The sequence below is a fragment of the Thermobia domestica genome, chromosome 7 (genome assembly GCF_964235325.1).
Source record: "Thermobia domestica chromosome 7, izTheDome1.hap1.1, whole genome shotgun sequence".
Lineage (NCBI taxonomy): Eukaryota > Metazoa > Arthropoda > Insecta > Zygentoma > Lepismatidae > Thermobia > Thermobia domestica.
Genome location: NC_137460.1, coordinates 246,912,329 through 246,984,417, shown reverse-complemented (window position 1 = coordinate 246,984,417; position 72,089 = coordinate 246,912,329). Strand labels below are relative to the sequence as shown.

At 37.1% G+C, this 72,089-nt stretch overlaps 1 protein-coding gene across 2 annotated transcripts; it reads right to left on the bottom strand.

Moving 5' to 3' along the window:
* Positions 1-17,774: 17,774 nt before the first annotated feature.
* LOC145690797 (uncharacterized) lies at positions 17,775-45,448 on the bottom strand. 2 transcript variants are annotated; one of them, XM_081766085.1, is made up of 11 exons: positions 45,379-45,448; positions 38,454-38,650; positions 36,309-36,432; positions 31,123-31,214; positions 30,002-30,138; positions 27,047-27,113; positions 25,802-25,967; positions 24,445-24,635; positions 23,832-23,997; positions 20,745-20,884; positions 17,775-18,119 (listed from the first exon to the last, which is right to left on the bottom strand). In XM_081766085.1, exons 1-11 carry the CDS (start codon positions 45,431-45,433, stop codon positions 17,775-17,777), a joined length of 1,680 nt encoding a protein of 559 aa, XP_081622211.1. In that variant the 5' UTR covers positions 45,434-45,448. The 2 variants fall into 2 exon arrangements, with proteins under 2 accessions (XP_081622211.1, XP_081622212.1); XM_081766086.1 differs by having other exon boundaries at positions 36,309-36,426.
* Between the last annotated feature and the right edge of the window lie 26,641 nt (positions 45,449-72,089).

Genomic DNA, 72,089 nt, shown 5'->3' with positions numbered 1-72,089 from the left:
TTTGTGTAGCTGAAAGGCTGACGCCATGTGTTTCCGGGCCGCATATTCATTGTTCAATATTTGGTAGGGGCACAGTTTTTTTCGAATGTTCATCCAACAATGTAGACACTTGGCAAGTTACTTGATTAAGGAATGCTGGCTTTTAGTAATAATAGTTAATATTATATAAAAGTTAATAATAGCGATGAAATTGTCAACGTGTTGACCATAAATGCCATAACCTAAAATAGCTGGTTGGCTGGATTAAGACCACTGGGCAATAATGGGAAGCTCATTATATCATTATTAATTTTTGTAAAATTCCTAGCCTCTCATATCAAGAACTGTTACTTGACTACTGACGAAATGCCAATTTTACAAAATTTTCTTTTCAAACGAAATTTAACTTTCACACATGTAGGTAGTAAACTAGAAAGAAAAGTGGTGAGAAAGTACAATTTTTAACTTGGAACTTAAAAATTAAAGCAGTGAGTGGAAAAAAGAACAGCCCATAATGGACCAGAATATCTTCCTTTTGGAAAACAAAAAAAACAGACCCGCATCCCGAAATACGGTTGCTTGCACAAAAATATATATATTGGATATTTGTAACTTAGGTTAAGAAAGACTTTTCATTTGCTAAAATCTCGAAAACGTAATGATATTGGATATTTACTTATACATAAATTGCTACCGTGGAATATTCTTCATTTATGGAATATTCTCCTTTTCCACTTATCGCTTTACAATAAGTAATTAAACATCATCCGGAGTAGTAGCCGAAATTTCAGATGCAAATGTCTAGGAACAAAGAGAATTATATGTTCAATTTGAGCAGATATAAAGGTCTAACAACCAACAGCCTCCCCTGCCCATGAAGCAATTGAATTGTGTTAAGCCTCGAGCATATTTCGATTACCAGGTTAAAAGTTACTTTTGTAGGGTAATAGGATGGCCGCTTTTGATGTTCATGTACAATCTCGTTTTTTAAAAAATAGTAATGCCACGTGTACATCACATGAAGGAATTTGGTTTGTATAATGCGATATTTTCTCAATATTAAAGTCGGGAATGGAAGAGTCCTCCTACAACATCCGGATTTAGTTGAGATAGAATAGAAAAGGAAAGCATTCTTGTGACGCTCAAATGATTGCAGGAAACGGATTCTTGTTATCTATTATCGTTTCTACTGTATAGCCATCTACGTTAAAAACGGAAGTGGTTGGATTTTAACACTGTCGGATTGAATGGAGGTTTAAGACAGAACATAAGATCTGTTCTTAGAACGCTAAATTCAACGCGAACAACCACTTCTCTCTTTTTTTCTGTGCCTATTATTATTGAAATCAGAAGTAGTACTAAATGCTTATCAATTCCTTTGTTTAGTAGAGGGATACAGGTACGGATGGTACATTTTCTTGTTACATGGAATCGATTAGAGAAATTGCTTATCTGATCCCATTCCCGTTCTATGGATATGAATACTGAGACCGGAAATGGTTAATTTCTACCACTTCCATTTTAAATGGAGGACTTGCAGGATATATGAAATTCTATTCTTAAAATGCTGAATAGATTAGAACCGTTTCTCTTATCATTCCTGTTCTATGGAGGTGAATATTGGAAGTACTTAATTTACTGAAAAAAATGAAATGAAATTTTTGAGTTCTACGTCCCATGGTATGCCGGCTAGGCTAAAGGAGACGGTGATGATGAGAAATGAATGAAATGGTGGAATAAAGAAAGTGGGAGTAAACGGGAGAACCCCGAGAAAACTCACGCATATAGTGTTCGTCCATCACAAAGTTCACATGGCGAGAACCGGGGTTGAACCCGGGACCTCGTGCACCAGAGGTGTTAATTTACTGGATGGATAACTTACCAATCAAAATTTTAAGTACTCTAGTTAATTTCTGCAAGTTTGAGCCAAGTATTGAAACACTATATTGATTCTTTTAAAAAACGCTTATTGCTATATGTTACAATTTCTGTCCTATTGAGATAAGTATTGAAACCGGAAGTGGTTAATTTTTGCCCCTTCCGGTTTGGTTGGAGATTATCGAATGAGTTCAAAGCTATTTTGGGGACACTTAGTAGATTTTAACAAAATGCTTCTTTCTATCTTTTACCGTTTCTGCTCTATGTAGATCCATTTTATTAAAACCGGAAGTTACGTGGTGTCAGTTTGTAACGTGTGACGTCAAGAAAATAACCCCTCAACATCCACAAATGATATTTAGCAATATTTATAAAGAGTTTAGTATCTATGTTTCCTGGCAAGTTGAAGTCTAACCCTTGAAGGTATCTTGCCATGGTTTTAATCATTTATTTATTTATTTATTTATTTATGTGGAGTTTCCGGCAAAAACATCCGCCAATTTCTTTTTCACGTAGCGCCCGATATTACCGAAAGCTTACTGGAGTTCTGCTGAACTTTAACAACAAGAGACGCGCGAAATGGTGCCCAATGAATGCTTAGCTCTAGTTCATGAATTGATGTCGACATGATAGTTCAATGATTCTTTGTCATTATCAGTTTTCCCTTAACATTTTGAAATTAAAAACGTGTTTCTTCTGCAGATTAGGTGCTAACATTATTGGTACTTCGTAAAATACACGTTCCTCCATCCTGGGGGGCGCGGTGGCTCAATGGTAGAGCGTTCACCTCTGGTGCTTGGGGTCCCGGGTTCGATCCCAGCCTCCGCCAAGTGAACTTTGTGGTGGACAAACACCGTGTGCGTGGGTTTTCTCGGGATTCTCCCGTTTCCTCCCACTTTCCTTCCTTCTTTCTGGGTACACTATGTACAGATTTGATAAGCCAGATGCTGCCCACGCTGCTGGCGGCGTGGCAGTCTGTGCCACCGATTCTGTTCATTCTCAGCAAATTCACATTGTATCCCGACTGCAAGCCGTTGCGGTGCGAGTACACTTTTCCCGCCCGCTTACAGTTTTTTCCTTGTATGTTCCTCACTCAGAAGCCTTTACCTCACTCAGAAGCCATTCAAGTTCCACTGAAGAAGCGCCATACTGGAAGGTGTCAACGTTTAAGGCGAACCTTACCACGAGTACCAATAACAGCCCACTCGGAATCCATCAGTTCGTCCTCCACCATGTCAGATTTCAGAGAAACTGCAGGTGGCATACGAACTGGCGTAGATTTTGCTCTCTTGGGAGTGAGAACAGTCTCGTTCAGCCGGCGAATATGTTGACTCAATTTCAGGCCAGCGATATATAGTGATCAGCGATGGACTGGAGTACGCCGAAGACCACCACAAACGGAAACCCGTGGAGTTCGGGGAAGTTCGCTTGTTGTTGCAACTGGGGTCTTGGGGTCATTACTAGGCTCTGGGATAAAGTCGGTTTGGGTGGAAACGTCGGACGTCTGGGTTGCTACAGATTTCTTACAACTTGCTGCAACAGTAGCGAATGGAACAGAAAGCGAGGAAGGAATGCTTTCTTTCAAACGACGCTTAGCATCAGCAGCAGAAATTTTTTCAACAACCATGAGCTCCCTTATACGCTTCTCGCGCTGGAAGGCTGGACAATCCCGAGACCAAGCAGAATGCTCACCCTTGCAGTTGACACAAAAGGGCTTGGTTGCTTTACAGGGATCCGCACCATGACTAGCCTGGCCACAATTGGCACAAAGAGCAGCACTCGCATTGCACGAGGTGCTGGTGTGCCCAAAATGTTGACATTTATAGCAGCGCAAAGGACTAGGTATATAGGGCCGAACTTTCAAACGATAGTAACCAGCCTTTACATATTCTGGAAGCATTGGCAAACTAAAAGTAAGAATCAGTGACTGGGTAGTGACGAGTTCACCTGACTTCTTACTTTTTATGCGAACTACATCGATAACATGTTGGTCTGCTAACTCCGACTTAATCTCCTCCTCACTGGCATTCAGGAGATCCCAACACGATATCACCCCTCGAGAGACGTTCAGGAGACGATGAGCTTCTACTAACACGTTCACAGGTCCAATCGAAGTTAATTTCAGGAGCTTCGCTGTTTGCTTTTCATCGACCGTTTCCACCAATAGAGTGCCGTTACGCAATTTTTTGATGTCTTTAACCTGTCCGGCTTGGTAACTAATAACTTTATTAATAAGAAAAGGTGATAAGCCCTTAATAGCACTCGGACGGTTTGCATCAGATGTGGCACTATCAGCATCTTTATCTTTAATTACAAGATATCGGACAACAGGGGTCGCGATACTTGTCTTTTCCACACTTTCGCTTTCACTCTGTTTGGGCTTCTTCCGTGAGGGAGAGCCCGGATCAGATTTTAAAGTTTTTGTATTCATAAAAATATGATTTTGAATAAACATCTGTAAAGAAAAAAGGGGGGTGAGGTCACACCAGGGCGTTAACAGGGGAACTAACGCTACCCCCTGGCAATCCCTTCAGCACGCCCGACACCTTAGGATCAGCGTGGGGCCGACGCGGTCAAGGGGAATGGGAGTGCAACAAAACCATTCCCGTCGACAAAAACACGTGGCCCCGGAAAGGGAAGAAGTAGAACAAAACAAAAGAGACCTGTCCAACAAAAAGATAGACCCCCACCAGCCCAGGAAGAACAAAACAAAACAACAAGGTGCGGATTTTTTTGTATTTTTAATTTTTTGTTGTTTTTTTTTAAAGTATTTTATATTTTGCGCTTTTTTTGGTTTTTTTGTATAGGTTCAAAGACTCAACACTCCAGACAACACAAACACTGGACGGACACAACATTAGGCCGGGTGGGTGCACGTCCCCCCCAAGGGGAGGAAGACGTCGACTAGACCTGCCTCTTCCCGACTCCCACCAACCACCCGCGAGTCCGGTAGCGGTATTAGCGGCTGAGAGGGCGTGCAATAATATGAAGATGAGGGGTGATAGATGAATGAATGAATGATGAAGCCGCCCTCTCAGCTCCACCCCCTCCCCGACGATGACGGTCCGCTACATGGAGGGTTTTTTTCAAAAACAATTGCGTTGGTGGTGATACATGATGCACGCAATCAATTCAAAATATTTTCACGAAAGTAATGGAACAATTTTCGCCTTTTTTTCATACAGATGTATGTGGGTAATGTGATATTAGTTTTTGTTTTAAATTTTATTAAAGGATGTGAAACATATGTAACTAATAAAATATGTGCTATTCGTAATATAATAGAATTTATTGAGAAAAACAAAGAATTATCTATTCAAAATAACTTTTAACCACACAAGTTGATTCCATCGCCAGCTCGCGATCCCGTAGTTTGTACTTAAATCTCTACATTGCCTCCCACAGTTAACTTCAATTTTAAAGGTGTACATAATCACGTCAGTAAAAAATGATAGCAGACAATATAAAGCTTAAAGGGAGATGGACGTTGCGGTGTAACGTTCATCTATGTCAAAACCATTGGAACAATAAATATGCGTTGAACACCAGTTGTTTATTATGTTCAGGCGCAAATATTAACTGTAATAATAGTGAATAAAAACTTAACAAATGTAATAATAGAGACGATATTATTTTTTTAAAAAATATTGAAGTAATCCATGTGATCATGGGGTGCTCACATGTCCTTGATATTGCAACTCCAGGTTTTACATGTCATGAACCGTTACTGACATACTAAAATCCACATATACACATAGGACACATTATACTTGCATACCATGATTATTATTTACAATAAATACTATTATCTATCAGTATCATTCACTATGTATGCACTATAATTTTAAGTGATGTATACGCATTAAATACAATTTGTCATAGAACCATAAATAATTGATTGCATTAAATCAAAGTGTCAGCAAAAGTCATATCAGAATATTAAGCAAAGTTTGACAGTGTTCAAACAGATAATTTTTAATTAAGATATTTGCAAAACAGATAAAAGAAAACTAGTCTTACCATGCTGAATTCTCATATTCACAGGAACGTCTGGATGAACAGCTCCCAGTAATTCTTCTTCTTCTACTGCGTCCTCTTCTGTATATTTTTCCATACGGATCATTTTGTCATTAATGTGTGTAACATGTCACTCTGTTAGTTACCAAAAAAAAAAAAGTTGTAAGATTATATATAAATTCATTCTATTTCGAGTCTTCGATAAACCAGTTTCTTTTGTTAAATTTTGAATATAGCGCCTCTAGTGGCGATTTTTGTAACTTCACCCAGCACTTGAGTTATCCTCATCAGATGTGTGCTGGAAATGTACTCGGTAAAACCTTGAAATAGTAAGCTCTATTTATCGAAAATTAGTAAATTATTCTATTAGAGTTGTGTGTATATTACAAGTGAATTCAATTTGACATTCTAAGGTATGGATTGTTATTTACTTAATATTCTGGTGAGTTGTATAATAATTTTCTTAAATTTAAAACAAATTCATATATGTTCTAATGGAAACTTAACTGTTTGATTAAATGAGATATAGACGGTTGTGTGTTAACCATACTTGTAACTTCCTGTATTCGATATATGTATATATATTTGAAAACTCGGTAGAATTATCCAAATCTTTTTGGTTGTCGAAGAACACGATTAAGTTGAGATTTATTGGGACTCATATTAATTTCACTGGAATTTGATTTAATGTGTCCAATCAGTATCAGCGAGTTTAATGACTTGTTAAGAAATTTGTAATTTTCGATTGATTTTGTTATAAAGAAGAGCTTCCTAAATCATTGACTTATTACTTAACGAAACTAATATTAAAATCCTTGACCTATTTATGGTTGCGATTGGCCTAATTTTTAGGAAGGTTATATGGTAATTATATTTAAGCTGAACATGTGGAGGTGCTTAAGATTATGTAGTAATTATTCTTAATTTGAAAATATATATATATTCTTTCTCAAATGTGGCGGGACTTCACCGGTGGGAGACCCGTACCGAGTAACGAGCCCCTATCTAAATAGGAACGTTACACAATTTTCCAGCACACATCTTACTCCGTTGTTTAGATTAGGAGAAAAACAAAAAAAAAAGATACCGTTTCAAATTTCAGACTTAGTGACGATACGTTATATAGGTGGCAGTAAAATAAATTATTTTGGTCGTACTGTATATTGGACTGTTCTTTAATGACAGGTTGTGAGGTGTTAATAGTTACGTATTTTGTAATATTCAGTTATTTAAATTGTGAGTTAATTTTTGGGTCTAATAGCAAAATGCAGCGTGTGGGAGATAGCCCAATTAGGCCTCAGTTAGTTTTGAATTCGTTTCCAAATGGAGATACCGGAATCATAAAACATCCTGTGGATTATTCTATGCTGGATTTATCATTTTTTGAGAGTAGCCCCGTTCATGACGTAAATGTTGATTCCAGAATGTTTAACACAAACGATCGGGTTGTGGACACTACTGCATATCGTGATATAGCAAATTCACGATCTTTATCTACGAAGGTCGCAGGAGCAGGTGGCAGAGAAGGCGATAAAGAAACGCATGTCAAATCAACTTGTTCTGTATTTGTACAAACTAGTACACCTGACGAGGTCATTGCTTTCGAAGAAAAAGAAAAAAGAGTGGGGGAACACTTCAGCCAGCGGACAGCTGATTTTCGTAAGCCATTCTTTTGCGATCTGAGCAAAATAACTATGAATGCGGCTAATGTTGGTTTTAATGAAGCTTTGAAACGAATACCATTTGGCGATGAAAATGATCATTTAAGTTTGTTTAAATTTTTGTGTGCGGTGTTTGATATCATAGATCAGGATGTGTACCCGATCCATGCTGTAATCGTTGGGGTTTTGGGTAAGTCTTCCACTCGATTGCATGCTAAAATATTGGAATTGTACGAGTTAAGTTCAGACTAGGTATTCATTAGTAATAATATTATAGAAGAATTGATGTCAGATTTAGGAAAAATGGATATTGAGAACAGGTTTATTAATAGATTACAACAGCCACATGAAAATACTTGGCAATACATACATAGTGTAAGGAAAGCATATTTATTGTTGTTTGGAAGGTTTGATTATGAAAGGAAGGTGCTGCGGGTTGTGCTTCGAGGGATGAGGCCTCAGGTTCGTTACGAACTTTTTCGTGGGAACTTACCTAATGATTTAGATGAGTTGTTGTCTGTTGTGGAACGATATGAAGTACATTGCCGGGATTTATTAGTGTACGCTGGACTTACGTCAGTAAAAGTTGTAGAAAAGAAACCCAAACAGTGTTATGGTTGTTTTAGAAATCATCTTTATAAACAGTGTCCCTTAAAATATGAAGTAAAAGGAGCTTCGACAGCAAATGAACCTATTCTAAGCCGAGCTTGGAATAAACCTAATTTCGGGATTCGACGCTCTCAGCCAGTAGTGCAGTCGACGCGACCAGTGATATCGTCGGAGATTAATGTAAATAAACAGACTGATAGTGAGTTACCTGATACTGCCTTGAGCGATAAAAATGTTGTTGCTGTTTTTGTGTGCGGATTTATTATGGGAAAAAGGCAATTTGGAGCTGTAGATTCTTGTGCCTCTATTTCAATGTTACATAAACAGCGTTTTGTTCAGTGGAATGAAACTCTACCGCGTCCATTGCAGATTAGGAAGGAACATTTCAGTGGTATTGGTGTTGATAATAAAACCATCGAGTTTAGGGAGACTGTAATAGTTCCAATTAAATTTCGTTTTAAGGTTTACCATTTAAAGTTCTTTTTGGTCGAAAACTTAAAACCAGTGTTTATAATAGGAATACGTGAGCTTCGTCAGATGAAAGCCAATTTGGATCTAGTTGCTCATAAATTATTTTTGACTTTAGAAGGAAGACAATTTGTCCTACTAACTTATACTCCTCCCCCTCAAAATGAAGAAAGTGATCCTGCTTCCAGTTTTGTTTCTCATAGTGGTCGAAAGAAGGGAAATGAGGAGGAAGAGCGGAGTAGCGTTCTTCAACGTACCAGTCTGCAACGTAAACATACCCGGCAACGACAACACAAGGGCGGCTCTGAGGCACGTCAGCCAGCACAAAAATCAACTGACGGGAGTTTGGAGAGTACAGGGAAGGAGGCGAATACTTTTGTTAACCCGCTTATGGTGGATCCCAAGTTTTTGGAGCAAGATGCTTCCTTACAAAGGTATGTAGACAATTTAGTGGCTGGGTATTCCGATGTATTTACAAATAAAATAGGTTGTATTAAAAATGTAATGTATGATATACAGTTAAGGGATGAAACGCCGATTAAGCAAAAAGCATATCCTCTCTCTAGGAGTGATCAAATTAAAATGGATGCTATTTTAGATGATTGGCTTGAGAAGGGTATTATACGTCCTAGTACGTCCGCTTGGGCATCACCCTGTTTTTTGGTGAACAATAAATCGGGAGATAAGCGTTTAGTTATTAATTTCCAAAAAATAAATGAAAGATTACATGTTAACCCACAGTATACTCCTCGGATAGAAGAAGTATTATCTGAATTGTCTTATGGTGCTATTAGATCGTCCTTAGATATCAGGAAAGCTTATTTACAAGTAAAATTGACTGAGAGGTCATCTAAATTCACTGCCTTCCTTACTCACCGTGGATTGTTTGAGTTTTCGGTTTTACCGTTTGGTTTAGCTAGTGGTAGTCATGTATTATCTAAGGTAATGACTGATATTTTGTATCCGTTAAAATCAGAAGGGGTACAATATTTTTTTGATGATGTCGCCTTGTCTACGCCGACAATTGAACAGCATAAAATTCTTTTAGAAAAGGTGTTGAGTAAATTTCGAGATGCTGGTATAACCTTATCTATTAGTAAATCTACATTATTCCAAACTAAATTATCTTACCTGGGCTATACCATTGAAGGGAATGATATGTATATGGATCCTAGTCGTTTGGAAATAATCCGTCGGTTACCTCCACCGAAGTCTAGAAAGGGGGTGTTATCTCTGTTATCATTTTTGAATTATTATTCTCGATTTATTCCAAATTTTCAAGAAGTTATTGAGCCTATTAGTAGATTAAGGTCTTCTAAGGTAAATTTTGAATGGAATTTAGAACAAGAGGTGGCTCTTAAGAAAATTAAAGAAATATTCGAGACTCATATAGTTCTTCGTTTGCCAGACTTAAATAAAAAGTTCATTGTGTCATCTGATGCTTGTACTCGAAGTTTAGGAGGGACGTTAGAACAATATGATGATTCAGGGGTTCTCAGACCTATTATGTATTTTTCGAGAAAGCTTAGAAATCATGATTTTAATAAACCAATATATGTTCTCGAACTTCAGGCGGCTGTGGAATCAATGGAGAGATTTAAGCCATTCTTGCATTCTAAATTTGAGTTACGAGTTGATAATCAAGGTCTCGCTTATGCGATTAGAAATATTAAAAAGATAAATAAATATGGTAGCTTATTATATCGATTATTTGGATTTAATTTCGAGATAAAACATGTACCTGGAATTTTAAATCTTCCTTCAGATTTTATTTCTAGAATTTATGATACGGAAAATTTTGAACCAGTAGAATTGGAACAACCTTGGTCAGAGCAGGTAACAAATTATTGTAAGGTTAATTTATGCACGCAAAAAACAAGTATAGTTAGAAAAACCAGAAAATGGGTGACAGTTACAATACTGCATGGTTAAAAAAGTGACGACCATGCTTCTAGGCTACTGATACCATAAAATATTGTTGAAATGATATAGCTAGATTTACAATAAAATTGGGGTAAAGGAACTATATTATTGTTCAATGAACAACGGTTTTAGCTGGTATTTCCAACTATATAGACAAGATGTAGCTGGAAGTACAATACAGTATAGTTGCAAAAACCACATCTCAAAAGTAGCCAATACACGTAACAATACTATATAGTTGAAAATGCAATGCTGTATTGCTGTGAGGACGATAAAATATTGTAAGACGAACAGTACTGCATTGCTAGAGATACGATATTATTGGAGCGACGATTGTAGCTTCCACCATACTGTATTGTTGCTATTACAATATATTGTTGTTGTCGTGACCATAGAGTGTGGTACACCTGACAATATCTTCACTGTTTATATTGTGTCTGCAACCATACAGCATGGCAACTGTAACAATACTACATTGTTGGCAATACAATATCCGTGGTGTCCATATTGTATCGTGCACTATACTATATTGCTGCTGGAACGATGTTGGATTGTACTGCCAACTATGTTTGATGGTTGTTCGTACGATCTGTTGAGAGTCCATATTGTACCAGATACTATAATATATAGTTGGTCGAACCATGTCGTGAAAGCCAATATTGTACCCCCTACTAGACTGTATAGTTGTTCGTAAAATCTTTGTAGAGTCTATATTGTACAGTAAGGGACACCTCTGGATGGTACACTTTTGACGTAAATTTCCATATGGGTGTACCATCCTGAAGTGTCCCTTACTGTACCCGTGTCTTATTGTACCTATTACCATGCTATGTGGCTGTTCGTACGATGGCTTGAAAGTCTACATAGCATTGATAGTGCATACGACACGCTTTCGATAGCGCTTTTTCTAGCTTCCATAACGCAGTTTGGTCCTGAGAAACGGAGGCGTGTCTTACAAGATTACGTTACGTATTACCTTGCCCCTGTATAAGAACTATTTTGCTCTATTGTATCCTACCCTTGAATAGCAACTTTTTTCAATTTGTACCACACAAATTTTCAATTTCTTTCATGTATTTTGTTTTCACAATGATACACTGCTATTTGTATCTACAAGGGCAAAAGTATAAGTTTTAGCTAAAAATAAAAAAAAAAATAAAAACTGCACTACGGATGCTTGAATTAGCGCCGTAATTATTACCAATATAATATAAACCTTTATTACATCGTACGAAAACATAGTATAGTAACAGGTACAATATAGCCTCTGAAAAAAAAAAAAACTCTGGAAACTTGAAAAATGCGTTGCTTATACCAGCAATGCAATATACACTTTCATTATATCGTATGAAGACACTATAGTAACAAATACAATACAGACTCAGGACATGCATTCCATTCAAAATAAATTTCAGGTGGGAAAGCAGTGAATGTTCTCCAATTCTATGCATGTAATACCTCGCACTAATTTCCTCTCTTGTATGTGTTCAACAGCGATCTCGGTCCCTAGACGGTATATTTCTTGATCACTTCTTTATTACAGAATCGAATAAGTGAAGTGTAAATGAATGGTTTACGACAAACGATAGGACCATGGTAAAAAAAATGTACAGGGCGTCTCATAAACAATATTAAAAACTCAGACCAGAGATTCCTCGCATGAAACCAAAGCCTATTTAAGAAAGAACTTCAGAAGTGGGAAGCGGCATAGCTATACACCTCCGAAAGTGTGGGGAAAAATGAATTTCACATCTGCCTACCAGATGACGACAGAAGCTACCATAAACTTGAACAAAGCGTTTTTAAAGCAAAAGACCATAATTAAACTTTATTTACAAACTTATTTTCCACACAGGAAAAGTTTTATTATCGAGTGACGGATCAACCGGGAATTCTACTTGATTGCCTTTACAAACTCTGTCCTCCGTAAACCTTGATTTACAATAATGAGGGAAGACTGTAGAGCAGTAAAGAAGATTATGAGGTGGAACCCCCACGTACCCCGAATAAGCAAGGTTAGACGTAATAGAAAGACTCATTTGAGTAACATGTTTTTATGAAAAAATATATACAGAATTTGTTTAGAACTTCCTTCAAAAGAAAAGTGACAATTACGTAACTTTACAAAGACATATTTTACTTTCACTTTACTACCGAAACGTTATAAATGAAACTTATTCTCACAATTAAGTGAATTAACTGAAATATTTATTAAACCCTACTAAATACTACACTTTTGTGTTTTCGTATCAAATACTATACTATTAGCACACAACATCGAAATCAAAAGAAGAGTATTTTTTCTAGATGCTAAATATAAAAACTAAATTTACATTTACCATATAAGTATTTAAAAGGAATGTTTCTCATTGAATATTTACTATACAAACATGAACATTAGCAATCAAACTTTCTGATTACACTCTACTAGAGACTGTTTTACACACTGTACTTTTACCAGACATTTATAGACTTTACTTAGTCAAGAACACATTGTACAGAAACAAAAGCAGAGCATTTTTCCAGATGCTCACAACGAATAATACATTTACCATATAAACATTTGCATTAAAAAAATAAATTTTTACTTAGTATTTAACATACAAACATGGACGTGTTAATTACATAATGTTTATTACAACCTACTGGGGACTTCCAGTTATTAAAGAATATAACAGATCTCATACACAATTTGATAGACTTTATTAAGAACACATCTGTTGTGTAAAATGTTTCACCAGCTAGTATTATGCAACAGTACAAAAGAATTTGACAATATCTTTAATGTGCTTAAATCACTACCGTCATGGTCGTCCACTAAATTGCACACCACTTGATAATAAACTACAGGATGGCCCAAAAGTAGGTATATAGACCAATATCGATCAACTTTGACATTTTAACTTATTAAGATAATACATTTATTTCCTTCGGTCTGTTCCGAGCTTTAGGTATAAGTGAAAAGAAATTAAGAACAAATAACGAAGAAACTAAGTTAAACATGTATGGATAATAATAAGTAAATGATATAAAATGTCATGAGCCGATCAGTACGGGACTGTATACTTATTTTTGGGCCACTCTGTATACGTAATAAAACTTTCAAATACAAACTAAACATTTATTTGAGACTAGTCAATTTTATATGTAACTGTACCAGTATTATGTAGCTTTTAACTAGATTTCAAATAAGAAACAACAGACAAGGAAAAGGTTTAACATCGCAGCGGCATGCTTATAAAAGTATTTGCAGGCAATATCCTGAGCTACAGAAACTTCAATAGAAGCCCACCTTCTCCCCATGGTTTACTAATTACATCGCTCTGAGACAGCTTTTGTTGGCATTTTACTTACAAGAATGATCGTATACACTTTGACGCTACAAAAAAATCTTCCATAAGCCACCCAAATCTAACTCACAGCCCCAAAATTACTTGTGAGGGATGGACAGAAGATGTCTGGGCGAAACGTGCAGTGTAACACTAGTAGAAATTACTTAACTGTTTCCACAAGAATTTTATGATAGACGAGACCGTACTAGAAACTTGAATGGTATGACAGTAACGTTAAATCTTTAATTTATTACCAACTGTTCATTAAATTACTATATTGTAACTTGTATGCAATCAACCATTGTATATAAAATCGTAATTGTAAGACATTACAATCTATCTACATACGTTGCAAAATAACACTTTGCAGAACATCATTGTGCTTTAATGAGTATTAGTTAGTGTTTAAACAGCAACATGGGAACGCGTATATAGGTAGGAAGGTTGAATAAAGAACTGAGAAAGTATAGAATGCAGAAAGCCTTCATTAGTGATTACAGTAGATAATGGAAAAACACAAGGATAAATTGTTACATTCTGAGAATTGTTAGCAGGGTTCTAATTTTTTCACGATGGAGAATTCTCTGACTTTTCCAGGTTCACAATTACAAATTCCAAGATTTATATATAATGTAAAAGAAACAATACCAACCAACTAGAGTTTCTTAATCTACACATGTAGACACGGCTCCAAAATAGCACCTCCAATCACATACGGACAATTTTAGTTTCTTTTTTATTAATAGGGATACCCATTTAATAATATTTATAAAAAGAGAACTAAAATCGTCCACGTCTAGTTTGTTGTCTAAGTTTGAAGAATGTGCCGAATAAAGGTGGTATTCTCTTTCCAAGCTGTGTGTACATGTGTATATTTTTTGTGTGATTGAAGATACGAAAGATTTGCAAACCAAATTACTTTCTTTTGTAATATATCACCTACCAAATAGCCAGGTGAGGCACAAATAAACGCAGCAGACCTGTAAAATCCTCATATATATAAAGCCTCATATTTCCAGTTTTTGTAGTTTCAAGAATTCCCTGACTTTCTAAGGATTTCCAAGTCAGTGGAAACCATAGTGTGGCTGAAAACGAACACGTTAGTGTAACCATGTTTACATCTTTGCGCCCCCTTTACTGTAATATTAACTTGTGCCTTTCTGTATTTCATACTTCACTTCTTTATGCTTCATAAGCCCTACCTAATTTATCCGTGCCAATGTTGTTTTCTAAATAATAACTAATACCCTTTAAGGCCTAATATCAGTTAGTATTGTCACAGTATTAGTTGTCAAAATCTTTCATGTTGCTGAATAACAAAATACATTACAAACAAACAGAAACGTATAAGGCTCCATTACTCATCTCTTTAAAATAAGTAGGGGGTCCTGAAAGAAAATTATTAATGTCGATACAGTTCCACTGGTCGGTGAAACTTATTTCATAAGCACAATAATGTTCACTGTATCCCACTGTTTTTAAGCATTTACACAGAAGGAAAATGTTGGAATATTCATCCGACAAAATTTGATGTATACAGTAAAAAACTGGACCGTCTTCTTCAATTTCGAAGACAACCATCTGTACGTGAAACACATACCCTTTATATCTACACCAACTTACACTAAGGCATTCTTTATGCAAAGAAGGAGGCAGAGACGTTGAATAGTCGAGAAACTGATTACTTCTCATTAGAAACACCCTTGATCCACGTCCTAATTCGTGATCTGAATGTAATCCGTGGTTTTGACGAAATCGATAACAGAGATGTAACTGATGTTTTAGGCTCAGTGTTTTCAGAATATTTTTTCGGGAGCAGGAAACTCGGGCTACCATTTTAGATTGATGATGTTTCGATTCATAGCGCATACTCCAGGTGTTAACAAGTGGACCTATTTCACGAATTATACGTGCATAATGTATCATGTGATGATGTTTGGGCTTTAGTGTCTCTCCAAATAGCGATACGTAAAGTTCATGGTGCTCCTGAATTTGAACAGCAAGCAATTCTGAACAATTTACGTTAAGGACTCTTGCAGTAGCAATGATTACGATTTCTCTTAGCAATATGTATAAATGCCAAACAGAATTATCTGAAGGAACCAAATCTCCCATCATCAAACCAAAATATCGTACAAGATATAACATTTCTGAAGCAGATGCATGCAATTTTTTATTTTGAAGGTGGTCTGAAGATATAGGTGGCGGCTTGTTAACATTACTTGGTGTACTTCGGAAGGTTCCGATTCTGCTGTTCAACATTTCTAAGGTGAAAATTCGTACTTCGTTTACAAAATAGTTTAAGATAAGGCTCATATCGTAATTACATACGCCTTCTAACAGATCGTGCATGATATCTACGCTATAGTTTTCTGTAACGTGAAAATTTGATAATACATGCCACACACACTCTTCTTTTATACCAGTTTGGGAACAGTCTCCAATAACAAGTTGTTCTTTATAATTTTCCTTTGTTCGTAAAGCATCACAGTCTTCTTTTACCTGCCTGTGAATGTCAGTTTTCGTACTTAAGCAGAATCTACATGGAAAATTGGCTGAAAAGGATTCCGTGAAACCCAAAACCGAATGAAGCCCCAAATTGTCTCCCAGTATGGCACATACCTTAAATTTAATATTTATCTCATTTTCACCATAATGTATGAAGATACCTATACGCTCCAGAAAGAGTAATTCTTCAATGAGAACAGAAAATGTTTGTTTGTTGCCGTAAGTTTTTCGGTCTTTCGTGTAGAAAAGTTGAGCTAAAAATATGTTTTCCAGTTTCCCCATGAATTCTGGAGGCAAACACGCAACAGTGTAATATACAGCACCAACTTTCTTTAAACCAGCATGGCTTCCCAAAGCATTGTTTGTATCATAATCATCGTAATAAACAAACAAAGGAAAAGTTAATTGAGCGGAAAATGTCAAAATATTTCTCCAATGCCGTCCTTGAACGCATGAGAAAAGCACACTACTCTCTTCGAGAGCTGTTTCTGATAAATGAATCAATGTTGACAAGACGTTAGGCATTTCCAGAAACCGCTTTAGTACATGTCTCATTGGAACAAATTTGCCGAACACAGGTATATTTTCTAAAACTATTTTTTCCTTTTTTCTTTTGTAACACTGCCTTTGTCCTATGATGTAATTTTGAGGCATTATAAGGTCACCAGTTTTTTCCAGGCTTTTTAATCGCTTATATTCGCTATTGAAGTTATGAAATGAAGATCCCACAATGGTGAACATGTTTTCTACTTGTTTGACGATTCTTTCGTCAGTCTGAAATGTGTATAACTTGCTGAAAATGTTATCCCTGAGAAGTTGTACGATACTGCCGTTCAAGAGCTCCTCTACACATTGTAAAATATACTGGATGTGCTTTCTGGTGAGATGCGGTTCACTGTATAGTTTGGCTATAAAATAAAATACTTCTTCCTCCATAGCCTCCTGATAGATTTCAGGTAAGCTGCTTTCTGAAAGTCTCTCATTTGTTTTTTCATCTATGTTTTCATTTGCTACTATAGCAGCATCAGTATCAACACCACAAGTTGTTTTATGTTTAGACACATGTATTTTATTTCGAACAACATGAGACATAGACAGAACATCTGGGAAGCCGTGCTGCTTATGTAAATGCTTACGAAAAGAATTAAGAATATCAAATTCACGCCCACACAAATGTTCTCCGCAGCGATACACACTATTTATGTGCAAATTGTGGATACATTTGAAATGTTGCAACAACAGTTTAACTGACCTGACATTACATCTACATATATAACACTTCGGCATTTTACTTTATGTCAATATTTCACAACAAACAAAATACGCACTATTGATTTCTACAGCAGTTCCTCTAACATAAATTCATTTACAGCTGTATATTTGTCCAACTGCAAAAACATTATTCAAGGCTGCTGCAGTTTATTTGCGTTATTAAACTACTTACAGCTGTGAACTTCTTGTCCCACTGGGTAAAAATTTCGTAGATATGTTGTTGGATGAATATCCAAGCTTGTTCACTTTCCTTCGGGTACTGCAAGTGTAATACATGGAAACACTTGAAGCAGATATCCATGGCCTTCAAAATTGTTTCCATCCTGTATAACTGAGTTTCGATGCACACGAAATATGCTTCTGGATTTTTTATATCCTTCGCTATAACTACAGGCAAAGGTTGAACACCACAGCCGAATCTTTTCATCTTCTCATGATGTGCTTCTAAATTTGCCTGGAGGTCAGATGCTTCCTGCAAAACACAAATATTTGATAAGATTATGTTCAAAAGCTGGAATAAATATCATGCATTTGAAATAAAACCTACTGTAGGGACAATCTTAATGTATGTATTTATGCGGACCCTCTGCTCAATGAATGAGGAAATACTGCAGACAATGGATGTATGAGCATTAGCCCAATGAAAGTGAGTCTTCGCCTTGGAAGTTTCGTTTAGCGAGAAGTATTGGTTCGAGGTGCTAGCTAAGTGATGGTGATTTATTGGCTTTCCATTCTTCATTATAGAAGTCCTGGGGGCATTTCTTATGTTTGCATGTGAGGTTACCGCTATTTTTATGCGCATCAATATGATTCGTGATTCTTGAGTTTTGGACGTTCCAACCAATAATAAAAGAATGTACAAATTACCATGTGGACATGATAATGAAACCTTTCCAATGGGTTCGATTTCGGAATTACATTTATGTAATTATTCACTACTGCGGAGGAAAAAGTTAACTAGCTACTAGGAGTATTTGATCCTTTCGGTCTTTCTTTAGGTCTCATCTAAAATTCGCTTCCTACTACACCAAGAAAAGTCTGACAATTTGTCGCGTGAAAAAATCTTCCTCATATGCTCATATAGTTGAATTTATGTCTGGAAAAGGTAAATTGAAGTTCAACGTATCAAAATGAACTCTTATTTTTTCTTCACTTTTGGTATTGTACCGCAACACGGGAGTGCGTTTAAGGTGATATAGCACTTGACGCAGTTGTTTACTTTCTGAGACAATATAAACACGGTATTAAGATGAAAACTGTGCCTTCCTTTATCTAGGACGAACCAGGGGCGGATCCAAGGGGGGGGGGGCAATTGCCCCCCCCAGAAGAGGAAACTTTCTTATTTTATATATATAAATAAAACCCATCCCAAAGTTTGGAGCCCTTAAAGTAACAGTATGGCAACCCACCGTCCCCGCCAGAAGTCGGTCCTGCATTCGCCCCTGGGATGAACTTAAAGGGAAATTGGAAAGAGTAAGAAAAAAAACGATGGTCCTTAAATTCATGCATTTTCTGTAAATTTTCAAAGCCATGAAAGATAATAAGGGTACATTTTACCTAGTAAAATTACAGTCCTTAAACATTACTTGTAATTCGAAAATAAAAAGGCATATTGCGTGATTTAGTTGCATTATAGACGGGTTTTAGATTGAGTACAAATATCACAATTCAGTAAAGTAAATGGGTAAATAGTACCAATACAATGATTTTCGTTTAGAACCACATATTCGCTATAAGCAGCATTCAATGGAACTGTGCCACTAAACAAAAAGATAAAATCGCAATTCTAATTTAAGAATTAGAAAAAAAAAACTGTTCGTTGATAAAAATTACACACACACAAAACACGATTTTCTTCCCCTGCTTTTGGGGCTTTATGTGTAAATTCATATAAAATTATGTTGCGCAATGAGTGATAAGAATACGGTACGAAGTGGGGCGCCAAGCTGTATAAAACTTATGGTGGCGGAGGACGTGACCAACTGATTCAGTGTAGGGGAGTTTCATTTTTCGCAGCCCCTTATCAAGGGCGAAATTTGGAGGTTGCAAGTGATGTAATGTAACAAACGCACAAGAGCCACCTAGTATCAATGCATGTGAAGTGTATTTGTAGCCGACTTGGAAGTGAGTACGGAACGCGTTCAATTTGGCCACAACGACACATTTTATACCAAATTGATATTTGGTAGCTATAATGCGTTTGGACATAAGTAACATCATTTTCTACCTGAAGGTCTCACTATGACTAAGAGATTGCGAAAAATTAGACTCCGTACACTGAACCAGTTTGAGACGCGTTATCCAGCTGTATAAGTTTTATACAAGAAAGCACCGTCCAACTTTATATCGAACTTGTGAGTTTTGACATTACACTGATTTTTCTGCTACGTTCGCTTTAGCTGCAATATGGAAATGATCTTAAAACTTGAGAATCAATTTTCCCCTTTCTGCAGCGTCGATAACGAAACTCACGTTCGGCTGTGCAAAAGTACATGTGAATAATTAAATAGTGCCAACAAATGTAATGTGTCCCCTCAAACTTTCGATGAAACGTAACCATAAAAATTAATTTCACATACATTTAAATTTTGCTGGTTGCTGCTAGGTTACATTGTAAACTATCTGAAACAAGAAATGCGAAGAGTTGAAAAAGAAAGTGACGTCAGACTCAATACTAAAGTGTCATATATATATTTCCTCTGTTCTGACAGAGAGAATGAGTGTTAGTAATTTCTTTCTCTCTAAACCTTCGCATTTCTTCTTTCAGAAAATTTGAAATATAACTTACAGCAATATATATATATATATATATATATATATATATATATATATATATATATATAATTCGAATATATATAACTGAATATTTATGGGATTTCGAAAATTTATTATGAAACTTGAAGAAACAGTTACTCGATTTAGACCACCTTTTTGAATCATTTAACAATGTATCTCGGATAAACAATCTTTCGATTGATCTGACGCAAACATCCACTCTTCCTTTGCACTTTTTCATGTTATTTCTTCCTCAGGTTTTATTTGATCCATATACTTCTCTATTTCTACTATACGGTATTTAACTTAAAAAGCAACATACCTTAACATGAAAAAGGAATCCCTGCTGCGCTTCTAACTTTGTTGGCTTCCAGTATCCTCCGCTATCTTTCCTCTTTACCGACGAAGTAACAGGAGGAAAATGTCTACCTAAAAGTAGCAGCAGAATTACATTTCTGGCTCCTGTAAGTATAAAAAATGTAAATGTAATTAGTACAATTGCTTTAAACTGTAACGTCTTAAAAGAATATGCCTATATAACATGAATAATATCACATTACGAAACCTAATGGATACAATGTATTGAATACCAAATACCATATCCTAATTGCATTGGTTTCTAACTACGCATACGTTGGATTAGTTTTGATACAGATCCAATGAGTAGTTTCCATTTTTACTACGATTTTACACTATACGAATGTGACTAAAAAGTGAGGTTGACATTCGGTGTACTTTCAGTTTCTATAGGGTGAAAAGAGAAGTAGACTGACATTTAAATCCATTCAAGTACGATGTACAATTCAAGTACGATCATATTAATTGTTTAATTCACAGAAAATAGCCACAATTTAATCATTAATTTTTACAAAATTTATTGCTGGTATTAAAATGTGGTCGCGTCGAAATTTATAACATATTTGCTGTCATGAGGAAACTATAGACACACGAGTTTAGATATAAATAAAATGTTTACTCCTAGAAGTACATAAAGCTAAGCTAAGCTAAGCTAAAAAAAAAATCTGGGTTAAATTAAGTAAAGAACAAGTTTTAAGGTTTCGTTAAATGTCTACCGTATGTTAAAACAAAGTGCTGGTTTTCGACAAGTTGGAACGGAGGGCTGACTTCAACAATTCATAACTTGAATTACTCTCATTTGTTCGAAACCAAACTATGATAGCTTTTAAAGAAGTTTATTGTTAATACGTATATCAAGTTTTAAATTGATCTGTTGTTGTTCAGAAGAGTTCTTGTATATTTTGTAAGATAACGTTTCTTCAGAACTGAGAAAGCGTATCAATAGAGAGATTTAGCTCGTTTTGAAGTTCAGTGAAATGTCAAGCTAAACCTAAAACTGTTTAGTGTAGATTATGATTTTCATATAAATGTACATTTAATCATGTACATATGTTCGGCGAGCGTATTAAAGCAGGCGTGTGATATTGCCAAGTTGACTGACGAACGATCCCAGGATGGCACATATCATTTAAAAAAAAAAAAAAAATTCGCAACACTTGCTCGCTTCACATAAAGTACTGGAAAACCATTCCTGTATTACCAAATGAAACTTATTTGCACTACTCACACACTCAAATACTTAATTATATTTAACATACTACGTGAGTCTTACAATTAGTGTTGTAAAAAAACGTTTTTTTTACTGTGAAGTTTTTTTTTTAATAAAAAGCCGTTCTTTTTCATTTTTTTTTCAAATGTGTTTTTTTTCTGAGAACTATTATTTATTGATTTATGTTGCAGATACGTGAAATAATCAGCAGAACTTGAGTCGAAGCCCTCGTAACTTACATATCGTTCATTTCTTTGTACCTATACGAAAAAAATTGTCTGATTATCCCTTTCGGACCCAGGTCATTTTTGGCGTTTCCCTACATTTTCAGTTAGTGAGTTATTGCTCAAAAACCATTAATCCGATTGATTTGGTTAAGGCCTAGTTTGTTAGAAAAGGGATGTTGCTATTTTTCATGTAGGTTACGTTGCACTGTTGCCAATGGGAGGGAAATATTGAGGGAAATGTAGGGTGAAAATTTACAAAAACTTCCCTAACCGATTTTCAAGATTCTTTGTATTCAGCACCACTGTTGCTACATCGGTCCAAATCACCTAAAAATATTTTTGGTCTGTTGATAAGGTACAGTGAAAACCTGAAGTCGCTGGCTTAGATGCAAGGAGAGAAAGAAAAAAAATCTGTCATCATACACATGAAATTTCGACAGTTTTTACGCCTCAGGAGCAAAAATCAAGATATATCGGAGCTACAGCTTCCCTAATAAATTATCTTATTGAAACTTTTATGGTGCATCCTCTTGGTCAAAGAAGAGGCTTTCAGATAGTGGTACGTTTCTTCCAATGTAGCCAGCAAGAGGGAAATAATAAAGACAAAAGGGAGATTTTCCAAAATTTTCCTTAAAATCGGAAAATAAAATTTTCTGTTAGCTGGCACCACTGCTACCAGACACACAAAAACTATCTTAAAATAAACTTTGGCATCCCTCTAATATATCCTACAAGTATCGTGACGGTATCTAATAAAGTAAGCATGCCATTTAAAAATATCTCATTCTACCTATAAAAGTATGAGTTATCTTCCCACTTAGAGAACAAGGTCTACTGTAAACCTCAACTATACTTCCCCCAATTATTCTATTGAAACTTCCTATACTGTTGTTGTATAGAGCAAAAACGATTCTTTGATACGCTGGTACGTTCGTCCCGATGTAGCCAACAGGAAGGAAACAATGGAGACAAAACGGATTTTGTTTTCAAAATTTTCCTCTAAAATCGGGAATTAAATTTTTCTATAGCTGGCAACACTGCTACCAGACAGACGCAAACTATCTTAAAATGAACATTGGTACACCACTAATATGGCCTACAAGTATCATGGCGATATTTAAGAAACAAAGCTTCTAATTACAAAAAAATAGATTACGGTCAACAGAAAAGTAGAGAAAATCTAAAAAAAAAAAAAAAAATCAAGGGTTAGAACCTAATACGAATTGTTAGTGCGCCCCCTAATTACTCCACTGGAACGGTCTGTACCCGCTTTTGTTCAGTAAGGACCAATGTTCGACTGCCGTAAGTTGACTTGCGCTCGGACATATAAGTACGGATTTATAAACAAAATTCTCGAAGTTTTTTCCAAATTTAGGGAAACTTTAATATCCATAGTTGGTAACGCTGCGCGTAGGCTATTTGAAAAAAAAAACGAAATTCAGAAAAAAACGAGAGGCAATGTTTTGTTTTGTAAAAAAAAATGTTCATTTCTGAAAAAATACGAACGTTTTTTTTTTTTTCTGTTAACAACACTCCCTACAATACTGATAATAATTGAGCTTTCCTGTTACAGTTCACAACAGTTAAACATGCGCTGAGTGAATGTGCTACTTACCTACATCTAACTCATTCTGTTCAAGAAGTCTTGCATAGATCGCTGCGTCTGGTGCACTTTGCTTGGTTTTCAAGAAAATGTGTTTCAACTTTTCACTCTCTGTGTTCCATTTTGCATATAAAGACACTTCCTTATCAGGAAACCTTTTGGTAAAATCACTTTCGATCTAAAACAAGAACAATAAGTAACATAAGATCACTTTTATTCGAAAATTGTAAGAAGTTATTTAGCTTTCAAAACCTATTTTGACCATATTTTAAACTTATGACTTAAACTTAAACGTATGATATATTTTGACCATCCGTGTTCTAAGACTTGTGGGAAACATCAGTGAAAGACAGAAAACCAGATATGTTTTAAATGGGAGTATTAAGCTTGATGTAATCGTAAAAGCGGTTTCTTCCGGTGCTGGCTGTTTAACCAGCTGTGAATAATCTTCATACAGATGTATCTAAGTAGTTTTATTTTGCAATTAAAAGTGGATGCATCCGGAGAGAAGTTTCTTGAGGGCTGACCCCACTTCAGCACACTCGGTATACATGATTTTGAAATACAAAAAATATGCAACTTTATACAGTTTAATCATAGATTTAATTACATATCTATCACTTACCAATGTATATCCCAACGGTTGTTTTAAAACTGGAAATTCCGAAAAATACTCTGCAACTGGTTTACTGCTGTTACGCAGATCAGCTACTCGTTTGGATGAAGTTTTCTTCCAATATTCACAGACCTTCTCCCAAGGTTCCATGGAATTTTTTAACCAAAGAATGCATTCCTCAAGGTCTTCCTCGTCATTCTCTAAAATTATCAGGATTTCGAATATTAGTAGTGTGAATTATGTACATGGATCAATAATATCCATTATACATACTATCTGCTCAGTGAAGAAAATAATATAAAATGTCATCACCAATTGGAGACCAAATTCCAACGGACAGCAGATTGCTCAACGTGTAAGTTAGAAATCAGGGGTTTTCGATTGAACAACACTGTCTTCTTCGGTCGTAACAATAAAAGGAGACTAAAAGGTAAAAACGGTAAAAGACGACTGATAGTTCAAAATCTAAATATCACATTAAGTAAAACTAAAGCACTGACGCACTGCTTGATTTACTAACGTGATTTTTTAGGATTTGAACGTCGGTCTTCGTTTACCATCTATACTTTTTAAGTTTCCTTTTAACTTTAAACCGAAGAAGATTGTGTTGTACAATCGAAAGCTCTTGATTTGTAGTTTAAGCTTCGAGGAATCTGCTGTCCATTGGAATTCAACACTCAATATAGTCTAAAGACTTAATAATAATGAATAACCATATCAAGCAACTAATTGTACGTTTAAAGATTCTCTAATATTTATCGATCACTTCATACATTGCAAAAACTTGGAAAATAGAAGACTGGTTTTCGATCTACATAAGTGAATGCGCTCTTGTGAATGTTTTTTCGTTACGCAGACACCAACGAAGTCAGGTCCATAAAACACCGGTACTCTGTAATGCCCTACGTGCTTCTAACTATTCAGATATCTTGTTTCTACCACTTGCCATTGAACACGTAACTGTGCTTTAATATTGATCGAACTGAAGTGATACTCTAAATAAAGAACTTATTTAAACTAACACTTAAATTTTGATTTTCTTAGGTATCCACTTAAATGTAAATATTATAATTCGAAAATTTATCATAATACCCCGATAACTCACGAAAATGAGAACTGGCTCCTGAAACCCTATAACTGTAGATATACTAACACAGTTCAAATCTACGGATGGATGCAACCGTGACCTCGCGAGGCGATTTTCTCTTGATTCACAAGGCTCTAAAAATGACAGACGACACGATGGGAGAAATGTATAAAAGGTTGATTACTCGGTTTGTAAGCACCTGGAACGTTCTATCGCACGTTCTACAATATTTGTGGGATTCATAATTTAACATATCTACATTTATATCAAACTCTTTACCTTCGGGAGTAATTGGACTGCTTGGAGTAGTATCTTTTTTTCCTTTAATCGGAAGAACTCCACTGTGTCTAAGATGTCGCTTTCGATTATTGTATTTATCCCATAATTTTCCTCTTGCTAACACCTTCTTTCCTTGAAATGCACTATATGGTACATAGTAGGTATGCTATTTGAGAGAAAATTAAAATTAGGTGTGACTCACAAAACAAAACAAAAGATAAATAAACAAAACAAATTAATTTAACTTAAAGTTCACATAGTATATTTAACTGTGTTCACTATATCTGCGCAGTAAGCAAAAGATTGTAAAATGTATTCACCAAGGGATACCAAATTCCAAATTTCTCGAAGCTAAAAACACTAGATGAGAGCTTTCGACTCTGCAAGACAATCTGCACATCACGCATAAACGTAAAAGGAAAAGGTAAATATGATTAGAGAAACGTGAGTATTAAAAATTAAGGGGACTCCTATGGTTCGTCTATGGTGTTCGACCAGTGTCCTCGTGGTCCTGCGTTCAATTTCCGGCTGGAGAATACCACTTTTAGGGCCCATCCAGCGTCAGGCGGCGAACTGGGGAGGCACCTAGATACAGACTTGATAACAACTTAGTCTAGAAAGTTCCTGATACGCCTGTTGGCGGGCAGTGACGCAAGCGGGTGACCCCCACCTAGTTACTCAGGCGGATGTAGTTTCACCAATCGTTAACAGATGTCGTTGGGACGGTCCCAACGCCATAAGGCCTCACACATGAATTTTTATTATTTGTTTTATTACAAATCTAAAGATCACATAAATTAACGTGAATCACTAACGTAAAAGAACGTGAATGATTCAGCTTTACGTATTAGATTTTTAAGTTTCTAGTACTCGGATGTCATCCTTGTGAGTACATTTTACTATGTTTACTTTTAATTTTGTCTTGAAAATGAGAATAGAAGTTAAAAAAACCAGCAGAGTCATCTTTTACAATAATAAATTACCAACAAACTGCTTTTGGTTACATTGTCCTAGGACAATATGTTTTGTTTTAGCAATTAATGTTTTTGACAATTCTTTCAACAGTGAAAATAGGCGAGTGCAATAATATGGCTGCCAAAGACAAATCGCTTAATAAAAAAACATGACCAAAGTTCGTAATTTATGAGGCGAAGAGTAGAGTAAGCTTGAGATATTTTACGAATCAACAAGCAACCAGTTCTTGGATTACTTGAAAGAAACTGACCCATATGTGAACGTACTAACCTTGTTTTCTGTAGGGAAGACTTGAACAATGGAGTCAGTAATTGTTGAAAACGTTTGACTAGTGATTCTGGAATGAAAAATACAAACACATCATAACTGTACGATATATGCCATGTGGATATTACTGTTACGAGTGTTTTCAGCAAACCAGAAGACACTGATTCATGCATGAACATCATAAATAAATAAATAAATAAATAATGCTCTCTCTCTCTCACACACACACACACACACACACACACACATATATATATATATATATATATATATATATAATTGAAAATCATTATGTTTGTGACTCTAAAACTCCTGAACCGCCCGACCGATGCCGATCAAATTTATAACATGGATGAGGTTCGAGGCTGGGCTAGTTTTAGACTATTCACTTTGATGGTAGAAAGGTGGTGTAAAAATAAATAACATTTAATAACTCCTGAACCACTCGACCGATCTTGAACAAATTTTCAACATAGATGAGGTTCAGGTCTGGGGTCGTTTTTATGATTTTAATTTGATGGAGAAACGTAGGGGTGGAGAAGGAGGGGGAGATATATAAAAATCAATTTATATAAGACTGAAAGTGACTATTTTTGTAACTTAATAACTCTTGAACTATCCGACCGATCTCAATCAAATTTTCAAGATACATGAGGTTCGGATCTGAAAACATATTTGCAATTTCACTTTAATGGTAGATCCTAGCGGAGGGGGAGGGACGTATAAATAAAAACTAATAAAACCTAATAACTTTTGAACCACATAACCAATCTCGATCAAATTTTCAACATATACGAGGGTCGGGCCTTGGGTGTTTTCTATCGTTTCACTTTGACAAGCCAACTTAGCGGAGGGGAGGGGGGAGATATACGAAACACAATCGAAATAAAAATAACTGCCTCTGTGACTTCATTACTCTTGAACCACCCGACCGATCTCAATCAAAGTTTCAACATACATGAGTTTAGGGGCAGGGATTACTTTAGGCTATTCAGTTTGACGATGCAGCGTAGGGGAGGGGGAGAGACATTTCAAAATGATCAAAAATGACCGGTATTAGTGTTGAATCCATAGTTTTCAGGGTCGATGAGAGAAACAGTGACACTTCTGATGCTGTTTCAATCCAAGTTCAGCCCAGATAGTTGGGTTAAAAATGATCGAAAATGACTAATATTAGTGTCGAATCCATAGTTTTAGGAGTAGCTGAGATTAACAGTGACAATTCTGATGCCCCTGTGCCGCAGCAAGGAGGGGGAGCTATATATAATAATGATCGAAAATGACCTATATTAGTGTCTAATCCATAGTTTTCGGGATCACTCAGATGAACAGTGACATTTCCGATATATATAAATGATCGAGGTGTATTTTACAGTGTAGTATGTTTCAGCTTATATTAATTCAGCATCTTGCACCTCGCAAGATTTGGATCTATATCACGCAAACTGGCTGTGAGTGAGAATGATAGACAGGAGTTACGGAACCACTTTATTTTCTTTTAATGAGAGCGCCGAATAATGTTAATATAGGGTATCACAACAAAGCCCACAGTGCTCTATCGGTAAGACTGAATCAAGGAAAATTCCTTTTAGTGCCAGGAATTGACGGTCATGAGAAAGTCTTTGGGAATTACCATTTAAAAACAAGATGGTGCAAAAGCAATGAAGCAAAAGCCTCTTGTGAAGAAGTTTGGAAAACACACGCAAAAGATATTAAGCCAAAGAGACAAAGTACATTCTTAACTATCTTCAAATTTACCGGCCATTCTTCATCCAAAAAAACAGGAAGAGAACATTTTTTGTGGTGGTTGTGGAGTTTTTTTTTATTTTCGTTGGCTTTAACGTGGGATGTGTAAAGAGTGATGGCACGAGGAGTCTTCGAATTACAACACACATGGACCATATGTATGATACTTTTTAACACTCTCAGCCCCAACCCTGTTTGAGTAAATTTCATCCCGGGACCAGACTACAGTTTGCTATGAACACCGTCAGCCCATGTGTATCTATTTGATACACGTGGTCCATCAGTAAACCCTCACTGTGTATCAAAAAGATACACATGGGGCTGAAAGTGTTAATGCGTACCCTTGCTCGTTATTACTCTATATAAAATAGAAACAGCTGCAAAGATTTCATATTTACCCAAACAACAGTCGTACAGAATATCTATTATATATATATATATATATATAAATGAGTATCACTTTCTTCTACTGAAATTTAAGTCGAAACTACTATTCCTCCACGGTAAATCAACTATTTTGAAAGTCAATTCTCAGCGATCACTTTGACAGTTTCTAAAATTTTTTTTCTATCTGAATTACGTTCATTGTTTGCTGAATCGAATGGACTTTTAATCATTTTGATATCTCCAAAAATAATAGTTATGAAGTTTTCCGTCGAACATAAATTTCTCCAAAAACAGCTCGTGTCATCACTTAAAAATAGTAAAAAAAAAAAAAAAAAAAAAACACGAAAGAAATAAAACAAGAGTTCAGAATGTTTAAAACCCTCGTCTTGAATTTTCAATATACTGCCACATTAACTGTAAAAAATTCAAGCAAATCTAAACTTTGAGCAACACGGACTGGATGATTTCACATGAACTGATCCTACTTCGAATACTTGACTCACTCACTGTACGCAAGATTTAAGATTCTTCAAGGTTAGTCATTACGTTATTACTAATTTGCCACACAGATATATTACATGTTAGCCCTTTCAGGTTTTTCTTAAAAAACAAAAAACTTTAATTACCACTTAACCTCTTTCACGTCACTACACGCTCTATATCATGATTACACTTCAATCACACTTTGAAACAAATCAAAATATAAAACAAATTTAGAGCTACAATAAGAATGCAATTAAAAATACTTTAATAAATAAATCTTACGTATAACAAAACAAAAACAGAAAATACTGCTCTTTTATTCAAGTATTTTACTGAACAAACCTTTTGTCGGCGCCAATGTGACGTATGATTACTTCAGTTAGTAAATTTCTCGTCCTGGAGCTCAAACAATTATGTATCTTGTACTCACTTAAAACTTCTCTTCCATCTAAAGAATTTTCCAAAATGGTTAACAGATCCTACAAGAAAACATTACATTATTGTTTACAGTAACTCAAGGATACAATATTGAGCACAGTAGTATAAGGGAAATTTGTAAGTAAAATACAACTTCTATGACGAAAATCAATATCTGCATTATATTGAGAAATCCTAGTGATATGCAGCAATTGATTTTATCACAATCAGTTCCACAAATATTGGTGATGGCAAACGAAAATTGACCAAAATATATTACTATTATTTGAAGATTATTTGAAGCGGTTCCCTCTGTCAATACTTAGCTTCAGAATCACCCGATTATGTTTCTGCCAGTAAGTTTCAAAACACCTTGCTCTTACAAATGGCAACCTAAAGAGTCGAAAGTTTCAGAGAAGGAAGTCTAACCCTTTAACGTCTTATAACTGTGCCTAATTCTGATTCTTTATTTCTGCTTTTTGAAATACTTTCATTTCTAAAGATCATTCTACCTTCTGATAAAATCAAATGATTATATCCAAATAAAATGTGGTTCATTCTTAAGAGCAAGAGTTGACTGCAATATCATTTGGGAGAAACATAAATAACTGTTTCTAAAATAAATCGCCTCTGCTATGCAATAAGAACTATCAGGGAAAAAACAAATCTACCAACAGAATAAACCATATATTACGATACCTTTCATGCAGTATTAAAATACATTATCATATTTTGCGGTAATAGTAGTAAGAGTGACATTACTTTTAAATTGAAAGGAAAGTGGTTAGAATTTTATGCCTAAAATGTAGACTTTCCGTCGACAGCTGTTTAAAAGATTTAAGTATTTTACCACTATAAAGTTTACATATGTATCAGGTAATAGTATATACAAATGTCTGAACTTCAATACAATTTACATGCTTATAATACGCGTTGAAGAAATTTATTTTCACGTCCTATCTAAATTTGAACATAGACCAACCTACGAGGATTTAACTATAGTAACACCGCAAAATGATGCAGTGGGTCACAGTCTGAATACTTACAAAGTTCTGTAGTACACATTGTGCCTGGAAACTGGTTTCTCCTATTACATTGACCGGTACTACAGCTTGAGCCGTCTTAATTCCTCCTCTTGCTAGAAGCATATTGCAAAGAAAATGGTTATTTTATCCATGTATCTACATATATATGTGTACAGGAACGTATACTATCTTCACTCATAATTGCAATGTGAGGTACAGTATGTCAGTATGGGGTCAAGTAAAACAGTACATGGCACAGAACATTTTATTACAGAGGTAAAAAAAAAACATCATTAAAAAACATCTAATTTTACACAAACGTACACTTACGTATTTTACATACACATACTACATGCAAGATTGATAAAGGAATCTTTTGATACAAAATGGCGGGTCTTGCCTAATGACAGTAAGAAGACAGGTGTTAACATGATGATAGCTGCTTGTTGATCAAGCTTTATATTACAGGAACATGTAATTGTTAAAAGTGGATCCTGTATATTGGTGAGTAGTATATGTTATCTAACCAGCGTGTGCAATATCTTCATACAAAGCAGGAATTGAATTGATGTTGATATTTGAAGACATACGTTAAGCACAGACGATCTCTAACTTCAGTAACGATTTTTTTTCTTTCCTTTGGATGCACGTTTTTGGGAGCTACGTTGGACGATGAACGCCATCTTAATTCTTCATGCATACCATTACAAAGAAAAAGTGGAGAAAACTGAAGGAGATTCTCCCGTATACTCTTATCTAACAGTATTGCCAAGATGGAGGGAACACGAAGAATATCATTCGTAACCCAAGAAAATGTAATATCTCAGAATCTGGACGTTAAGAACGCAAAGATATGAAAAAATAGGCGTCTGAACATTCAATTAAGAAGGGACAGCGACGAAGAAAAGTACATAGAAGGGTCCTAACTAAACTGCAAGAACAATGTGAATTTCAATATCCATAAGTAACGCCTAACAATCATTTACAGATACCAACAATGATACATTAAGTCAGGGTAACCACTCTTTCGTGATTTCAAAATTCCGTGACATTTTCCCGGTTTCGAGAAAATCTTTTTCCTTAAGTGATCTGCAAAACGTACTTCCTAGTTCACCTCAGATCTGATCCTTCTTAATATTGGAAGTTGTGGGAAGCACTTTATCAATTGTGCTTTCTAAGCTCCCATGCAATAAATGGGCTGGAAAGTAGATGATTATTTGTAAACCACTTATAACTTATTTAACAATTTTCCAGCTCGTCGAACAAACTACAAAAGATTCGCAGAATTTCTGTTTCCGAAACAAATTTCCAGCTTAGCATGAACATAAACATTTAGATGTTACTTCTCGGGCCATGGAAATAATGCTGAACAAAGAACAAGTGCTGCTGGCAAGAAGAAAGTACCACAATGTGGAAGTTTTGATACTGTACGACATTTCACAAATGACAAGCTTCTTGTTGCAAAGCTACGTTCTTTAACATTACCAAAGACTGATGAACCTTTTCTTCGCGAGTTTCAGGGAAAGCTGGCTTAGAAAATTATAAATGAAATGGAATATTTAAGTTTAACGACCCACGGTTATGTCGGTTAGGCTAAAGGAGACGGTGATAATGAGTGAAATGAAGAAAGTGGGAGGAAACGGGAGAACCCCAAGAAAACCCATGAGCACGGTTTTTGTCCATTACAAAGTCCACACGGCGCGAGCTGGGATCGAAGCAGGGATCCTAAGCACCGGAGGTGAACGCTCGACCACTGAGATCCCGCACCCTCGAAAGCTGGCTTAGCTCTTTCCGATTGCAATTCCCTCCAGGCCAGTATATTGTCTGCTGCTGGTTGTTTTGTAAAAGATAGCGTTTTGAAGAGCCAGCGATTAGTTATGATTGATTTCAAGGAAAGTGAAAACGTAAAGTAAGCTAAGTTTGTAAACATGACTAACTTATACACCGAAAGATGTTTTACGAAAAGCCAAGACTATCGGAAAAAGACATTCTTGAATTTCGAAAAGATTGTCGCGTAGGATGTCAGAAATCTGTATTGAAAGTAATGGAGAGGTCACCTCTGGAAACCAAACTGACAAGAGCAATTTGGAGAGTATTCTATTTACAGGTTTCTGTAATTCTTGAAGTTTTAAATTTCCAAGTTTTCAACTCTCCCCTGGAGTCTTGGTCATGAAGGTTAAAAGCAGGAAGAAAAAGAACAGAAACATCAAGGAACAGAAAGGAACGGACTTACAAAGAGGACAAGATATGTGGAAAACACATTGTCAAGTGCGTCAGCTATCTGCAGATGGTCTTGAAACAAACTGAAATATGGCAGTCAGTTTGTGCGCCTTTTCTATTTCTGTTGGAAGTTTGCTAACTCATGTTATTTTTATTATAATGCCAATACTGTGAAAATTTTGTGATAACAGCCTCCCATTCGTCACTCAGTCATCCCTTGTCTAGATTTACTTTTGGTTTCGTTAAATGAATAAATAAAATTTCAAAAAAGTCTCTCTACTTCATTTCTGGCTCCAAATAAAATTTTTGAATCTTCTACCCTGCACTGCGTTTCTTTTAAATGTTTCGATAAACCTGACACCGGATTTTCGCTTTCGAATCTCTAATGTGTTCCTTCACTCTCTTGGCAACTGCATTTTATTTCGCAAATACCATATTTCTCATTGGCATCTGTGTAATAACTCTTAAATTGGGTGATGTGCTTTTCTAGCGTTTTAGGTGGTTTTAAACCTATACGTAAATCGTATTGTGTGTAGATACTATTTCCAGAGCTCCTACTGATCTGGAGAAATTTATTTCCCTGACTTCTCCCTGACCTTTGATAGGAAATTCCATGACTTTTTCATGACGTATGTCGGATGACGCTGACATATAAATAAAGAATAGATAACGGTGAATATTTATATATATGAGAACATTTATTCTATAGAGACAAATAGTAATCAACTGCTCATCGTGCATTCCACTTACCTCCCATAAAAATCTGAGCTACGTCTCATACTGTGACCATTAATGGTTGGCTAAACTGAAATTGGGGACAATTAATGTTAGAAAAAAATATATTTTATAAGACATCCCTGACTTTCCCTGATTTTCAGCCTTTTTCTCTGAGTTTCCTCACCTGCACCATTTTCACTGAGTTTTCCCTGATCATTAAGAACCCTGATTTAATGTAGTTGTCAGTCTAGGAAAAATAGGCAATCCTATCCATCTTTATCCTTCATGTCTGTTTCAGGTTTATCGGAACTTAAATTCCTTTTAACCCGATTATACCAATTATTTAATAAGGAATAACAGTTAGTTCACCATTGGATGAAGATGCCGGATTTATGCGCATACTCAACACGAGGGGTGATGTGAAATTGTTCCTGTGACACTAGAAACGATAAAATTAACTTATACATTCGTGAAAGGAGAGAACAATCCAATTTGTTTATGTACCACGTCATCTGTAGGTGCGAATTCAATAACACAGAAACAGTGAAAAAATGAATGACTGGACCAAAGATGTTCTCAATACATGAATACTGGATTATTCAAGCACAAGAGCTAGGCCGTAGTACAAGATTGTAGTCTGAGTGGAGATCACAGACTTCAGGAGTGAACGTGTGTGTGTGTGTGTGGCTGTTCTGAGTAGGGTAGTGGTTAATGTATCGGCACGGTATGCCAAAGGTCCCCGTTTAGTCATTCACTTTTCACGTGACGTGTAATATTGTTTATTCACTTAAACTTACCTTGTTTATTCACAGTCAATTCTGAAATCACCACTATTTTCTTACAGGCACCTCTTCAGTGGGAAAAGAAGGTGATTTGAACAGCAGTACTAACCATTTGAAACCTTTCCTCTCATAAACATCTGAGAACGTAGGTTTTAACTTCATATTAATAACACTAGCAATATCTCTGAGGTCAATCTGAAACTTTCAAATGATAACTTTTATAAGAAGTAATAAATTTGGATTCTAGAGAAAAAATGTTACTCGTAGAGAGTAGGGGCGGTGTAACAATCGAGAGAAAGCATGGGGTCTGGAAAAAAAAACCCATAGAGCTAAAACGTGGTTTGGAGAAAAGTTCCTAACGGGGAAAAATGGGGTCTCGGGCGAATTCCAGAGCGGTGTTCATACGGAAAAATGAAATGAAATCTTTAAGTTTTACGTCCCACGTTTATGACGGTTAGGCTAAAGGAGACGGTGATGATGAGTAATGAATGAAATGGTGGAATGAAGAAAGTGGGAGGAAACGGGAGAACCCCGAGAAAACCCACGAGCACGGTGTTCATACTGAGTCTCCAGCGAACGAAGCTACTGTGTTTATTACAAAATTGTTTAGCACTCGCTCTAGCTCAATTCACATGCAGTATTCAATGACCTTTTAGTATACTATAAAACCCATGAATACTGACTGACTGACAACAGTGCATGCCAAACTATGCAGTTCAAACCGGTATAGCTACAAGACGAAACTTCGCATCAATAGTAATCATTAAGTGTTGAATAGATGTCTGCGGGCAGAATCCAAGAGACAAGGGTGATTTTGTTATAGGAACAGCACAAATCAACGGCTATCTTTGGAAGATAGTATCTTATATTTGCATCTAAACAGAAATACCCTGTTTCGAAACGACATAAAATTACAAATCTTCACAAAATTAAAGATTCTAAACAGAATTTCCTGATTTTTCCGGTTTTCTTGGTTGACTGGTCACCGTGTAAATCGCGAGTTTCGATCATTCAGGGAAAGAAACTATCCGGAAAGCATGTAAATACGTTTATTAGGGTGGATCGAAGAAAGAAATGCAGTTTTAAAGCTCTCACCACTAAAACGATGAAATATATACAGTATGTTATAGCAGCTTTAAAATATAGGATCCAGACAGCTGTAAAACGTTGTTAAAGTAGCCAAAATTTCAACAACAATGGCCATATCCGCTGCTGTAACAATACTTCACATTAACGGTTGAAATACATACTTTGCGACGTCTTTCTCATAGATAATCAAATCCTTTCAATAATAGATATTTAGCTTTTCTTAGGCCTAAAGATACCTACTTTTGTCTCATTAATAAGGGTCATCGTTTGAGTACGGTAAAGTTACAAACTCTTCCATTTACCCTAAAATTTATCACAGAGATGATAATTTGCCATAACCATACCATTCATGTGCACAATGTAGGTTTGAAGTTGAACTGTAATCAAAGTTAAACTTACGTGGCTCCGGTGAGTTATTAACCGCTGAATCCAACACGTCTTCACAGTTTAAACTTTCGTACAAATACGTTTCAGCGCTTTCACCAGCAGCAGCGGTAATAACAGTAAAGTCACACACCTGAAACTGAAATTATATGCAGTACTTACTGAAAATAGATTCATTCGTTGTACAAAGGATACATGCCAGTTTCTGGTGATATTTCAGTTACATGTGTAATCTTTTAAAGAGATAATAGCTGTATATTTTAGCATTAAAAAGACTCGTTAATATGTTTGTTAGTTTTTGAATTAATTTCTTGGTACCAATAAATTTAGAACGTATTTTCATCTCGTGAAGCTTTTTTTTTTTCTTTCGGAAAATCTACCATTTTCGGCATGAAGCATCCTATAATGACTTGAATGTTATTACAAATTCAATCTTCAATACAAAGAAACGCATTGTATAATGTTTAAAGACATAGTTTCATTGAGGCTAAAAAACAAAACGAATCCACTACAAAACAAACAAACAAACAAACATACACACACACAAAAAAGTAGATCCTGTAGCACAGAAACTGATCTTAACATTTCGCAGAAATCAACGCCATGCGTCTATCTAAATATATATCATGTTAGCCATAGCTTCGTCGTCACAGCATTCTTTTGGACTAGAAAGTCGAGAATACAAAGAGGCCACTGAATAATCCACTCTTTCCTCACAGTAGAAATACTCGGTCAGTGTTATGTGTCACAAAGTGAATTAAGGCCCTCACCAAGACAATAACTACATAAATAAGTTTTGGAGAAGCGAAAAGAATGCATCTTGAAAGATAGCTATACGTTGGATAAATAGCATCTTGAACCATAGCTACACGTTGGATAAATATTTTCTTCAACTCCGTATCGTATTGTAGAGAATATTTTCTTCCAATTGATCGCTCTATCAAACAAGTAGAACTAGAAGCGTAATGTCGATAGGCGTATTTTACAAATGACAAAAAAAGATGATATTTTTCCAAAATGTCTACCTGTAGCATGGTATTTTTTCTAAACGACGATGCGTGGCTGATGGACCAATATCTTCCAACAAGATAGAAATAGCCTATAGGCAATTCTGTCATACTGAGATATGGTCCTTTCAACATGTTAAGGAACACCGTCCCGAAGATGTTGCTCACAAAGAAAAAAAAAGTTTTAGGTAAGTAGATCAAAAACCAAACAACTAGTATGTTGCACTGTGGACTGATTTAAATCAGGGAGATATACAGGAAAAAAATATCACGGAAGTCATTTCACCTTGATATCTAATACTAAAATTCATGTATTTGCAATACTGTCCTTCCTATAAAGATCAGTATTTCAGATATAGTTCCGACAATAAGATAATGTGCAAAGCTTAGTGGGTTTTAATAACGTGCTTTTTTCCAGAATGGCGCAGCCTGAAAAAAGAAATTGTCGCAAAACCTGTCACGTATAATCATATGCAGTTTTAAAGTTATGAATATTTATCTGAAAGTAGATCCTATCATAATCACTTCTGAGATATGTGTCCGGAGTTCTACTTTTAACATTCACTTGAAGATGCTACTGAGATACAAGATCAAACGCTCATCCATATTGCAGTCATTCCATGTCAAATCAACACTAAGCTTGAACCTTTCAGATTCACTTAACTTTTAGTACACGGTGATACAGAAGTCCATTTTTTTTTTTTTTTTTTTTACTTTTAAACATATTTTTGAAAATTGCCCAACCCCACAAAAAATTCCGCAGTTTTATATACATAAGTTTTCATAAGTCCGTAACCCTCAGTCATATAAAACTAATTTCCGGCCCATTTTAAAGTTGTTGCAATGCCCTTCAGTTGATATGCAACACAAGAGAGTCTGTAAATAAAAACAAAATTACAGGAAAATTATGAACTGATTGGAGCTAAACTTAGTACAAAAATGAGTACATATTGTACCTTACTTGATTGTCATCAGTGTGATCCAACAGTTATGAATATTAACAAATGAATTAGATATTTTCGCTTTTAGGAAATGCGCTGTATTAAAATTAGTGTATTGATAAAGTATCTGTTATTACTAATTGGGGAAGCTCGAACAAATACCCTAAAAAACGTACTTAGTTAATTAACTGTATTTCTGCTGAATTTCGTACCTCATTAACAGAAGAACTACTACTTTCCGTTGTTTCTGACACTGGAGTGGAACAAGATATCGGCTGGTGTAATTTCATATCCTCCTTATACTTCTCGTAGCTCTTCATAAATCTAATTCGTGGACCCACCTTTGGGATTAACTCCTTTATAAGATTCGGAGTGAGATGTTGGAACGTGTCGTCGTCAATTTCTTCATCTGTAAATACGAATTCAGTGATGATTTTTAAGGTATTAAAACTGGCCCTTGAATCAAAGTAATGATAAGAACAGACTTACGGTGGGCACAAAAAATGTTCATACATTTATCTCAAATTGTTCAACCGTTTCCTTCTGATGTGATCAGAAACAACAGGCAGCATTGCTATCAACATGAAGAAATCATAGGAAATGCCCTCTTCTTTCCCTTAAAATGAGAATTCTCAAAACCACTGGGACACGCGTCCACTTATATTTAATATGCAATTAATCTTTCAAGTTTCATCTTCGTAGCTTGAAAAGATCGTGAGATAGTCAACTTTTCGTACCAATTTTGACTTTCCAGCTCCCACTTAGAATACGCACTTTAATCAAAGTAACATCATAAATATCCTGGTCGAAATGTTAATTTCAAATGATCTAATCGTTTTCCGCCATGCAACTAAAATAAGATCCTACTATAAAACGCAGGGTTGGCAAAAACCATGGTTTTTATTAAAAAAAACCAAAAAAACCGGTTTTTTTGGTTTAAACCAGGTTTTTTTGGTTTAAACCAGGTTTATATGGTTTAAATGATTTGCTCTATATATTCATATCATATATGGACAAAAATAAGTTTGTTTCGCCTTGATGTTATTATGCAACAACCGGGTTATGCTGGAAGGGGTCACATAAGCTTAAAGCGGAATAAAAACCGCTTCTCGAGTTACATCCGAGAGAAATTGTCCTCCATTTGAACTCGGAACCAGGACTAATTGGCCACAAATGCGATACGTCTGCCGACTCACTCACGAAGGAATCCTGATAAAAAAAAAATACGTTGTACTGATCTTTACATGCTTCTTAATATAACTGTCAAGAGTCATTTCAGAAGGACAAAAAGATAAACAGTTGCACAAGTGAAACCATTACACAGAATTAATTACATATGAACAATTTCAAAGTACGACGGAGTACAGAAGAACTAATCTAGTTCAAGTTAGTTAACAACGACTTTTATTCGTACAAATTAAAGAAATAATCAGTAAGAAAAGTGATTAAAGATACGAATTATTTGAGTCCACTTTGGCTCAGACTCATTTATACATAAATAGATACCAAAGATACTTCTCATTTCACTAAATGCCTCTCGTGGGGTCTGTATGACGCCCCCCCCCACACACACAAAGTACGGCATTTTCGATGTATTTTATCAATAGTAAACATTGAAACGAAACAATATTTAGAATTTTTCTTCGATTACAATTACATAACAATAATAATAACTACAAAAAATCACAAAATAAACATTTATAAACTTGTAAAAAAAAAAGTTGCTTTTGTAGTATAATCTTTTTGAGTAATGAATGGGGAATTTAGGTCTGAATATAATACGAATAATATACGGGAGTGAAACGTGGTAACCCACAAATGTGTGTTCATCAAGATTTTACAAACACTTACACTTTTACGAACATTTTTTTGTTTTTTGGTTTAAACCAGTTGGTTTTTTTTGAAAAAACCAGCTGTTTAAACCTTGGTTTAAACCACCTTGGTTTAAACCAGCCAACCCTGATAAAACGTACACTGATTCCCACGTTAGTTCAGCCACTAAGAAGCTATGGGTGCTAAATGAACACTAAAAGCCTTCCTGTTTCAACTGACATCCTAATCACTACTCGCTTTGCAAATGAGATAATTTATAGGGCCCCACCGGGAATCGATACCTGCACCCCTTGATTACAAGGTGAAAAACAGATCTAATCTAACCTATTGATATTTTTAGGTAACGCTGTACAAACAAAGTGGCGGAACAAGTTTACTTTATTGGGTATCTCAAAAGTGCTTCAAAAATTACTTCAAATGTAATGACGGGCAAATATGTAAAGCGGAGGCAGATTTGCGGGCTGAAAGCCAAAAGGGGAGGAGTATTTTTATCGTTGGGTCCTCAGGGTAGCCGCTTTCACTTTCTTCAGCATCGCCATGTGACTAAAACGAAACTGTAGCACAAAAAATAATAATTTTGCCATTACTACTACACACGACTGTATTAAATATACGTAAATAGGATTACTGTTTTCGCAAACTATGTTGTCGATTGGCCTACTTAGAGTAGATTTGGTTACGTCCAGGTAGGCCCCAGATACCTAAACAAACACTTTCTGTTACCAGAAATAATTGTCAGAAAACACAAAGCAACCTATGCTAGGTGGCCGATAAAAAGCATGAATTTTACTTAACTCGGGCAGAGCAGGGCGAAAGTGGTAGGCAGGCGGGTTAGCGCGGGGCTGCATCCGTAGGGAACAATCATATCAGCGATGGTGGGTATACGCATGAACTCCTATTTATTATCTGTAAATTAACTTTTACATACTGTTGATTGTCAGGAAAAACGTACATATTCATTTTAATTTTTTCACCATCAAAATTTAATATCGTATTTTACCTGTAATGTTCCGTTTGGTAAAACAGTCTGTAGCAGTCCGTAAATAATTAATGTCCTAAATTAATCAATGTTTCAGATATTCAATGTTTAAAATAATAAAAGGAAATACTACACCAGGAACAACGAAATTTTCCAACTCCAGCAAGTTCTAGAACAAAACTCATAAAAACACAAGGCATTACTGCTGTATGCCAGACCACACGAAAATAAATAAATAAAAAAAAGATTATTACTCAATATCTCCCCCAAAATACTAGGTTGTGACCCTGGCTTACTTAGTAGTGCTTACTGTTCGAAATACAGTGTGGACGTATGACATACAAACCAACTTGTGCAAGGTGGACTCTAAAAGCACGAATGTCATCTAACCGCGTTGGGCAGAATTGCGGCAGGTGGGCGCCAGCGATAGCGATCGGGTGCGTACACAGGAGCAGGCGCTTCAGCGATGGTGAGTATACGTATAAATGAGGATAGAGGAAAACACACACTATACGTCATACAATGCATGACTTGTGTGCAGAATAGGCGAGGGGGGGGGACTAAATGCGATTCAAAAAAGTACAAAATTAAATGTTAGATATTGCTCTTTCCTGTGGTTTGAATTCGTTTCCACACATAAACTGTTCGACTGTTAAGTATACTATGCCCATCACACAACTTTAAGAATTTCCACTCCTTATTTCCGTATAACCTGATAAAACTCAAACACGATATGTTACACTTCTGATTTACACACCTTTTTCACACTGCCTTTCCCATAATCATAACAAGTGTACCTCTCCGCTAAATAGTAACTTTCGCCTCAATAGACACTGCCCCTTACAACATCAAAAACAACTAACAAGAACAAGTATTTTGTTAACTTCAACTATTCCCCTCACCTTACTTTCAATCACCCTTCCACATAAAGCAAAATAAATTCTAGAATTCATCTGGTAAAATTTCTAAGATTGGTCCGCCGATACAGCAGTTAACTCAAAACTAACTATTATATCGGAATTCTTGTAGCAAAAACAAGTTAAATAATACATTAGTTTTTATGAGCTTGAGGTAAAAAGCTCTCCTAAACTCCAACAGTATAAATTACACACACATACACACACACACACACACACACACATATATATATATATATATATATATATATATATATATATATATATATATATATGACCATAACTACATACCCATAAAACTCACATAGATAAATACAATAAATACAATTCAGCTGCATCTCTCATACATATTACTTACTTCTCACTAAAGTACAAAATTGCAAACTGCATAACCAATCTTATCCACAAAATTGAAAACGTACTAGAAAACTGCAAGGGTTACTAATACCACAAACTTATTTTCTAACATCCCACCATCGAACCGATTTTTATTATTTATAATGTTTGTGTTGACCCTGGCTTAACTTGGATATCATACATCCCTGAGGGCGGGGGAGGGGTATAATCGAAGTAAAAATACCAAAATCGACCAATAGATAAAACATATAGTCCAAATGAACACAAATTTGTGTGGCCAGGCTCGTGCACGTTCACTAGAGAGTCTGAACTTACGCGATCATTATCCTTACCATCCCTTTAATTATTATCGGGTGCGTTCACAGGAGCAGGCGCGTCAGCGGTGGCGAGTATACGTATAAATGAGGATAGAGGAAAGCACACTTTATACGTCATATAATGCATGACGTATACGTCATATTAGTTTGGTGTTGTTAAATATAGTAGTATCAAATTGAAAATAAGACAGAGATGTAACGTCAACAGCTAAACGTATACGCGAGTTAGCAAGAGATCGCAATAATCGAGGAAAAGATGGCTCTGGCAGTCTTTTGAAATGGTTAATTATTTCAGAAATATAGGTTTTCTGAAGCTTAACTTTTGTTCAATTGTTTTCCGTATGAGGAAATTAAGTAGCAAGCTCTGCGATCGAGTGCTGAAATGTAAAAATTCCTGTAATATTCATCTTGTAAATGAGACTGCCAGAGCCACCCGGTGCTCGATACCACAATGCGCATGAGTTCTGACTCTCTAGTGAGTGTGCACGAGCCTGGCCACACAAATTTTTGTTATTTGAAGTAATATATGTTTTATTTTCTGGTCGTTTCTGATATTTTTATTTCATGATTATACTCCCCAACCCGAGGGGTGTAAGGTATCCAATTTTAACCAGTGTCAACTCAAGTATCATAAATAATGAATCGATTCCAGGATCGGGTGTTAGAAAATAAGATTGTGGTACTAGCAACCCTTGCACTATTGTGGATGGCCTTGATCGTTTCGAATTTTGTGCTTAAAATGGGCAAGCTGCATAAGCATGTATCCCACCTAAATTAGAGACATTACTCAGAAAATAACACCAAATATAACATTAGCTATTAAAAATATTCATTTAATCTCAAACATTGCATTCAATTGCGCTCCTTTGGGGGGCGCAGTGGCTTAGTGGTAGAGTCCCGGGTTCGATCCCAGCCTCCGCCAAGTGAACTTTGTGGTGGACAAACACCGCGTGCGTGGGTTTTCTCGGGGTTCTCCCGTTTCCTCCCACTTTCTTTATTCCAGCATTTCATTCATTACTCATCATCACCGTCTCCTTTAGCCTAACCGGCATAATCGTGGGACGTAAAACTCAAAGATTTCATTTCATTTTCATTTTCTGTTCTAAACGTTGCGTAAGATTGACATGTATAGCAAGAAATGTGGAGCGGAATTGAAATGAAATCTGTAAGTTTTACGTCCCACGTTTATGCCGGTTAGGCTAAAGGAGACGGTGATGATGAGAGATGAGTAAAATCGTGAAATGAAGAAAGTGGGAGTAAACGGGAGAATCCCGAGAAAACCCACGCACGCGGTGTTTGTCCACCACAAAGTTCACTTGGCGGAGGCTGGGATCGAACCCGGGACCCCAAGCACCAGAGGTGAACGCTCTACCACTCAGCCACCGCGGCCCCAATACAACTAGAAGAGATTAGTTATATATATATATTATATATATATATACGAACCAAAGGAATAGATTCACTGAATCGAAAAAAATGAATGAATTGCTAAAAGAAAGTATGGGAATTGTTCAGTTTTGGGGACGGGGGCAAGTTTTCAACCGAATTTTTGCGATATTCTATTCACATTCGGTTAGGTTAGGTTAATAACATTTCATTCCGAGGTAACGTTAGCAAGTGAAGGCGGGTTAGAGCCCCGCAGTACATGTTGTTTTCTAACTTTGTTAGTGTTGGCCCCATCGCTAAACAATTACCGAAAATACATGCCCAGATGCATTTTAGGCTTACTAGTGCAAAATAATTTCAAGTGCTTTACGACGGATAAAATAAGGGAGGGCATACGAAGGATGACTCCCTTAGTTACCCTTTCCCACTGATGTATATTCACCATCGTTCACGCGCCTCATCCCTGAGAACGTAGCTTCGGCCTGCCCTGACTCGGTTACATAGGGTAAACATTTAGGCTTTTTAGTGGCCGCGTAGCACAAGCTCGTTTGTTTTTTGGAACTGTAATTTTTATGCAATACACGCGCAAGCCGTATTTATACACAAATCGTAAAAGATGTATAATTTTTCAACAGTTACTTCTGGTGGCCCAATTGAATTTTATCTGTGCGAAGTAGCTTTTCATGTCGCCCAACGCAAATCTTTTAGGCTATAATAAGAAGGAAATTTGTGGGATATAGTATACGACAGTGCCTCATCATTTAGCGAGGACTCACGAAGTGCAGTCTTTTAAGGATTATTCATTGAGGATATAGGAACTTGAAAATGAGGTAACAAGGCGACTTTCATTTAATTACTGAGTAATATAAAATAAAATGTACGTCGGTTTGCGTTGTGTTATGGTATGCGAAGAATAATAATGTGCCCTTGTACGTAGTGTATGAGTATATGTGGGGGATTTGAAGCACATATCGCATGTCACGTGCACGTGGATGCTTCTTACTACTTCTAAATGTAATAAAATCATTTTTATACGTAGTGCAACAGTAGGAAGTATCCACGCGCATACATCATGAGGTACTGTTGTATACCATTACCAATTTGTGAAAGAATTATATTTTCCCAACAATTATTTCGGATGGTCTACCGAAAGTAAACGTACACGATCCTAAGTACGGGATATACAGTTTAAGGACAGTAATGCTCTTTTTTCCGTAAAAATTATACTTGCTAAGATGACCCGAGTAATTTGCTAAGTGAACAGTTGTTAAGATTGAATAACTTGACCATTTCTTTAATAACATCTACTTTAACATATATTAAAAACTCAAAACAAATAAAGCCCTACCTTTGAATATCTTGATGTATGTGCTGAGATTATTTCTTTCTAAGAATGCTTCCATACTCCTTTCGTCAAGGGTCGAAGCAACATCCCAATACAACAAAAACAAACTCTTCCGCGCCAGGTCAGCCTGGTTGCCTGGTTGGTTCAACTCACAGTATTGCCAGAGTAGCACACTCGCATTTCATGTTGTGTTCAAAGGACAAAATATGAACAATACACATTGTGCACGCAACTATAAAATGATTAACTATATTTTATAATTCTCACAACAAAACCGCTATGATTATTAGAACACAGCACCAGGTTGTTTCACAAATTTTCTCAGTTGGAGCAGCAATTTACTTTGACTATACCGTTTAACTATAATTTTATTGTACACGTAACCCATTTTGTTTTTTGCGTGTGGAGTCTCCCATTTGCAAATGTTTCAGTGTATGAACATCAAAGAAAAGATGTAGAATTAAGTAAATTGATACAGTAACTTGAATCGGGGGTAAATTTACCAGGATACAAATTAGTAAAGGGCATATTATGTAAACATACTAGGGCAGTTAGAAATCCCTATAAGGTATGTTTGCCTAAATCTTTAGCAAATTCAATTATTGAATATTATCATTCTTATTTACTTCCGGGAAGTCATCTAGGGGTGACCAAGACTACCAGTAAAATTTGTGCGAGGTATCATTGGAATGGTATGTGGAAAGATATTCGAAATTTCGTGTCTACCTGTAAGGACTGTCAATTAAGCAAGAGCTCCAATGTTAAACAGATGGGGCAACTCGTTTCTCAATGTGAAAAAGTGATTAATGCTGTGTGGTTTACAGATTTGGCTGGTCCTCTTAGTCCTACACGCTCTGGTCGATATTGCCTTATAGTGGTGGACTCGTGCTCCAAGCGTTTATTTTTAGAACCTATAAAGATTTTAAATAGCAAGACTATAATAGATAAACTGTACAAATTAGGATTCCCACATTGTTTATCGAGGGATAACCACAGTGTATTTGTGTCTAAAGTTTTTACAGATTTCTTGTATAGCCAGGGTATTAGGGACATAAGGATTAGTCCTTATCACAGTGCCTCAAATAATTCGGAAAGGTACTGGCGTTTGGTGAAGGATGCCCTGAAAATATATTTCCATGATAAGCAAACTCGTTGGGATGAAGGACTATCGGAATTGGAATTTTCCATAAATTGTGCAGAACATGAGGAATTAAAATGTTCGCCGATGGAATTAACATTAGCTTATAATGTTTGTGATCCATTGGATATTAAATGGAAAATAGAAGAACTAAATTTACGTAAGCGTGATCCCAATATTTTGGCCAATGCCATGAGTAAGATGGCGAAGGCGTAAGCAAATATTCGACCAGCGAAGAATTCCTGTCACCTATGAAGTTGGAGATAAAATACTTATTAAATCCCAGTATAAATCCTCTCTAGCTGAAAAGCTTAACAAATCATTGATGTATCGCTGGGAGGGCCCATTTCAGATTTTGCGCCTTTTGAACGCAAATAGCATTCAAGTAAAATCTCTAAGCAATGAGAATGACATTCGTAAGACCCATGTTGCTCTAACGAAACCTTACAGGGAGAGACGAGAACAACATGTAAATAATTGTACAGTAAGCAAATAAAAGGTAAAAAAAAATAAAAAAATCAATCCATGGTTTAAAGTAGCATTAAAAGTTAAATTTATATTTGATATAGACCTTTTTTTTTTAATCGAACTATCGTCACTCTAGTCATTATGAAATTTCAATTTATTAATATATATAGGTATGAATATGGACAAGCTTTTAATTTTTATGTTTGTATTTCTTATATGTGAATGTTAATATCTGTTTGTCGTTTCCAGGCCTGGTATTGTAGATCGTCCGTATATGTATGTTTAATATTGTGATCGGTTGGACTTCACTTCTCTATGTAAACTTGCTGTATGGAAGAATGGATCTGCCGGACGGAGTCTATTCCCGCATAGGCATCACAAAAAGAATTGTCAAACTGTAAGTGTTACTACTGTTACATATTTATTTTAGAAAAAAAATATCCCATTTGTAAAGAATAGTTAAATTTAAATTATTCTTGTATCCACACTTTCAATACAAGAGATTGTAAACTTATAAATTATTTTGGATATGGACTACCGACTTTAGACCTACTAATCATGGTGTTAGATCGGGTGAATGAGAAGGATGAGTGATGGTGAATGTTTTATTTTTGGGGATTTTTTTTATTTTTAGTTTAGTTTTATTTTGTTGGTATGAATCGTGAGCGGAAGGTTATTAGTAGAGAGACTTAGACTAACTTACACCTGGACAAGTTTTCAAAATAATTTATAATTCAAAAATAAAAATAATTAGCATTATTTTTATTTTTCCTCGCTAGGACGGGTGTGTAACATGTCACTCTGTTAGTTACCAAAAAAAAAAAAGTTGTAAGATTATATATAAATTCATTCTATTTCGAGTCTTCGATAAACCAGTTTCGTTTGTCAAATTTTGAATATAGCGCCTCTAGTGGCGATTTTTGTAACTTCACCCAGCACTTGAGTTATCCTCATCAGATGTGTGCTGGAAATGTACTCGGTAAAACCTTGAAATAGTAAGCTCTATTTATCGAAAATTAGTAAATTATTCTATTAGAGTTGTGTGTATATTACAAGTGAATTCAATTTGACATTCTAAGGTGTGGATTGTTATTTACTTAATATTCTGGTGAGTTGTATAATAATTTTCTTAAATTTAAAACAAATTCATATATGTTCTAATGGAAACTTAACTGTTTGATTAAATGAGATATAGACGGTTGTGTGTTAACCATACTTGTAACTTCCTGTATTCGATATATGTATATATATTTGAAAACTCGGTAGAATTATCCAAATCTTTTTGGTTGTCGAAGAACACGATTAAGTTGAGATTTATTGGGACTCATATTAATTTCACTGGCATTTGATTTAATGTGTCCAATCAGTATCAGCGAGTTTAATGACTTGTTAAGAAATTTGTAATTTTCGATTGATTTTGTTATAAAGAAGAGCTTCCTAAATCATTGACTTATTACTTAACGAAACTAATATTAAAATCCTTGACCTATTTATGGTTGCGATTGGCCTAATTTTTAGGAAGGTTATATGGTAATTATATTTAAGCTGAACATGTGGAGGTGCTTAAGATTATGTAGTAATTATTCTTAATTTGAAAATATATATATATTCTTTCTCAAATGTGGCGGGACTTCACCGGTGGGAGACCCGTACCGAGTAACGAGCCCCTATCTAAATAGGAACGTTACATGTGACACAATTGCCTGAGAAGGTATCGCAGGTTTCCACTTGCCTCAAGGGCCGTCCAAGGGGAGTCTATTCTTCGATTGTGGGAAAGATATATTCTTCTCACAGCGTTTGAAACAATTCTTCCCTCCAATATTGCATTTGCATCTGCCACTGCATTGGTAGCAATATTTCGAATTGTATCTGAAAAGTTTTGTATTGGAAAGGTAATTTCAAATAATTACTGATAAACGCAAACATTATACAATCAAATTATTTCACTTATTCACGCATACATTATATGTACGAGTATAAAGAAAATACATGAATTATATGGACTGGTACCAACATTAGGCTGTAGAACAGATCTGATTGGTAACAGAATATAAATATAAGTTACTAATTTTCTCCAGAGTAATTTTATTAGATTTTTGATGCATTGCACCATTAAATTCCGTTAGTGACAATGGAATTCTTCACAGGTATTGAATAATGTTGATGTAACGAAATTGTTATTTCAGAATGTGTTTGTTAAAGTTCATCTTAATGTACCTCAAATCTCGCCTGCATAGCTTAAGCAATGAAAAATTGCACATTGTAATTATGAAACACTAGTTTTTAACTGGAAACAACATTTAGACCCTAGGATGCATGCGGCCACCCACAATGTTTACATAATGGCTAACAGAGGATAGCGACGTTCGCGGCACGTAATTTTCAGCAATGGAAAAAGTCCCTGTGTGAGTGGTAGGTGTCTAAACTCGGAAGCTCGGCAATCACGCTCAACCGGGCTCTGGCTAAATAATTTAGCGTCAGCATGTGCCCCAATGAAATAAGTAAACACGAGCCCAAGTTAGCCCGAGCGCAATGAGCGCGAGCCCAGCTGAAAGAAGTGACCACAAGCCCAATTGAGAGAAATGAGCCCCAGCCCGAGCCCACACCCGCTTGAGTGTCAACTCAGTTGAAGGAAGTGAGAGTAATCCCAGTGCAATTGGTACAGTACTTATCGGTGATGAGATCAGACTAATCTTATGTTCGCTTTTATATAATATATTATCCAAATATTTCAGTTTTTAATTACTGCACACCAATGAGCAGAAAGTTAGTAGCAGAGACTTGATAGTAGCACGTAGCCACGGGCGTCTCTGACGGGGCAGACGAGACGGACGCGTCCCCCAATATTTTAAAGTCCAAAATATTCAAAATTTTATTCTAATGTATTTTATTTACTAATGACAGAATAACATATCAATAATAATTATTATATTTATTTGGAATATAATATTCAGGTTGTGAAACGATTATAACAGAGTTCTTGATATATCTTAGGGGGTCGGTGAAGGTAAGTAGGAAGGTGACAAATGGAATCTTAAATAATGAACAGGTTGGGCTAGGTAGCACCATTTAAATTACTTTCTTTAATGTCCCCCTCCAAAATTGTACGTGCCAGAGACGCCAGTGCAAGTAGCAAATGCTTAACGTAGATCTCTGGCTAGGAAATGTTTCGGGTTTCACGTCCCACCAAGTTCTAACGCGATTGAATCCATAGGCTTCCAGAACGTCGGCAGAAGGACGTCGATGCTGATAGAGACTATTTTTGATATTCCAGGTACGTCCTAGGTTACATATCATTGTTCGAAGGTGATGGGTGAAAAAGCTACAGAACTTCTTTGGTCACTTAAAATAATAATAATAATAATAATAATGTGTCTTGCCAAAGGCAGATGTTTGACCCGAAGGTCCATGGGTATTGATTCCAGCTCGTACCAAGTAAGTTTTCTGGTGGGCAAACACTGTGTGCATGGGTTTTCTCGGTGTTCTCCCATTTCCTCCCACTTTCTTCATTCAACCACTTCAATTATTTCTCACCATCACTGTCTCTCGTAGCGTTGGTGCATAACGTGGGACGTTAACTAGATGTTTCATTTCAGTTTTACTTAATGTGACATTTAACCTGAAATAAAAATGCAGAAAGGAAAAAAGTCAGTCGTAATATTAATTACAATTACCGTGCCAATTAATTAATATAGGTTTAAATTAAAATTTTATTACTATTTCAGCTACAATTAATCACAATTATCATTCATTCACCAACTTCGAATTGAATTCTACAACAAAGCTCCTTATAGTATTTCAAAATAAGTGAATGTGACGACCCGATCCGACAACCCGACCCAAGTCACCTGACACGACCCGGCCCGTTTGAGAGCAATACTGAGGGCAGAAGTGGGATTTGTCTGAAGATCTTTACGCCCTATGTGCGCTGGTTTAGACACCATTGTGTTCTAACATATCCGCGGTGTACAGTCACCGAAAGCGTCAGAAATGGGCATCGTGCATATATGGTCCGTTCAGTCAGATGACTTACAACTGTTCGCTAGGGCAGTGGGTGCTGCGCAACAGCATTCCTTGCTCGCGCTAATGCACTAGTTGTGGCTGTCGAATCCATCAGAGTTATACACACAAGACGTCTCGGTCCATGATATGACACGGTCATTGGGATTCTCCACATCGCTGCGTAGTGTCTTCGTGGAGCAGTCGAGTTCACACACGCTGCACTGTGGGATCATTCCGTCCAATACTGGCATCAATGTCTCATATGTTACTATTCGTTGGCAATCAAAGGCTGAGACCTGAAGGAATGACTGCTTCATTCGACGACAAACGTCAAACCAACCTTCGTCTACCACTGAATTATGAATCTACTTAATGGCACAAACTTGTTGATGATACCCGGTGTATCTATTGCTTCACAGTGCTGTCGAACAAATCAATCGTTTATCTCCTCAGGCTCTCCATCTGCCGCAAATTTGTAATTATAACTATGTCATCTTGGTCTATTGCATTTTTAGTGTCGATAAGTACCATTAATATGTAGCCTATCTATTTTGCAACAGTGGTAAGAATACTAAATATTAAATTATTTCTAATCGATATCGTAATAGAGTTTCATAAATAACCTCTAGTTAAAGAAAACAAGTTTACCTGTGAAATCCCATATATTTGGACTATTTGTTCGTATACTCCGCCTCAAATATGCATGGAAAGATTCACAATCATTGTTTGTTCTTCTATGTCTTCTATACACGGACATACAGTCGGGCCGCACTTTCATGATCCATTGTCTTCGTATATATCTGCAACGTAAATTTACCTTTAACATAGTATAAATATATTTCATTTTTTTACTTCTCAATTTACGGTGATAATTACATAGATTATAGTCTTACTGTAACATGTATTACAAAAATAAAATATGCATATTTTGTTTTGCATTAGTCTTTGAAGCACTATCTTGTTTAATGAGCTATAAAATATAGATTTAAAAATGCAATTAAATTAAATCATCAGAAATATGTGCATAAATCTAATCATTTAGATAAACAAAAAGTACCTCAGTATTAAAAGTAAACATAAAATTTAAATCATTAATGTCTTAAATTGATTTAACTTAATTCAACTACTGTAATTAATGTGCTGTTTCAAATATTAGGGTTCCCTCGCAAATTATTACTCTAAGACAGCGTTTCCCAACCTTTTTCAACTCGCGGCACACTACGGGTGTAATTTTAATTCTCGCGACACATTCATTTGTAAATAATAAATACCATGTTTTTATCTGTGATTACTGATCTCCTTCTCACAAAGAAGAAAGCTCGAAGACTGGTTTTCCTCGTGGTAATTCATTATGGTTATTATTTCATTCTAATTTAAAAATAGAAAATAATTGCAATGAAATATACGACTCAGTTTTTTTTTTAATACACTTTCTTTTTCGAATACTGGATCCAACCTTTCACTAAGAAGAAAAATCACTAAATAACGAAGGAACAACAAATCTTTGGTACTTTAAAAGTATAAATGGAGGTAATTTGTATGCATGTTTACTTTGTCGAAAGGATTGAATGATATTTTAAAATTTCAAGTTATGAAATAGTTTGAGAGAATAACGAAGCAATAATGGTTATAACAATGATAACAAGTACTTTTTTCGACAATAAAAATGTACAGAAAAGTAACACAGTATGAAACTTATAATTTATTAACACGGTTAATATAAGATACAATTTTTAAATATTACATAAAGGTTGGAATGGTTCAATAATATTTTCTAATATATGGAGTTTACAATTTTTCAAAAATAAGGAAAACAGGTTGGTGCACGAAGCAAAATTAATGTGCAACTTCAATACAATATTCTTTCATAATCTTCTTCATTTGTGGATGGATAGTTGATAAACACACCTTCATATCGTGTTCCGGAGTTAACAGTTCTGACCTGTTCTTACACTTGTTTGTGTTCATTGCAGAAAATCGTGCTTCACTTAAGTAGGATGTAGAAAAGGGAATGACAACTTTCACAGCCTTTCCAGAAATAGCTGTAGAAATGTGTAAGAGGCTGCGCCAAATAAAATTCTGTTTTCGCAGTACTACCTGCTACACGGTAATGTATGCAGAATAATATTATACAATTACAGTATCCTTTCCATTGCAGGTGATCATAGTAATGTGAAACACAAATATATATTTATCCTATTTCTTGGAATTTGGTTGCTATAGAATTAATTATTTGTTTCGATTTCCTCGCGCCACACCAGCGGCCAATTTGCGGCAAACCGGTTGGGAAACTCCGCTCTAAGAGAATGAAATAAAATCTTTCAGTTTAGCGCCCCACGATTATGCCTTCTAGACTAAGGAAGACGGATGGTTAAGACAAGTGAATAATGATTTGATGAGAATGTAGGAGGAAACAAGAGTACCCTGAGAAAGCCCACGGACACGATGTTGTCCACAAAAAACATATTTCGCAAGGGAGCGAACCAAGGACGCCAAACAGAGGAAAGTGCTCAACCACTAAGCTGCCGTACCCCCTTATTATTTTAAAAATCAATCTAGATAAATAAAAGACTTCAGTATGATAAATCATCATTATGAATACAAAGCAAGCATTACAATGTAGGTATCCTCAGTATAATGTTATGCGTGTAATCACATTAAACAAAATATCGATACCGTCAATGATCGCTTAGATGCCCAGTTGCCTAACTCCAAACAATAAAAAATGCATTAATGCTGTCATTCGCCTCTACCTTTTTTCTAAAACCTTTCTTAAGATACTTTTTTTTTAAATAGTAATTTATGTAACAATAAACTACTAGATACGGTTTCTTGTGCAATTATATGACAGAGATATGAATTGTTCGTGAGGTATTGAACTTCAAATTTCATTCACGGAAAAATTCAGTTTTGGAATTAGGCCCATTGGCACCCAAGCAGTCCATATCTATAAAAATATTTCTTGTTTTCCACCTATGAAAGTTATTTCCAGCAGATATTTGGGTCAGTAACTTACGCCATAAAGTAAGTGTTGATCTTAAGTTTACACAATATTTAATGTTGCCTACTTGATGAGCATCCATCAATGAGAAAGAAACTGTCCACTTTCTCCAAGCAGTCCAATTTCTCGTGAATGTTCATTAGATTTAGATCAATGACACTTTATTATCTTGTGTTTCATAAACTATTACAGATACCCAAGGAAGTCTTTGAAGTTTGTAATCAATAGGTTCCTTTTTAAATAATAATACTCTTTCCCCTTGTTTTTAAAAAGTAGTACTGACACTCTTTCTTTTGTTAACAAAAAGCACCACCTGTCTTTCTTTTTTTTAAAAAAAGAAAGAATTGAACAATTTTATTATTGATTTGTTGCCACTCAGATAAATGTAAATGTTGTAGTTTTCCATGTGTTGACAGGTTTCTTATCGCAAGCCTCAGACACCTGCAATAGTTTATACGTGAAGGAAACTCCGATCTTGTTTTATTCAGTAATGTTTTTCTTCTCAATAACGATACCTTTGCCTCTTTGTGTGAAATTGCAACTTTTTTTTATTCTGCCAATTGTAAAAGTATACTCAACAATAATTTCCCTACACCATTTTAAGAAAAAAAAACACCTTCTTTCCCCTCTGCATAGTGAGTATTTTTTTCCTTACGCCGAGAAAAATTTCCCTCCATGTGGCAACTGTGAGCTAGTGCTGCCGAATTTTTGGAACATTTGCGGTTTTAAAAACCGACACCGCAAAAGCATTTCACTTTTCATTATGAAATTAAACATTTCGGTTTTATAAAATTTCACTTCTTTCGAAAAGCTATTTTCGTTTTTTTCAAAAACCGTTTTCGACAGCACTACTCTATACCCCTTCTTTGTTGTCCATTTGTTTCCAACGAAAAAAAAGTAATTACAATAACAAAAAAATACAACATATGCCTTTCCGCGTGCTGGCACTACGTATTTCCTCCCATTTACAAAGCGTAGTTTCACAGCACTCGCGCATGGTATCGAAATAACATATTTTACCAAACTAGTGATTTGACACATATCAAAAAGTTTGCAACTGTGAGAAAACTGTTCTATAGTTTTGAAATCTATACTCTCGTGAAACTGACCGATAAAAACTGATCATATAACAAATTGGTTTAAAATTGTCTATTTCCTATTTTCTTGTACCTTGCTTACAATATTACTTTCTAGTACAGCTTTACTCACAATTCGAAGCAAGCGGAACGTATTTGTGAACTATACATAAAAAACATCTTGGAATTTAACAATTTTAAACATTGGTACAATTTCTTAAATTGCAGTTACATCGCCGTTCTTGCTGAAGTAATTAAATCCAAAACAAAATGTTAGAAGTCCTTGCTAAAATTGTTCTGGAAATATTGATTGTTGCAAATATTATTTTTATTCTTATTCTAGCTGTACAGGGTTTGTCCGGGAAGTAATAGGACTGATTTTATTCCGCCATGACTGTACTTCGGAGCGTGCGCGCACCGACTGGATCCGGTAGAGGGCGTTCCTAGCTAACGAACGAGCGGCTGGTCAGTTGTCTTCGAGCACGCGGAGAGTCAGGACAGGCTTTTTCGCGCGACGTGTTTCTGTGAGTGGTGCAAGCCGAAAATGCAGCGTTCGTTAGAGCAGAGGTACGCGATTAAATTCTGTGTTAAACTCGGTAAATCTGCAACAGAGACGGTTGATATGATCAAACAGGCTTACCCAGATGATGCTTTAGCAAGAAGTGGTGTGTTTCGGTGGCACAAGGCCTTTTCAGAGGGCCTGGAAGAGGTCGTCGATGAAGACCGTGCTTGAAGACCTTCGACTTCGACAAACACCGACAATGTGACTCGTGTGCGCGAAGTTTTGAACTCAGACCGTCGACTAAGTATTCGTTTACTTGCCCAGATGTTAAATTTACCAAAAACTGTGGTTCATGAAATTGTGACGGAGCATTTGAACATGCGCAAGGTGTGCGCGAAGATTGTCCCAAAAGTGCTCACTGACGACCAGAAATTGCGGCGAGTGGAATTGTGCCAAGAAAATTTGAACATGTGTGAAAGTGACCCCCAATTTTTGAATAACGTAATCACAGGTGACGAATCATGGATCTTTGAGTATGATCCCGAGACAAAGAGGCAATCTTCCGAGTGGCACACGCCGGCGTCTCCTCGCCCAAAAAAGGGAAGAATGAGCAAATCCAAAGTGAAAACGATGCTCATTGTCTTTTTTGACATCAAAGGCATCGTCCACCATGAATTTGTTCCTCCTGGACAAACCTTCAACGCCAAGTTTTACGTGGAAGTGCTCAAGAGACTCAAACGAAGGGTCAATCGGGTCCGACCAGACATCAGAGCCCACTGCAAGCTGCATCACGGCAACTCCACGGCTCACACCGCCTTTCCTGTGAACAGCTCCCTGACCAAGGCCGGCATCCCAACGCTTCCGCAGCCGCCCTACAGCCCAGGTGTGGCCCCCCGGAGTTCTTTTTGTTTCCTCGCCTGAAACAGCCGATGAAAGGCAAGCATTTTGAGACGACAGAACGGATCCAAGCAGCTTACACCGCGGCTCTCAAGGCTATTCCGTAGAATGACTTCCGTGACGCCTTCAATGCTTGGAAATCACGCTGGCAGCTCTGCATCGACGCAGAAGGAGCCTATTTTGAAAGTTTTTAAAGAATTGTAACGATTGGCTCAATATTTTTTTTTTAATCGACTCAGTCCTATTACTTTCCGGACAAACCCTGTATGTTATGTTCTTACTCGTACACAAAACCTCACTGTGCTTAGTGCTCGCACTGTTCAGTTTGCTTTATTAACTTTTTTTTCTTACTAAGATTCATGGTGTTAGTTACCTCTAACAGAAGAGGAAATATTTTAAGTTTTACGTCTCACGATTATGCCGGCTAGGCTAAAGGAGACGGTGATGACGATAAATGAATAAAATGAAGAAAGTGGAAGGAAACGGGAGAACCTCGAGAAAACCCACGCACACGATATTTGTCCACCACAAAGCAACTTGGCGGGAGCTGGGATCAAACCAAGAACCCCATGCACCAGAGGTGAACGCTCTATCACTGAGCACCCCGGCCCCCCTCTAACAGAAGAGGATGGCGATATTTTTTATGTACTGGAATATTATAGGTTTTGTAAAATTAAAAAAGTTCATAATTTTACATAAACAATACGTAACGTATTTATGTAAAATTCTACATAAAAAAATAGGTGTAGCGGTGGATCAGTGGTAGCCCTCCCCGCTGGTCTAGTAGATAGCACGTTCATCTTTGGTGTACGGGGTCCAGAGTTTGATCTCCGGTGGAAGAGTCTTTGGAATCTTAACCGTCCTCGAAGTTTCGGTGTTCGGTTCCTGTCGTTCTAAGTTATTCGAAAAACAAGTCAAACGAGTAAATTAAGTAGAAACTTAGTAACAAGCAGTTGATTATGTTTGGTGATCAGTCAACTTTAAAAGAAAATGTAGTAGAGCGTTTATCTCTGGTGTCTACCGTCCCTGGTTCGATCCCATCTAGTGCCAACCACACTGTGCTTGGTTTCTGTCGGTGTTCTCCCGTTTCCCCCCATTTTATATATTACACCAATGCATTTATTTTTCATCATCACTGTCTTCTTTACACTAATCGGCATAACCGAGATACATATTTTTTTTTCGTTGTACCTAGATGACATTAAACCTTAGATTTCTTGCAGAAAATACATGAAGTATCTCTCGCCATCTCATGATGTGCTTAACAGTGTGACTAAGTGTTAAGGACAACCAACTTCCAAGATTTACCTTTAACACAGTTCTTACAGTTGTTAGTCATGTTTTGATGAGTATCGTAAGAGAAAAACTCCTTTCATAACCAGCTCAGATCACAAGCAGTCCATTGGTTTTTTTTCCTTTTCTCTTTCTTTAATTTAGCAAGCCATGTCTGCTTTAAGGTTAAGGAAGACGGTAGTAATTATGATAAGTAACAAAGAGAAGCGAAGAACGTAGAAGAAAACAGGAGAACCCTCGCACAAAGTGTTTGTCCTCCACAAATTCTATTTGGTACGAACTTGAGTCGAACCATCGACCCTTTGCACCCGAGATGAGCACTTTACAGTGAGTCACCACAGCCTACATTATATACAGTAGGTTCGAGTGAACTTTTTCTTGACGTCTGCTTTACGTTTCCGAAATTGTTTCCGATACTCTTGTTTTTTTATATATATTTTGAACGACTATAGTTTCAGCTTGTGATAAAACTCTATGCTATATGGGAGGATGGTGTCGTCCTACTTGCGAAAGTCTTATGTGCGACAAGAACTGTTAACAGTCCTATGAGCGACCGATTCGATCTGTTAACTGGCCTATGAGTCACCGATTCGTTCATACTAAGATAATGGAAGAAGCTAGGATTCCCTCTTCTTTAACTTGTTTCACGCTAGTGTGATTTAGAACCTAATAAAATGTACTATGAAACGCTTACGTTCCTCGAGGTCTCGTTTCTTCCAGCCGTTTCACAATTACAAGAAACATACACCCGTAACACTGTTCTAGGTTAATCATATATTTCCGATGTAATATTATCTTTACATTCATAAGTATAAGGCGTTCTTTAATAAGCATTGCATGCAAGTATTAATAACAAACTATTAAAGAATATTGTAATATCCTATGTGATGTCGTAAACAAGCAGTTCCACGCTTGAATGTTTACAAACAACACCACATGGTTCGGCAAGAGGATCTTCCACCAGAGGGACCTGTAATCACATGCAGACGACGGCTTCTGGCCCCTCCCATGGAGCAGAAGACGACATCGGAGCAACAGCGCCACCCAAAAGGACCCTATAAATTGGATGGACGAAGGCAATTCGGGACCAGTTCTCTGGTGACCCTCCTCTAGTCTGCAACGGGACTCTTGGAGTAACCTAACCCCAGGCCTCTAGTCTGCTACGGGACTACGCCTATCCTATCTCCTGGCTTAGCCTGCTACGGGGCTCTGTCTGGGAATCCTAACCTCAGCCGCTTAGCCTGCTACGGGGCTCTGTTGGCAACTTAACCTGCCTCTGCTTGCTACGGAGCATTGGTTCCTTAACTCCACTCCTCTTAGCCTGCTACGGGGTTCTGTTGGAGATCCTGTCTGCGACCACTCGGTCAAAGACTACCTTTTACTCACCCTTTTAAATAGAGACCAAATTGTATAGTATTTTGTACAAATACTCATATAGTGGATTCTAAAAATAATAATAATAATAAAATAATAAAAATAATAATTCTAAAAATAATAATAGTAATCGTAGGCCAGAAACAGTTACAGTATGCGGTACGTGCTATAAGAAAGGTCACTCTTCAAGTACATGTTATAACAACAATCAGCAGGGAAACGCCTAAGAGGGCCCCAGGACAAACCCTCTCAAGAACATGTTCTGAGGGCCGAGAAACAGGAAATAAGTGAACAACAAAATTTGGCAAATACATCACTTTATGCAGTAGCTCCGTTATCAGATAGAAGGGAGAACATTAAAATGTTAAATCAGGAACATAAATTATTAATTAATGTAACAATTAATAAAGAAAAGTATCCTGTAATCATAGACACTGGCAGTTCATTGAGTCTTTGGCCTAAAAATTGGCTTCCACCAAACACAAAATTGATTCCTTTTAGCACTAATCTACGAGGAATTGAGAATTCTGTCGTAAATTTACGCTATATAGCTTTGATTACATTCAGAATTGGCTCAACAATATTTTCTCATTATTTCAGAATTTTAGAACATGGAGATTTTTTGCCTTTATTCGGTGAAGACATTCTAAATCGATTACAGACCAAAATTGACTTAAAGAATAACATGTTGTCAGTATACAAGAAACCACGGCCTCCGCAGTATCCAATTGAAATTGATACCCAGGAAAAATCATCTGCTAACGCTATGCATACAATAAAACAGCACAAGTCGGCTGATGTTTTTACAACTCGGAAGGTTACCATACCAGCCAGGTCACATTTCTTTTTACCAATTAGTGTCAAGAATCGGCAAAAGAATAATAAATATTTTTTCATCTCTCCATTAGAAAATTTGCTGGACAAATACGGACTACAAACGTTACCTACTAAGGTACCTAAGAATAATTTGACTTTATTGATATCAAATCCTACTAGTAGACCGGTAACGTTAGTAAAGAGCACCCCAATTGCTTACGTAGAAGAGAATCTTCAAGAAATAGATTTACAGGGTAATTGTCAAGATAATGGCCATGATGATGAAACTTTTTATAGATCAGAAAAAGAAATTCAGGATCGATTAGAAGAAAGAAAATCATTTTTTGATATTAATTTGTTTGACATAAACCCGGATTTATCAGAAGAAAAAAAGAAAGCCGTACAAGATTTACTCTTTAAATATAGAGATGTTTTTTCCTACACACCAACAGACATTGGATATTTCCGAGGTTATATACATAAAATACGGATAGACAAAGGAGCATCCTTCCATCAAAGATCTCCTCCGGTTCCATTAGCAGTAAGACCTCAAATTGACTTACAAATTAAGCAAATCTTAGACGCAAATATTATCAAGGAAACTAGCGATAGTTCGTTTTCATCGCCATTGCTCATTGTGAAGAAGCCAGGGACTTCGGAATTCAGGTTAGTCTTGAACCTCCAAGCTTGTAATAGGTTCTCACATTACCTAAGTATACCATTTCAAAATACGGAGGATATTCTACACGTTTTAAGAGGAAAAAACTCTATATCCACAATTGACATAAAATCCTCCTATTTCCAGCTATTGTTGCATCCCAAAAGCCAAAAATACATGACTTTTGAGGTCAACCATACTAGAAAGGCATATAAATTCCAGAGGTGTACCATGGGTCGCTCCAGTTCCGCCGCCGGACTCAGTATAGCTGTACGCATGCTTTTAGAGGGCCTACCACCCCGTATAACTGCCTTCGCTGATGATTTGGTCATAGGAAGTAAAAATTGGAAACAACAGTTATCGGATTTAGAATTACTTTTTAAAAGATTAAGAAAGCATGATTTTCGTGCCAGTCCAAAAAAGACCCACTTATTATACACAGAATTGGACGTTTTAGGCTTCACAGTTAGTGGGAAAGAAATCAAGATTTCACCCAAATTCGCTAACAAGATTCGAAATTTTAAGAAACCAACTACTAAAAGAACTCTGAAAAGCTTTTTAGGATTATGTTCTTATTTAAGAGCACATATCAAAAATTTCTCAGAAAAAATAGAACCATTTCAGTGCCTTTTAGACAAGAATTCAAAATTTAAATGGACCTCTCAGCATGACGAATTATTTGAGAAACTTAAGACTGACATCATACACGCACCATCTTTGTTTCACTTCGATCCCTCACTGGAAATACGTATGTATACCGACGCTTCCTCTATCTCCGCAGGAGGCTTATTAGCATGCTATAACCATAAAACGAAACAAGAGCGTGTTGTTGCCTATGCTAGTAGACGTTTTACACCAAGTGAAAGGAAAGCATCCACTTGGCAAAAAGAGCTGTACGCCTTAATTTATGTTTTGAGAAAATTTAGATACTTCCTACTAAATAGAAGATTTAAATTATTTATAGACGCCAAATGCTTGACATCTTTCACAACACAAGCGGACAAAGTTGGAAAATTTAGTCGCTACCGAATATTCTTAGCAGACTACAATTTCGAAATACAACACATTAAAAGTCAATTACACCCAGCAGACATCTTTAGTCGTTTAGAAGATAAACAGGAGATTAAACAGGGAGAAAAACAAGAAATTGACAATTTCTCGGACACGGAAGATGCTAAAGTATTTGCATCCCATTCTTTAGACACTACTCTCCAAATTGAACAACCTATAATCCTACCAAATTTAAGAGAAGAACAAAGGAAAGATCCTTCATTCTCTTACATTATTACTGTTTTGGAAAATAAGGAACCTAATAAGTTGTCTACTTTTCGAGCCGCAAAATATTTTTCTCTAAAGGACGGGCTATTATACAGAACACAGAAGCATCCCCAATTAGGATTGTTATATCTACTTTGTGTGCCGAAATCTTTATTAAGTAAGTGGTTTGATGCCTTACACAATAACCCAATGGCACCACACTTTGGATATACCAAAACATATCATTCGGCGCTTAGGAAATACTACTTTCCTAATATGAAAGCGTACAATGCCAACAGAATTAAAACATACATTTCCTGTCAGAAACTCAAGAAATTACCAGTTAAACCAGCGGGTCAATTACTCCATCACCCACCTAAGCCGATCGCAACAGCTTGGCAATATGATTCTATTGGAAAAATAACAGTGGGAAATGGACAGTTTAAACACATATTAGTGGCCATAGAAATGTCCACAAGATATTGTGTGACCAAGGTGGTGGACAACATAACAGCGGAAGAAATTGAACAATTTCTCATATATGACATCATACTCAAATTTGGACCTTTTTCATATTTATACCTGGATAGACATCCAGTACATAACGCTAAGAGGCTGCAAAATTTGGCAAAATGCTATAACTTTGAATTTAAATTTTGCCCCGCATACGACCATAAAACGCAGCTAGGCGTAGTGGAAACATTCCACAAAACAATACAGAACGCTCTTAAATTTTTCGTACAAGAAAACCAAAATCTTTGGCCGAAGCTGATACCATATATTACATTCGCTATTAATACATTTGTGCAAGCCGGAACTAAATATTCTGCTTTTTTCCTCATGTATGGATATGAACCTAAGACCATCTCTGATATTGCGTTAGCGTCAACTCCAACATTATATGTCAACAAAGAACATTTGAATAAAATACGTGAGAGTGTACAGAATAACTTGATCGCTAGCTATAATAAGCAGAAAAAGTATTTCGATAGCAGACACCGACAAACTCAATTTGAAAAGGGACAAAAAGTACTGGTCTACTTTCCTAATCGGCAAATAGGAGTGCCGGAAAGTTTTTCAGCGTCCTATGTTGGACCCGTTCAAATCCTGGATAGACTGAATCCTAACCTTTATAAGATAGAATTTCCAAATTCTTTTCGGAAGAAAATACAAGAAATCTCAATAGACCGAATCAAGCCATTTTATCAAGAATTACAAGACATAGAACAAGAATAAATAACTTCATTTTATTTTCTAAACGAGCGAAAAAAAAAGTACAGTACTCACCACTAGGAAGAAAAGAAATATAGTCAAGACTTCAGCAGATAAAAAGACTTTTCATAACGACACGAACATTCATTTCCTCTTTGTTTTATAAAAAGCTGAATCATTATTCTGCAACTTAATGGAAAGAATGCCGACGTTAGCATTCCCGCATTTAAAAGGCAAATGATCTTTTACAAGGACAGCCAACATAATTCTACATTTTCATCGATATTTTTTTCTTTTCCTCTGTGAACTACATATTGTCACCGACATTATGCAACATAAATATTGTACAGGACGTTTCAAAAGTTATGACCACATCTAAATTATACAGGATGACCAGGAATTCAGGACCATCATTACTATTGTCATTGACATTTAAAATTGGATTATTTTATTGAAATACATATCTTTAGTGCATATATTTTAGAAACTTTTACACCTTATACAGGGTGACCAAGAAATCACGCCGTTCGAATCAGAACTTTCCAATATAAATTATCTTTATATCTCAGTGTCAATAGCAGCTTTTTTTCTAACTCTTATTATTTTCTACATATTATATCTGCGTCTTCGCTCGTTACCAAACAAATCTAGAACGAACCGCATAGAAATTTCATCTCCTATTCCATTGGAAACATTTAATACCAATAGTACAACTAAGGAGCAACAGCTAAGACAGACACAAACCCCACTTACTCTAAGTGAATTAGTATATATTTATTGACGCCAAGCCAAAAACAGCCCTACCTCGAGGGAAATGAAGTGCCATATTAAAATGCACCGATCCTGCCTGTGATTAGGGACTAACTGTTTAGTGCTTTCTTCCGCTACCTTATTACTGCTCCGAAAAGTGATTTTTTTGTGTGTTGCAAGTGTTATTAATGTTTTAGTGCTTTTTTTGTGTGTGATACCTCAGTGTTGCCAACCCTCATATAAAGAAAAATAACCCTTCGGCTTATTTTTTAAACAAGCCAGGGGGGTGTAATATCCTATGTGATGTCGTAAACAACCAGTTCCACGCTTGAATGTTTACAAACAACACCACATGGTTCGGCAAGAGGATCTTCCACCAGAGGGACCTGTAATCACATGCAGACGACGGCTTCTGGCCCCTCCCATGGAGCAGAAGACGACATCGGAGCAACAGCGCCACCCAAAAGGACCCTATAAATTGGATGGACGAAGGCAATTCGGGACCAGTTCTCTGGTGACCCTCCTCTAGTCTGCAACGGGACTCTTGGAGTAACCTAACCCCAGGCCTCTAGTCTGCTACGGGACTACGCCTATCCTATCTCCTGGCTTAGCCTGCTACGGGGCTCTGTCTGGGAATCCTAACCTCAGCCGCTTAGCCTGCTACGGGGCTCTGTTGGCAACTTAACCTGCCTCTGCTTGCTACGGAGCATTGGTTCCTTAACTCCACTCCTCTTAGCCTGCTACGGGGCTCTGTTGGAGATCCTGTCTGCGACCACTCGGTCAAAGACTACCTTTTACTCACCCTTTTAAATAGAGACCAAATTGTATAGTATTTTGTACAAATACTCATATAGTGAATTTTTATAATAAAACTGGTAGTGGGAGTCGATTCCGGACACTCTTTTTATTAACTGCTCTACCTCTTATATGTGAGACAAAACTACACAAAGTTTTACAATATGATGTATATTTTTCATTAGCTACCCCTCACACTTTATCCAGGTTTCGGGCTGGCAACGTATTGGTCATGGCTTGGGCGTGTTTAAAAGTTGCAGAAAGCAGAATATGTCAGAATAAATAATCTCTGTAATACAACACACACACATGGGAAATTGTCTTTATCCTACTTTACCATACTTTTTAAGAAACGGGATAGCATGATTTGAATGAATGAATGAATGATGGGGGTCAATGGGGACGTCAGCAACGAGGCTATATGTCCCCGTCACGATCAAACACGTTGCTCAGGACTGCAAGGTTAAAAATGAATTATAGGCTAAAATGAAGACAGTGCAAAGAAACAAGAGTGCTGCTAAATGAATAATAAAATGAAAAAAGCAAAAGTGGAAGATAAAAGAATAAATAGGATAAAAAAAATAACAATAACAATATACAAAAATAAACTTAAAACACGTGACAAAATATAAAAATTTAGCAGCAATAAAAAAAATGCCAACAGACTAAAAACAGCTCAGAGAACGTGAGCAACGCCAATATCATGCACGAACTCAAGCACCCGGCCAATAACGTCACTATCATCCCCCAAAGCACGGGTGAGAACCGAAGGCAGTCCGTAACGTTCTCTGAGATCTGAGTATTCAGGACATTCCACAAGAATGTGCTGAATACTCAGGGGGACTATACACTCCTCACAATACGGACGGTTCAGTCTCTGTAACAAGTAACTGTGCGTCAGATGAGAGTGTCCGATACGCAAACGCGCCAGGAGCACTTCATCTCGACGACAATGGGACGAGGACGTACGCCACTCGCCTAGGAGTGGTTTGACTGTGTGTAATTTATTCTCAATGGCCTGGTCCCAATCGGCTTGCCAGTGAGAGCGCATCAAGATATGAAAATAGGAACGAAGATCGGAGCAAGGAAGGCTATGCTCCAGCGCAACCCCGGCCAAGGCGGCGTTCTTGGCAGCTGTGTCAGCAAGCTCGTTTCCCCGGATGCCGACATGACCCGGCACCCAGCAGACAACGACAACACAACCCTGTTGCTGCAATTGATGGCATCTCACAAGAATGTCCTGCACGAGAGAGTTCATACTAAAGACATTCTGTAGACTCAGAACCACGCTCTGAGAATCGGTACAAACAAGCACACGACGTAATGAAAGAGTGAGAGCATGGTCCAAGGCAAGCTGAAGTGCAGTCAATTCAGCATGGAATACGGAACACAGGCGATGAATATTGAATTCTGAGCTGCCCTCGTCGGTTACAAAGGCACAGACTACAGAATCCCCATCCTTAGAACCGTCCGTAAAAAACACACTAAAATCGGGGTACTGATCTAACAGTGCGGCAAACTCTTGCTGGTACACCTGGGAACTAGTTTGCTGTTTCAAATGCATAGACAAACGTAAATCATGGCGAGGTAGACGAAGCAGCCATGGTGGAATAGCACAAAAGCGAACCAACGAAAGAGAGGGCCACACGAAATCGTCGGAAAGAAAGCTCTCACACGCACGGATGTACCATGGACGTGTAGAGCGAGGACGTGCAGCATAGCGCTCGTATATCCGACCACCACGGAGACATGGTCTACACGGGTGGTCTGGAATACAACGCACATGCGCAGAATAATTAAGGAGTAGTCTACTGCGACGATATACTAACGGAGGTTCATTGGCTTCAGCATACAGGCTGGTGACGGGACTAGTTCGGTAGACGCCAGTAGCAATACGAATACCCAGGTGATGCACTGTGTCAAGTTGTCGTAACAGAGAAGCACGAGCAGAACCATAGACAATACAGCCATAGTCTAACTTGGACCGAATTAGACTACGGTACAAACGAAGTAGAACAGTACGGTCAGCACTCCACGTGCGGTGGGAAAGGACACGAAGGAGATTCAGAGCTCGAAGACAAGAGTATTTAAGATTCCGAATATGTGGTGCCCACGACAAGCGACGGTCGAACACCAGACCCAAGAAACGGACTGTATCAACGAATGACAGACGGGTGCCATCGAGGTACAAGTCCGGGTCAACAACGCACGTACGCAGCTGGGAGAAGTGAACACATTGGGATTTCTCGGTAGAAAAACGAAATCCAGTCTCATTCGACCAGCGAACAAGACGATTGAGAGTCAGTTGAAGCTGTCGAGTAACGCCGCGAAGATGACGGGAGCGACAGAAAATTACAAGGTCGTCAACATAAAGCAAACCAGACACAGGAGCCTGGATCGCCGAAAGAACGCTGTTGACGGCGACAGCAAACAACGTGACACTAAGGACACTGCCTTGGGGAACACCATTTCCTTGTACAAAGAGCTCTGAGAGATTAGATCCCACACGCACTCTGAAGTGTCGCTCGTGAAGAAAATTCGAGATAAAGTGGGCCATATGCCCACGGAGACCCCAGTCATATAATTGTTTTAGGATTCCGTAACGCCATGTGGTGTCATACGCCTTCTCTAAGTCAAAAAATATAGCGACAAGATGTTCGCCGTTGAGAAAGGCGTCTTGAATATGACCCTCAAGATAAGCAAGATTGTCTGTAGTGGATCGGAAACGACGGAATCCACTTTGATGCTTGCTCAGAAGTGAATTGGATTCCAAATACCACACCAGGCGCTTGTTGACCATGCGTTCAAACAGCTTACAGACGCAGCTCGTGAGAGCAATGGGTCTGTAGCTCGTGGGGCTAGTTGCGACTTTGCCTGGCTTCAAAATAGGAAGAAGGAGAGCCTCACGCCAAGCCGGTGGAAAAAACTCCTCGACCCAGAGGCGATTATACAGTTGCAAGAGAGCAAGCTGTGTATCGCGGGGGAGGTTGCGCAACATCTCGTAGGGTATACGATCAAGCCCTGGAGCAGTATTGGATGATTCACGAAGAGCAGAATCAAATTCAACGAGGGTGAAAGGAGCATTGTAATCTTCGCTGTTGGCGGTACGGAAGTTTAACGGGTTCCGCTCTAAACGCGCCCTAAGGGGAACGAATGCTGGAGGATAATGATCAGACTCAGAGATAGATGCAAAATACTGGCCCAAATTGTGTGCTATCTCCGAAGGGTGAGTAACTAAGACACCATTCTCAGACAAAGCAGGGACATCAACAGTAGGAGTATTACCATTAAGAGAGCGGACCCGACGCCACACAGTGGACATTGCTGTGCGACTATTGATGGACGAAACGTAATTCATCCAGCTTTGGCGCTTCGAAAGCTTGATAAGACGTCTAGCTCGAGCACGTAGAATGCGGAAACGCTGCAGATTGTCGTCAGTTGGGTGACGATTGAAAGTGGCAAGAGCGTGTCGACGAGCCAGGATAGCCTCACGGAGTTCCGCAGACCACCAGGGAACACGCCGGCGGGAAACGTCGCCACCGCATTCTGGAATGGAACCATGAGCAGCATCAAGAACGGTCTGCTCAAAAGTCTCTGCCAAAACAGCTACAGGGAGATCATCACGACAACGAAACTCACTGAGCTCACGGAATCTACGCCAGTCAGCACGCTTCAAATTGAAGCGGCGGAGAGGAAAAGGAGGAGTAACAAGGAGACCTTCAACAAACAACGGGAAGTGATCACTGCCACAAAGGTCGGGATGCACTCGCCATGTCAATGAGGTCAAGAGACCAGCACTGCACATGGAGAGGTCGATACAAGAATATGTGCCATGGGCAGTGGAAAAATGAGTAGGACTGCCATCATTAAGGAGAAGCAAACTACTCTCCTCAAGAAATGCCGTGACCTGACGGCCACGACCATCAGTGCGGACAGAGCCCCACAAGCGATGATAGGCATTAAGGTCTCCTACAAGCAAGACTGGCGGCTCGAGCTGATGGAAGAGCTGAAGTAGATCAGCGGTGCTAAAGGCTTCTGAATGAGGAATGTACAATGAACAAACTGTAAGCGGGCGAGAGAAGTATACTCGCACCGCAACTGCTTGCAGGCGGGAGACGAGGTGAATCTCCCGAGAATAAACCGAATCAGAGACGCATACGGCCACGCCGCCAGCAGCGTGACCAGCATCTGTCTTATCACATCTGTACATAGTGTACCCAGAAAGAAGGAAGGACTGGGTAGGCTTAAAATGCGTTTCTTGCAAGCAGACAGCAACTGGCGAGTGGTCGGAGACCAGTTGTATCAATTCCTCACGATGGCTACCGAAGCCATTCAAATTCCACTGGAGAAGCGCCATACTGGAAGATGTCAACGTTTAAGGCGAACCTTCCCACGAGGACCAATAACAGCCCACTCAGAATCCATCAGTTCGTCCTCCACCATATCAGATTTCAGAGAAACTGCAGGTGGCTTACGAACTGGTGTAGATTTTTTCTTCTTTGGAGTGAGAACCGTCTCGTTCAGCCGGCGAATATGTTGACTTAGTTTCAGGCCAGCGATATAAGGTGATCGGCGTTGGGCTGGAGTACGCCGAAGGCCACCACTAACGGAAACCCGTGGGGTTCGGAGAAGTTCGCTTGTTGTTGCAACTGGGGTCTTAGGGTCAATACTAGGCTCTGGGACAAAGTCGGTTTGGGTGGAAACGTCGGACGTCTGGGTTGCTACAGATTTCTTAGAACTTGCTGCAACAGTAGCGAAGGGAACAGAAAGCGAGGAAGGAATGCTTTCTTTCAAACGTCGCTTAGCATCAGCAGCTGAAATTTTTTCAACAACCATGAGCTCCCTTATTCGCTTCTCTCGCTGGAAGGCTGGACAATCCCGAGACCAAGCAGAATGCTCACCCTTGCAGTTGACACAAAAGGGCTTGGTTGCTTGACAGGGATCCGCACCATGACTAGCCTGGCCACAATTGGCACAAAGAGCAGCACTCGCATTGCACGAGGTGCTGGTGTGCCCAAAATGTTGACATTTATAGCAGCGCAAAGGACTAGGTATATAGGGCCGAACTTGCAATCGATAGTAACCAGCCTTTACATATTCTGGAAGCATTGGCAAACTAAAAGTAAGAATCAGTGACTGGGTAGCGACGAGTTCACCTGACTTCTTACTTTTTATGCGAGCTACATCTATAACATGTTGGTCCGCTAAATCCGACTTAATCTCCTCCTCGGTGGCATTCAGGAGATCCCAACACGATATCACACCTCGAGAGACGTTCAGGAGACGATGAGCTTCTACTGACACGTTCACAGGTCCAATCGAAGTTAATTTCAGTAGCTTCGCTGTTTGCTTTTCATAGATCGTTTCCACCAATAAAGTGCCGTTTCGCAATTTCTTGATGTCCTTAACCTGTCCGGCTTGATAATTAATAGCATGATTTGATTTTCAATAATTAATTGCATAGGAATATACTTTTCACGGAAATGTCCCTGTTGTATCGTTAAGTTATTTGATATGTTTTATGTCAAATCTAACTTAAAATTAAGAAAAATTTATTTGCACTCAGAGTAGAGGGGAAAATATATTTGAAGAACAATATCAATGGCACGTACATTTTTCATACCAAGGTTGTTCGGACGCTAATAATGCCAGAGCCAAACATATTTTAAGAGAGGGAATCATATCATCTTCCATCATCTCAATGTAAATGAATCGATCGCTCATAGGACAGATAACAGTTCCTGTCGCTTCTAGGACTAATTCTGGGAGGATAATGCCGTAGGAGAACAGAATTTTAAGGTTGTGAGAACTTGGAGTAGTGGTGTACTACTAACTTACAATTAGATAAATCTGTTGAGCTTTCTAAAATGGTAAATGAATATTTTTAAAATGAAAAGTTGGCTACTTTTCCATCCTGTTTTATCAGTCCTTCAGCCACAAGCAATGGATTTCATTGTTGCGAAAGATGTAATAGAATCAGACTAAAAAAATGTTTATTTGAGGAAAAATGCAATTATTAAAAAAATAACCTGAAATGCAGTGATAAACAGTATACTGTCAAAACTTAAACGAATACGTAACATTCCTTAATCGTTGCTTGATATAGTTACTAACGACTAAAACAAGAAATCTGCTTTAAATTCTAGAGCTAGTAATGAATCAACGAATTTAAAAGGATGTATTTTCACGCCATTGATTTTGTTTGCAGTGAATTAACTGCGCGATTTTCTGAAAATAATACGAACATTTCAAGAGCACTCTTGCCTTTGTGTGTTTTTCAATCATAATAATTTCCTTCATCCGATAAACATTAAACTGTTCTTCGTTCTAATCAGTGCTGGTGCAATTCGTCAACCCGTACAATAGTATCATTTAGTACTTCGCAAGAAAGAACATATTATGTCCACAATTTTAAGTACGTTACCCCATCATAATTTTAGTAGTGTTAATGAGGATATACAACTCACTGATTAGCGATAATAATAATAATAATAAATAAAAAACTATTTATAAGAAGAATTATGAGAACGTAAAAAGTTAACGTGTGTTTGTAAGGAATTAATACTGAACTACAGCCTTCTCCAATAATATACTATGTTAAACTTGAGTGAAGTAGTATAAGAATCTGATCAACAACTGAATTGGAAATGCAGTCCCTAAGTCTACAACTGACCTGCTTTGTCGTAGCGTTGTACACGTACATTAACTATGTTCTCACGGCGTGACCATAAACAAATGCAACAACGTAAGAATAATTTCTGAATGGAATACGGAAATATTAGAAGGTAACTTTAACTAACATTATCATGAAGTCAGGTTCCAACAGGAAATATTCATTTTAAATCGTTTCAATATTGTATACTTTATGAAAGATTTTGAGCCCTGTGAAAATATACGTATTGCACATACAGTAGAGTCAGACTTGGACTAATAAATTGTTACTGTGTTGAGGTGTAACAACCTCAATGCAATTGCTTTTGAAGAAATGTAAATAACTTATTTTAAACATAGACAGGCGTGCTCGTGCCACACAGGCCTAGAGTATAATATTTTGGCAGCAGGTGAACTTAGCTCTACTTGCTCGAGAGTGAAATAATGCAAAATAGGGTCTACTTCTTTATCAAACTCTAAAAAATCCTCTAGCAAATTAGGAAAATTGCTCTATTTTGGATAAGTGGTGAAGACTGGGATTGTCATCTGCTCAAACAAACTAGAAACACTTCATGCAGTTAATGGAGAGTGGATGTATTAAGAGGTCCTTTATCGTAATAGTGTAATATAAATCTGCAGAGAAGAGCGAATCACACTTATCTAATTGATAGAAGGAAAGTGAAGAAATTCAATACATTTCGGATAGGCTACCGCCTCAACCCGACTTATTGTCGATGAGTTGAATTTAACGTCCCGTTCAGCAGCGAGGCTATATAAGACATGGACCTACTAATTAAGAGCTTGACATTAAAAGTAATACAAAA

Bases quoted from the DNA above. Each gene is read 5' to 3' on its own strand.
- LOC145690797 (XM_081766085.1), bottom strand. From the start codon at position 45,433: ATGGAAGCATTCTTAGAAAGAAATAATCTCAGCACATACATCAAGATA. The intron at 36,433-38,453 runs GTACGAAATTCA...ATATAATTTCAG, and splicing joins GTAGTTCTTCTGTTAATGAG to TTTCAGGTGTGTGACTTTAC. The intron at 23,998-24,444 runs GTAAGTGATAGA...TTCTTGTTTTAG, and splicing joins AACCGTTGGGATATACATTG to ATCGAAAGTGATTTTACCAA.